A 72,089-nucleotide genomic window follows, 5' to 3' on the forward strand; every position below is an offset into this window, starting at 1 on the left:
CATCGGCAACAGCCCCCACCAATTCCCCCTCCTTGTCTGTTTTTCTCAGCATTTCGGAAGAGTTCGTACAAGGCCAAGATGTTACTCTGTTTGACCTGAGAATGCATCCTGTGCATGCACACTCTATTAGGTTAAAGATCATTACTGTGAAGCAAACATACATCAGCACTTTTTAATAAGTCCTTTATTCCCGGCCCCTACGTATGCATATTTTAGGATCTAACTGCTATTTTTACAAGCTGTTCGTAAAACAATTTCCCATGTGACATGACGTATGTTTTGTATGCATAATTGAAGAAGATGATGATGTTGCTAAGTATAAACATCTAAGCTCACCTAATCAGCCTGTTTGAGACTGAGCCAAAAGCCTTTCAACACCTTTAAGAAACCTGTTTATCTTCTAAATGAGTTAGCTGTTATTTTGCGGTTATGTGTGCAGTTAGGTAATGTGTGCAGTTAGGTTCACCTGACTGAATATTCATACAGTACATGAAACCTGCATTGCCAAATGTGTGTTTCGCATAAAGAGTGCCAAACGGCTCAGTCCAATTTGTAGACAAATGACGATCATTATACTGGCTATTCACAAACATAATAATATTTTGTTCCTCAGGAGAATGTTGCGCAAGATTTTTGGTCGGATGAGTAGGCACGCAATATTTACTGTTATGATCTTGGTCTCTAGTCACAATATTACCTTCCCACCAGAGCTGAGAACAAAAGGGGGTAAACATACCAAGGAGCCTCGACTGTAGAAACTGGAGCATGGTGGCAAACCCAAAAATTGCTCAAGTTCCGTGCGTTCACATATTGGACAGTACAGGCATGGATCATTTTCAACAGCAAAGACACAGAGCTCTCAGGAGTGCTGGAAGGAAAATAAATAAACAGGAACAATAAGAACATCATAATTTGAAAGATAAATTGGTCTCCAATCTGGACTCCAGTGAGAGGTGACTCGGGGACTCAAGGTACAGCACATTTGTCTAAATTGCTCATTGCTAAATTATTTGTTTTAAAATGTGTGACCTAGTCTTAGTTTGGTGGTCTCACGCTTTGTCGTCTTTACATTTTATTGTCTTTAAACCTTTCGGTGGTCTGTAAAGTCATTTTGAATTAGTTAACTCAGTGACGTTCTGAGTGGTGGGCATTTTAACTGATAATTCAAGGAAGTAAATGCAGTACGTATTGCTGGCAAATCAGTGTGCTTGTTGGTCTTTCTGGTCACCTCCTGAAACAAATAATAGATAGTAGAAATATATATATAATATAAGCTGCTGACAACTAACATAATCATGCAATCATTAGTGCTAAAGTTGTAAAGTTTGTTTTTGATGCCAAAATGCCAAAGGTTGGAAAGCAAATATTGAAAGATGGATTTAACCCGAAGTGGGGTGTGGCCAGTGACTGGCTGAAGAATTATGCGATCTGGAAAAAGAGATAGTGTGGTACGGTGTTATGTGCACAATGGATTAATGAGTCCAGGTTAATTATTGTTGATAAGGCTGGTAAACCATGTGATGTGCAAGCATACGTGCGATCCGGAAATGGAATGATATGGTATATGAGGGAAGCTTTACTACAGATCAAATTAAAGATTGGCAAAAGGAGCTAAAGGTCAGAGCCAAACGTCTGGACGCAATTGAGTTGTAAGGCCGACAAGACATTTGATTCCATCAGCATTTCTGGGTTATAAACTTTACCCTGATCCAAATAATCTCCCGCCGTGTTTAACGCCCAGTTACACTCCGTCTGTGGCTCCTGTAATTGCGGGACCCTCTGCTCCTCAGGTTCTAGGACCCCTTGCTCCGGTATTTCTGGGAAATTCTGTGGCCTTCTAGCGCTTCTTCTGCTTGGCCAGTTGAACAGTACACAGCTCTCACTGCTCAATCCCACTACCACAGCTGAAATCCAGGCCACATATTCCAGCCTTATAATAAATGTGCAAGATATCTTAGTGAGTGGTTCAGTGAGCTATCTGTCTTTGATGGGGATTCACCAAGGTGAATATGAACCATCTTGAGAATACGCTGACAGGTTCTACAAAAAACATGGTGAATATTTAGACAGTGTAGAAAATGCCTGTTCAATTGATTCTGATGCTGTTTTGAACTTGGTAATGAACAACGTGAACTCTGCCATGAGAGACAAGAAGCAGACGACCTTGCGCACTATCATTGACTACAATGGTCTCCTTTCTTGGGGAAACAGAGCTGATAAAGCAATCCAGGAGTGTAGGGAAAAACTAAAGTGATTCCTGCTGCTGTTGCTCAAGCCCAAGCAGGTGGTGCTGAACCAAAACAAGGGAAAGGGAAAGGCAACGCCCCCTCCCGGCAGACCCATCCGTCCATTGTGGACAGTTAGGGCATTGGGTCAACATTGGTCCAGATAAGGAAACTCAGAATTTTCAGCCAAAGCAGCCTGCTTCTGTTTCTGCTCCTGCTGCTGTTGCAGACCAAGCAATTAAAACTGCTGACTGACACCCTGTTAGGCCGGGCATAGGGGTGTCCTCATTGAACACAGAACATGTAGATCCACGTCCATATCTCCAGCTCAGCCTAGGGGGTCAGTCTGAGATTTTACTGGTAGATACAGGTGCTTCTGTTTCTGTCACAACTTTGTTCATTACCACTCACTACACAAACTGCTGAATTACAGGGTGTAGCAGGAAAAAGTAGTTTTACTTTATCACAGCCTGTATCAATTACACTTGGGAGAACTACAATTTGGGCAGAACAAAGTAGAGAACATTTTAAGTGTTGATATCCTATCTAAACTAGAAGCTGAAGTATCATTGTCAAGAAATGAACTGAAAATTAATAATATTGAGCCTGTGCCATTTGTTCAAAATAAGACCAGGAAAGAGTGTCCAGTAACAATTGAAAACAGTGAATCAATATTGAAAAAACAGTTTCCTAAATTATGGTCAAAAATAAAACTTGATGTTGAATGCTGTCCAATAACCCCTGTGAGAGTTTCAGGTCCTTATTAGAAACCCAGGAGACAGTATCCCCTGCAACAAGAAGCTGAGACTGCTGCGATTAAGATTGTAAAAACAGCTGGAACAGTGCGGTGCTGTGAAAATGCACCTCTCCCACAAACTCACCAATGTGGCCGGTCAAGAAACCAGATGGTTCTTATCAATTGACCGTAGACAACACAGCTTTGATTGAAGTAACGGAAAAGTAGCTATTGTAGCCAATCCAGCCACACTGTTGAATAACATAGGGCCTAACATGAAACATTTCATATCCATAGACATTATTAATGGATTCTGGTCAGTGCCAGTTGATGAGAGAGATCGAAACAGATTTGCATTCACTTGTAATAGACAACAATACACATGGAGTAGATTAAGGTTTTGCGGGCTCTTCAAGCTGCAGGTTTTCTCTTAAGCCCATCAAAAGCCCAGATAATGACTCCAGGAGTTGTGCTTTTAGGACAAAGAATGGGGATCCACGGTCGTGCTTTATTGCCTGCACGAGTGGAAACAATTTTGAAGTTGCCTAAACCTATGACTGTCACGGGATTGGGATCTGTTATGGGCCTGTTCAATTATAATCGAGTGTATGTTCCAGAATTTTCTGACTTGGCCCAGCCTCTCAATGAAGCATTGAATGGAGGCCTACCTGGTGTGACCCCAGTGACCTGGACACCGGAAATGAAGGAATCCTTCACCACTCTGAAAACAGCCCTGGCTTCCTCCCCAGCCCTGAGACTCCCACTCTACCAACCCTTACACCTCTGAACTCATGTGGGTATAAAGTAGCAGCCAAATTGTTTGACTGATATGGAAAAAGATTGTAAAGCAAAAGTCATGAGACGTCTTAGTACAGTGGGAGTAAAATTCTGATCGGACATGCGGAAAGACCTTTAAGCCCATGGCAAAATTTTCAGATCGATTTTATTGGACCCCTACCCAATAGGGCAGAATATACGTCTATATACGATGTATATATGTCTTGGTTTTGGTATATCTGTTCACTAAATGGGTAGAGGCATTTCCTTGCAGAAAAGCGACTGCAAAAAAGGTTGCTAACATCTTACTGAAGGAAGTTTTTCCTAGGTGGGGTGTTCCTTATATAATTGACAGCAATCAAGGTTCACATTTTAAGAGTTTAAAAGTTGTGAAATTAAAATAGCTTGAGCGAATGAAACAGGTTCGCCCGCAGCGACTTACTGAACCGTGGTCGGAATACAACAGCCTAAGTTTCGATTCTGAATGACAGTTCGCTTTTTCATTTCTGTCGCCTTGCTGTAAAGATCTTAATTGACAGCGATCAATTTCACGGGTAAAGTTATAAAAGAAGCAATGGCTCAATTAGGTGTTAAACAAAAAATTAACATTCCATATCATCCAGTTGAATGACAGAATAAGGGTTCAAAATCCTCTCTTAAGAACAATGACTGAGCAATATGGTGGAGGATGGACAGCACAACTGCCTACAGTTTTAATGGCGATGAGAAGTACTCCTAATAGGACAGGACTGACTCCTTATGAATGAAACATTGGTAGACCTATGAGGTTACCTTTTGATGCTCCTTTGACCCCTGTAGGCTATCTGGGCCCATTAAAAGACACCATACAAAATTACTTGAAGATACTTTGCGAAAGCTTAGAGGACAAACACTTTATAGTGATTAGTAACCAAAATATTGAAGATTTGAAAAATAAGGAATATAATTTGAATTGTATTCCAAAAATAAATATTTGTGAACAGGTAATGATTAATGTATCATTTCCACATACAAAATATGATGGACCTTTTACAGTTCTCCTAACAACCCCAACCTCTGCTTTGATAGAGTTTACCTCGGGTCAAACCAGGTGGCTTCATCTATCTCAACTGAAAGATATCCCTGCATGTGCCAAAACTAACGATGTTTAGTCGTCGCAAAGTGATTCATATTTCTGTGTCGTAACAAGTTTTAAGCCCTGACAGGTTTTTCCCGGTTCAAGGACCCATGACGACCTGTCCAGTCCGTTGACGTCTGTCCCTGACCGCCTGTTGGTGACGGCTGCCGGACTGTGTGGTGATCCTGAAGAGGATCAGGAACAGCAAGTGTATCTGTGATGAGTGATGTGCTAGCAACCTCTCCTCAGAATACAAGAGCCAGTCTAGTACTCGCAAAGAGTTAAACTGTGTATGCACCAAATTTCTTCCACACATCTACCTGCTCATCCTGAACAAATAATATCAGTAGAAGCCCTAATGTCTGCCATATTGGATTCTACACAATTTTGCCTTTTTGGAAACACAAATATTAACACTTTTCATGCATCTGCAATTTGTCCCTGATTTTCCAAATTTAAAATTTGGCATGCATAATCTATAGCACATCACCGTGTTTAATTGTGACAAATTTTGTATATGTCCAAAGAACAATTTCAATGTAGCCGAAATGGCTGACCAAATTACATGTACGGTCGTAAATTTCAGTTGATTGCAACAATAATTCAGATAGAACCCCATATTGTGGACTAGCATGCACAGGTATGCAGTGTTATAGTAAAATGTAGCCTATAGGGGTCACTTTTTGTATTGTATTGTATTGTGTTCATAAGCCCAAATTTTATGACATTTGTCATGAACCCTCAGACAGCCTCCCTTCAATAGTACTGAGGAGCATGTCACCCTCAGTCCAACTTTGTGGAAGAGAATGTTGTGGAAGAGAATGCACATACACACCGTGTTATAATACAATATTCGCTATAGCCTAGGGGCACTTTTTGCAAAGTAATCAATTGAATTGATTCCATAAGCCCACATTGTATGACAGGAACCATCAGACAGCTTTCCTGCAACAGTCTTCACAAGCATGTGATCCTCAGTCCAACATTCTTCAAGGACATTAAATACAAATTGCGCAAACATATTTATCTGCACCTAATTTACATCCAGCCTGTGTAATACCTATTGATGAGGGACCCATATACAGTAGGTCATTCATTTATCCTTTTTATTTTTCAAATTTCTTGTGACTGCCACCCTAGGTGGTGCTACAGCACCACTTCAAAATTGCAATTTTCTATGAGTTCCAATTATATTGGAAGACAATTAAAAAGTCAATAAATAAACAAATAAATAAACAAATAAATAAACAAATAAAGAAACAAATAAAGAAATAAATACAACTTTCAGGTTTCATTAATGAAACACAGTGTACAGTAGCCAAATCCGGCCAGTTATTAATTTATTAATAATTATTATAAATAATTTCTTATTGAATACCATACAATTATGAATAGAGAAATATTTATTTATTTATAATTTACATTTGTATAATGTTTGGATGTTTTGATCTCATTCAGGTACAAATACTTGATGTCATATAAAACTACAATATAACAATATATACAATATAACTACCGCGTAAAATGATTCGGAAAGGTAAAGGCTCTAGGGTTAAGTCTCGTAAAATAGTTTTAGAACGTCCTACGCGCAACGTTCAATGAGTCATCGTGAAACAATGCAAATGACAGCTGAGCTAGTCCATAAAATTATGCTCATCATCCCGATCATAAAAGTACATAAAGTAGCCGAATAAAACATAATTGAATGGGAAAACCAGAAAGGGATTTCATAAATGTTTGCAGTAGCCCGTGGAATCGAAGGTATGACACGATGTGAGATAAAATGCATTACACAATCGCAGCCTTTTGGTGGAGATGGGTTAGCCTGATCTCATTTCGTCAGAAACGAAACTTGAAATGCCACAGACTAGGAAATGATACCGAACACGATCGATTACGTCCCAGTGTAGCGCCCGCGGGATAGCCTAAAGGTACGATTGCTTATTTATTAAAATAATGTCGGCTATTTGTTCATTTTTGTGAAACAATAAAAGCAAGGTGGATGAAATACCTTGAGCGAATGAAACAGGTTGAGGCTAAATTGCCCGCAGCGACTTCCTCAAGTGTGGCTGGAATATAATAGCCTAAGTTTCGTTTCTGAGTGACAGTCGCCTTTTTTCGCCTTCATTGCGGGAAACAGTAATTAAGTCGTCAAGTGTGGTAAGTTGGCAGTACAATACGATTGGATACATTGATTTTTACGTTGTCATCAAGTGTTCCTATTGAATAACAACAATTAACAATTGCTGTAAAGATGACTGAAAATACGCTAAAATGCTGTTTAACCAGTAATTAGAGACAAGCCAGTCCTACAATGCCCTCCAACCGAGAAATAACGCTGGCAGTTTGCGATTGGCTATAGCTACTTTAACCTGAAGTAGTCGAGTTAGACATATTTTAGAAACATACTGGCATAATCACCATCACAAACAGTAGCCGAATAGCACATTTTACATGCGCATATGCACACAATTCAATTTTATTTATAATTGTTTTTCATTATTTCGCTGTGTACTCAAATTTCTAATGAAACTATGCATATATGGTTAACCTGCACGTTCTCAGCTTTTATTTTGTGGGTATTTTTTATACACTTTGGTTTCACCGTGTACAAATTACAGAACCTTTTATACATAGTCCCCATTTCAAAGCACCATAATGTTGGGGACATATTGATATTAATGTGAATGACAGTAGACATATTTAGTTCCTTGTCACACATCCTTTGCATGCACTGACTGCTTGAAGACTGTGAAATGTATAGAAATACCCACAAATAAAAGCTGAGTGTGCACTTTAACCGTATATTGTTTTATTACAAGAAAAAGAAAATGACGTTGGACATCTAAACTGGAATGATATCAAACACCTGTGCTTCATGTGCTTTCAGTATGCTGTGCATCTGATGTTATGATTCACTGTGACATGGTGTTGTGGACAGACATCCATGGATCCCAAGATATCCATTCTGAGTGATATTTCACAGAAATGTGAATTGAAGGTTGTCTGCACTCTCTGTGTCAAAAAAGAGAATGAAGTGACTTATTCCCTGAAAACCGTCAGTCACAAATGCAATGGAGATCTGCTGCTGGGCAGAGGAAAGGAAAAGGGAAAAAAGTGGAGGCCCATATCCCGTCGGCCTAAATATCCAAACCCAAGCAAGTATGATGTGTGTAGGTATTTTGTGGAAGGTTCCGGGTGCTCAAAGCACAGAAACCGGTGTACATTTGCCAGAAGCATCGAAGAGGCTACCGTGTGGACCTTTCTAAAAAAACATCACATGGACTGCAGCGCTTTGAAAAGCCTTGTGGCAGACACCAGCAAGGCAGCCACCAGAAAGTCTGAGACCACACAAAAAATCCTGTCTGAGTTCGGAGGGGAGTTCTGCGAACTCTGTGAAGCTTGTTTCCACGGCAGCCCACAGATGATCTCCGCCAAGAGGTGGAACAACACCTGCGTCTCGGAGGCAGCTCACGCCTGGAAGCCGGTGCTGGTCCATTACCTGGCGGATGGACAGAGGAAGAAGGTGTATAATGAAATCCGGCAGCCGCCTCCCAATGTGATGGACAACCTGCAGTGCTGCAGCCACGTGGTCCAGGGCTCCCCCTGCTGGCACGGGCATGCCGGCTGCAGGCTCGCCCACAGCGAGGTGGAGATGTTCGTGTGGAAGGAAGAGGCTGCTGGCAGGTGGGACCGCAAGGAGCTGCTGCTACTGTCCCAGAGGAGGCAATTCCCAGTCATGCCGGGTCACGTCCCAGAAGCTTCCCCCAGCAACCAGGTGGAGATCTACTGCAAAGCCTGCCTGCTGACCAGCACCTCAAAGAAGAGCTTCATCAAGCACTGCGCTTCCCTGGAACACGCTCGGATGATCTCTGAGGACAACACCGTGGATTGGAAGCACCGTCCTCCGCCAATCAGTCGCAAGCAAGAGTTTCTGCTGTGTGACAGGTATGGTGAGGCTGTTAATTGAATGATGTTATTTGAATGTTGAATGATATATATATGCAGTTGAAATTGTACTTCCCTCTAGGGTCTTTCAGCGAACTTATACCTGGTTATGGGTATGCACTTTGTTGTACGTCGCTCTGGATAAGAGCGTCTGCCAAATGCCAATAATGTAATGTAATGTAATGTAATTTCATATGGCCTCTAGGCCTCTGTATGTCAGTCACTGTTAATCAGTCGCTGACATACAGTACCTAGAGGCTGTATGAAATATTAGGAAATATATTTTCTCGGTGATGGTACTAAATATACAAAGGCATTATAATTCTACATAGATCAACATGAATCATGGCGTATCTGGGATTACAATTTGCACTGTGAGTAACTTAAAGACTGTATAATGACAATCTCACTCCCAGTGCAAACTTCTAATAAAATAGCATTTTCCTCTTTCCAAAAAGTACAGTTCACACCAAGGAATTAGCAGTTCAGTTGGAAAAAATAATATATTCAGCCACCATTTTAGAGTTTACAACCTACCTAAAGTCATATTGTTTACTGTTTATTCATTAACTTATTTTTATAATATTCTTTTCCTACAAAGTATTAATTAAGGGAATACTTAAGGGATGTGAGGCTTAGATTTTTAATGAACTTGCAGAAATTGTTTAAACTTTGGCATTATTGAGTGTAGAGTGATGTGCAGAAATTGCAATTTTATTCATTGAAAATGAAATCTACAACACAATGACGTGTGCAAAAAGTGACGGGGACCGAATACTTTCTAAAGGTACTGTACATACTTGCACATATACATCCATACTGTAGATACACACAGTCCATACCCATATGCCAGCATACTCATAGAGATCAGACAAAAAAATGTTTTTGCCTTTGGACTTAGGCCACTGATGTGAAATGAACACAGAATTAAATATGCCATTCCATGTCCTGTTACTATTTCTGTATCTTTTTAAGTTACTCAAATAACATCTACTCTCAGTGCTTGTTTGTGATCTGCGCTTGCTGATGTGGCTGTTTCTCTGTAGACCCGAGACTTGTGAGTATGGTGACAGATGCGTTGGGGCCCACTCTGTGGAGGAACTACAGGAGTGGCATATGCGAAGCACAGAGGCTCAGCAGATCCAGCACACTGTGCAAGCACAGGGCCTGGGGTCTTACCGGAACCTTCTGCTGCAAGAGTACAGAAGCAGTAGTAATGTAGTCCACATTGTGAGTGTGTCTCTGTGAGAACAGTAATAAGTGTCAGGACGCTGCTACACTGACGGTAATTTAAAAAATGCCTACACACATAATTTAAGCATTTAATCCAAATAAGCTCAACTGAAAAAAGCGTTCCTTTAAGTTCAAAATGATGTGCCACAGAGGTTTTTAAGAGTACAGTCTCATTTCCAGGTATGTAAAGAATCTCATTCAGTTTGGGCACGACAACATATTTAATGAATAGATTTAATTCTCTGTTCATTTTCATCTCATCATCTCAAGTTTCCCTATACAGAACAATATTGCATGCACTCATATATTTAGTCTACTTTGTAGATGTCAGAGCAAGTTGATGATGTCGCTATCACCCATGATGAAGATTTGAGTGTGGAGTGTGAAGCCACCGACCGTGAGCTGAAATGGATTTTTCAGATAAAAACAGAGGTGAGGAACACTTTGCATCTCTTATGGACAGCAGTACAAGACCTTATTACGTATATGGATTCACTGTAGTTTTTTTATGTGTTGGCCTTTCCTATGCCTTTTTTGGGCCTCATGGGGACTAGGAGCAGGGTTAATTTGTCCAACCACTCTTCAATTATAACAGTGTGATTTCAGAAAATGACAAAGACTTGTTCCCCACAGGGTCAAGCTAGAGCTTGATTGTAAAGTAATGCGATGAAGTTTTTATGTAAAAAGTAGTCAATTGCTTACTGTAATATGTTACTTTTTCAAATTAAATACAAAAATGTCTCTGTAAAATTTAATCTTTTGGAAAATGAACATTTGGGAATCTAAAATGTGTTCTTTTATACTAACACACACAACAAAAGAAACGTATATATAACAAAGTCTTGGGTGTATGTAGTGAACTGGATGGATTGAATTTCAGTTGTAATGCAGTTTTGATACTTTTTGTATTTTCACAGAGATTACTTGCCCACGTGGCCTTGCTGAAACAGGATCCTGGAGCTACATTCACTCTTGGTAAAATTAGCCCTGAAGGTCCCTGTACATACTCCACAGGAAATAAGTTCTGCACTTCTGATATGTCCTATGACATTCCTGTGTCTTTCCAACCCTTACACCCAGGCCTTTATGAACAGTGGGTTGTGTTTGACTTTGACATGAGGCCAGTGCTGCTGCAGAAGGTTGAGGTGAGGGTGGGTAAACAGAGCTCAATTTGTCCTTTGTGGATAAAGGAGGCCATCAGTCCTCCAATTCAGAGTTTGGAGCGCTGGCACCAGGGAAACAGAGTCATTATTCCCTGTCTGAACAAGACAGAACAAGAAGAAAAGCTTCTGAAGGAGTACAAGCCTCCTCAGATAAATTTGCAGTTTAATCCTAGATCAGAAGGCAACATTCCCATCACCATCCTGAACTACAGAGAGAGAATGCACCACTTCCTGTACGGAGAGGAGCTGGCTCAAGAAAACATAGTGTCAAGGTAATCGAAATAGGATTCCGGTTTAACATGGGTTTCATATGCTGAAGAGAAAAAGTTCATGCAATTAGGCCTTGACTTTGAAGACCTTTGAATGATGGCTGCAGTACAGGCCACAGACTTAAGTCAGTTATTGTATGCAACAAAGTATTTGACACTATCATTAACATGAATATGTCCCAAACATTATGGTGTCTTGAAATGAAGGGGTGGGAGTATTTATACAAAGTGGTGTAATTTCTACAGCAAGGTGAAGCCGGAAATTTAAAAATAGCCTTTAATAACAGTGTGGAAACTGCACTTTAACTGCATGTGAATTGTTTCATTACAAATCTAAAATTGTGGAACCGAGAGCCAAATCAAACATTATCGTATTTATGTCCCAAACATTGTGGACTTCTGCATCTATAAATACACTCACCGAGCACTTTATTAGGAACAAACTTTATTACACCTACTTATTCATACGATTATCTAATCAGCCAATTGTGTGGCAACAGTGCAATGCATACAATCATGTAGATACGGGTCAGGAGCTTCAGTTAATATTCACATCAACCATCAGAATGGGGGGAAAAAGATAAGTCTAAAAACATCAGTCTAATAAATACTTCATAAAGTGCTCGGTGAGTGTATATAGTGGGCTCCAGAATGATTCTCATGCTTCAATGTTTGATTATTATTCATAAATGTTTTTTTATTATTCATTTCAAAGATTTTTTTCTGAAAAACATAGGTGCCAAGATTATTGTCACCCCTGGCAAAGATGACAGCCGTCAGTATTTTCCTATGATTTGTGATACGGTTAGAGAACACATTTGGAGAGATTTTTCACCATTACTCCATGCAACTTTTCTGAATCATTGATATCCTCATGTTTGTGTTTATGGACCCCCTTATTCAGTTCAGACCACACGTTTTTGGTTTTGGGAAAAAATGTAAATATACGGCATGGTTGCAAACTTGCCAGGAAGTGGACCCAAGTGCATGTTGTCCCCATGGACGGTGAGGATGTGGTGGCCATAAAGAACCCAAGGATCACGATTTTAAGAATTACAGAGATTGGTTGCATCTTGGGGTCACCATGACTCCATGGTAAGAACCATAACATGGCTTTTCCATACCAACAGACTCTTTGAAGGGGTGAACACAATAAAGAAAACCACGCATCTGGAGTTTGCCAGATACCTCATACATACTGTCAAATATGAAGGTGGGTCATTGAGTTGTTTTGCTGGCAGTGGTCCAGCCAGGAAATCTGGTGTGTTCTCTAACCCTAAAATAAATAGAAAATTGTATTTTCGCCAGGGGTGTTAACAAAGTATGAAACCACGGGTGCCAATAATTGTGAAACCTGTTTAATTTTCTATTTGAAAAATGTAAGACTTTGGTTGATTCCATTGAATCATTACTAAAGCACACTACACATGTTGGAAAGCTTAAAGCTTATTTCAAGTGTGTATTATCACACTTAGTTGTGCTCTGTTTTATCTTCAAATTCCAGACTCAGTGTCAAAGTGAACGTCTCCGTGTCTGACCAAGTGTATGAGCCTCAGTTTGGCATGAAGATTGCTCCACGAGGAGAACTTTTTGCCTCAGTTCCAGTATCTTTTGTGCTCACCCCTGACACACCAGAGGGGTTTATCCTTAAGAGAGCTGTCCGGTCAGCTCTTGTGGCAGTTTCTTTATCTGTTGAAAATCAGCGTCAAAAAATCTATGAGGCAGACATTATTCCAGATGCTAGCAGTGAGAAGAGAATGTACCTGAAGCTCTCCAAGAGATGCTGCACTGAACTGGGTCTCCTGAACAACAGTACCGGTGAGATGGAAGTTCAGTTTCAGCTGAACCGCCTCCAGTTCTGCATGATGCACAAAGCCATAGACCATCTACCAGATGTAGGGTGGGTTTTGCCAGACCTGAAGAAAAGCTGTGTTCCGATGCATGTGGGAGAATACCCCAGGCTCAATGCAAAGCAGCAAGCAGCTATAGCTTTCATCCTTGGGGATCCAGATCTCACGAAGACTGTGGCACCACTCTTAATTTATGGACCTTTTGGAACAGGGAAGACCTTCACCCTGGCCACAGCAGCAAAAGAGCTGGTACGGCAACCAGGAACCAAAGTTCTGATCTGTACCTTTACTAACAGGTAACGAGAATACATATTTATTTCCCATTAAGTATAAATATTAATTAAAATGACCTAATACACTACCAACATTAAACATCAGGCCAACATATGTTTATATGTGACCGGTTGAAGTCTATTGTCATTTTATTGAGACTGATTACAACAATGATCAGACGTACAGTGTAGTTCATTAAAGGAAATGCTAATTCCTCTCTTAATTTAGCTCTGCAGATTTGTATGTCAAGGATCACTTCCATCAGTATGTCAATTCTGGACATGCTGAAGCCAGACCTCTCAGGATAAAAGCCAACAAAAAGGGAGTGCCTTTGAGTGCAACTGATGACATCACACTGAAATATTGTCATCACAACGGCCAAGCTTTCACATGCCCCGGAAGGTCCACCCTAGACTCTCACAGAGTGGTCATAACAACAGTGGTCATGGCAGGGGACCTCTACAACCTAAATCTGCCAGCTGGTTACTTCACCCACATTCTGATTGATGAGGCCTCACAGATGCTGGAGTGTGAAGCTCTGATGCCCCTCGGTCTGTCAGGAGAAGGAACGCGGATTGTTTTAGCTGGAGATCACATGCAGATGGGTCCAAAGCTCTTCTCAGTGGACGAGGACCAGCGCTCCAACCACACCCTGCTCAGTCGCCTCTTCCATCACTACCATGAAGAGAAGAATTCTGTGGCCATGAAAAGCAGAATCGTCTTCAATGAAAACTACCGCTCCACTGAGGAAATAGTTGATTTTGTGTCCTCTCACTTTTATGGCAAGAGCGGAGCCATCAAAGCATGTGGAAATGTGCACACTCACCCACAGTTCCATTCTCTAAGGTTCCACCACATTCATGGAAAGTGCAATTTGGACACGACTACAATGTCCTGGTTCAATCTTGAGGAGGTTGATTGTGTTGTAGACACAGTGCAAAAATTATTTGAAGGATGGCCATCGCAGTGGGGGAATCGGGAACAGAGGATGATCTGTGTTCTCTCTGAAGGAACTCAGGTATATTTTTCCTCTTAGAAATTGATTGAGTGTGCTTTTGTTGAAAAGCTGTGCAGTGTAGATATAGGTGAAAGAACCCAATCATGCAGATCCTTAAATGCAACTTATATGCACTATTTTTGGTATGAGATTTTAATGTAAACTTATGTACAGATGTCAGTGTGTGACTAACCCCATAATTATCTTCAATTTCCTTCCAAGGTTGTTCTAATCAGAAAAGAACTGAGAAAAAGAAATCTTGGCAGAGTAACCGTGGAAAATGCAAATAATGTGCAAGGTATCATTCAAAATCTCACTTTAACCAGAAGGAGCATGTGCATGTTGTATTGTTTCAATAGTTCTGATATCTCCACATAGTTTAATGTTATGTCCTTATACATCTGACTTTTGACATTTTACTAATCCAGTCTATTTATGCAAAATCCCATTCCATCGCTACTGCACTAACACATTAGTGAAAATGAAGAAATAAATGTTGACTCAAGATGTGTATACAATATAATATCATTATCAAAAATAATATCAAATGTTGAAATATTTTGAATTCCTTGAACAGGCAAGCAGTTCCGGGGAATAGTGATGTCAACGGTTCATACTCGAGAAAGTCTACAGTCCTCTCACACCAGTTGCCTGGAGTTCTTCAGCGATCCACGTGTGGTGAACACAGTCATGACCAGAGCACAGTCCCAGGTCATTGTCGTTGGAGATGCTGCAGCTCTCTGCTCATTTGGAAAGTGTTCAAGGATCTGGAAGAGCTACATAGTGCAGTGTATCAGGAAGAACAGTGCTGAGCCGCAACACCTCACAGAGGACTACATAGAGCATGAAATGGAGGAAATATCAAGGTTTACTAGGGCTGAGAGCAATACTGTCTGTGATATTGAATTGGTCACAACAGGCGCAAATGGCTATGTTGATGAGAAACTCCAACAGTTGATTGAAGATTACAGTTCTATCAGTGAAGCAAACGAGGCCGACCAATCAGATGGTGAGGACAGACCAAGCTTCAGTGAAGAAAAGAGAGCATGTTACTCTAATGTGGATAAAGACTCTCTGCTGGAATTGGCGAAAATGCACCCAGAAGTGTACAAACATGGTGAACTGGTGATGGAAGCATCCAACGCTGCCTATGTCATGCCATTTAATAACCCCACTGCACATATCAGAATCAAAGGAAGAAGGAACTTGGGCATGTCCTTCTCTGGTGATGAGGTTATAGTGGGAAAATCAATGGAGGTCAATGGTCTGGACACCTGGAAGGTTTTAGGTGTCACCAAGAATGCTGAATCTTCTCGTTCATTCGTGTGCACATTTGAGGGAGATGATAACCGAACACAGAAATATGTCAGTAAATATGTCTCCAAGGTCATGGTGCCCCTTGACAAGAGTGTCACCAAAATTCGAATTTTGGTTGACAAGAAACACCGCAATGTGATCCCAATATTTAAATATGATAATGGAAACTGGAAGATCGAACAATACAAGCGCTTAAATGAAGAGTCAAAGTGGAAGCATGTCTATGTTGTGCATGTGGTGTGCTGGAAAGAACACTGTCAGCTTCCATTAGGGAACGTCACAGAGGTACTACCTCTGGGAACATCTTTGGATGAGGGGCTGAAGATTCTGGATCAAGAATTCAACCTCAGTCAGTCTTCCCCTGATTATCTTCTGAGTGAGGCCTGCGCTTTTACCCCATTGGATGAGGGGAGCAGGGTGGATTTGCGAAATGTGACCACTTTTACGGTAGACCCTGAGGATGCCAAAGACCTTGATGATGCAATTAGCGTGGAGAAGTTTGGGGACCATTACAAAATAGGGGTGCACATTGCAGACGTGGCAAGTTTTGTAGTTAAGGACAGCCCATTAGACAAACATGCAAGAAAGCTTGGAGCTACTTATTATCACCCCAAAACTGCAAAGAAAGAGCCAAAGCACATGTTCCCAAAACTACATGTTAAACAATGGAGTCTTCTCGAAAGGCATGACCGCAGAGCAGTTTCATTGCTTGTGACTGTGGACAAGGCACACACGATAATTGACAGTAGGTTTGTGCTATCAAAGATAAAATCAGATGGACAGCTGCTATACAATGAAGCCGAAGACATAATCTCAGAATACAGTGGAAATGGGCTCCATTTTGACACATTGAACGGTTGCGTCGCTGTGGCTTATGAGTTTTCTAGGGTCCACAGGAAAGCAAGGCTTCAGGGTGATTGGTTGTACAAACAGCCTGATGATGGTATATCCATTGGAAGAAGAAAATCCCATCAGATGATTGAAGAACTGATGATAATGTTCAACAACTCAGCCGCTGAGTTTTTGATCAGTAGAACAGAAACTGATAATTGCACTCCACTGAGGTGCCAGATACACCCTGATCCCATGTGTGTGGAAACTCTGAAGGAAAAATACGAAGACGTTGTTTCACTGTCTATGCACTTGACATACCATATTGGCAGTGTTGAGCAGCTTTCTGGTGCCAGTAGTTTCCGGGTGTTAGCTTCACTTTGGAGGGAGCTCCAATCCGCTGCTAAGAGAGGGGATGTTGCCAAAGTGGAGGACCTGATCATGACTGATGACATCCACCCTCAGCTTCTGCCTGCCACTTCAGAGTTCAGAGGTTTGCTTGACAAGGCCTACATCATTCGTGCCAACTCGGCACCAGAGGCAAAGGTCGGTCACTACTCTTTGCAGCTGGATTCTTACACAAAAGCATCCTCACCCATCCGCAGCTACCTTGACTTGATCCTTCAGAGACTTCTCCATGCAACAATCAGTTATACTCAGGTCCCATACTCTTCACAAGAAATTGATATATTGTGCAATAATGTTGCCCAAACCAGCAAGAAGGCAAATGCATACCAAAAGAAGGCTGAAACCTTCTCTCATGCTGTGAACCTGAAAAAACAAAACTCTCAAAAATTGGCATTTGTCACTGTAGTGGACCCGGAAGGAGACCATTTCAGGTTGTCATTTCCCTTTGACAAAGGTACCTTGCCCGATTATATGCCTGTTTTGTACAGAGATTTGCAACTCGCGGATCAGCCACGGTATGACAAAGACAACAGGCACATGAAACTGACATGGAGAAGAAGAGTGTACTCCATCAACACCACCAAGACCTACGTCGAGCTCAAAAGACTACACCAGAACAATCCATGTACTGATGTCCCACACAAGGCTTGGCAAGGCATTGTGGAAGCACTAAAGATGGACAATTGGAAAACGGCAATGTCAATCATATTGAGCACTAACACAAATGCTGCTGCCCCTGAAAATGATGACAACACAGTTGAAACAGAGCATTACATTGACCTCACTCTCAAGCTCAAACCCGGAGATACCCTTCTGATTCAGATGACAACCGAAGTGCAGCAGGGGCTTCTGATGCCTGCCATTCAGCTGCTGAACATCAACAAAAAGTTTGAAGTGTGTCTGAATCATGCACATAGTCCTGTCGACTGTTTTACCAAATATGCGCAGCGTAAAACAATGCCATCCTATGCCAGTGCTGAGCAGTATGCAATGATCTGGAGACCACTTTGCGAAATGGAGTCTGCTTCCACTGCTGTGGATGACAGCGGAAGCATAATCATTGAGGACTTGGAGCTGACATGGACAGGACAACGGGAGGGCAGTTTTTTTCTTCCCATCAGCTTTATTAAAGATTGGGCCATTGAATGCAACCTTTCCGAGTGCTACTTGTGCATCAGAAAAAGGGACTTGAAAAGAGCTGTGGATATTGATCAATTTGAAGAGGTGGATCCCAGCAATTTTACTTGGGTAGCCCATGGAGTCACTACTCGTGCGAGAGAAACAAAGGCACGTGCAGTTAAGTCCAAAGAAGTGAATTTCTACATCAACCATTTGCCTATGGACACAATTCCAGGTTGTGTGTTCCATAAAAATGCAAAGTTCACAGTTGAGATCATCCCAAAACTTCTTCCTGATTTGTAAGTATTATCAATGGTTACAAGGTAAATGTGCTTTTGTGTTTTTGAGTGCTAATGGCAGTTATCCATTATCAATGGCAAGCTCAATGGCAGATCTTGATACAGCAGTCCCTTGCCAACCAGGGCTTTGCCAAATCTAGATTCCACATATCATGGAAATTCATGGTTGTGATATTAACGTAGGTCATTTCTGTGACACAAATTACACTCATTAATATCTCAACCATGGATTTTTTAGCGTGTATGTGCATTAATAAAGTAAGTTGCTAATAAATTGCTCTATTGACACTACAAATGATTTTGCATCTGGCATCACCAGTCAGCCAATTATCTGGTTGGTAATAACACACTTTTAAATTCCTGAGGAGGTACGCAACATATTCATGGTCCTGGTATGCAACCATCACACACATCACAGTAACCCCTTTGCGCATTCTGCATAAGCCCCATGTTTACGTGCATAAGCCCCATGTTTACGTGCCTAAGCCCCATGTTTACGTGCATAAGCCCCATGTTTAGAAATATAAAAAAGCCCTTATGGTTGCACAGCTTCTTCTTTTTTTATTGTCAGCCCTTAACCCCTGAGTGCAGTACTGGCAGAGTCTTTTTATTTTTTTTTTATTCACTTCCATTCCACTGTGCACCTTGCTCCTGCCAAATAGCTGAATCTATTGTACGGGCTTGGTTATTACTTGAATGGGAGACCTCGTGGGAAAATCTATGTTGCTTCTGGAAGTGGAGTTGGTGGGTCACTTGGGGGTGATCTTCTCTCTGGTCAAATAAAAATCTAATACTCTAATACTGCAGTGATTGGTACACTGTGCTAGGGGAGACCCCATCTTTTGGATGAGATGTTAAACTGAGGTCCCTTCAGTGAGGTTGTTAAAGATCGCATGACACTCATTGCAAAAAGTAGGGGGTATCCTAGTGTCCTGGCAAAATTTCCAACCTGGCTCTTTTGACCTGTGCCCTACTGCTGTGCATCACCAAGGTGGGTGCTACACATTGGTGGTGGTTGAGAGGAAGTTTCCCCCTCATTACTGTATAGCAGTGTATTAATAGTTTCAAACTATTGTTAAATATTGTGCTGTGTTTTTGGGGGTTTCTTTTTTTTGTTGTTTATGGTATTTTCAGGAAATACTATACAAAATACCGACAAAATATTATTTCCTGCTTCATAGGCGGAAAGAAAATGCTGTTAACAACCTCAGCCAGACAAATGAACTTGTTCAGAACATTGCGCTGGGACATCGCATTCCCAAAGGAGGTAAACATACATAATGTCATGTGAAGAAAACATCAGTTATAATATGTAATTATCTGGAATAATATTAATCGTGAAATAAGAGTTTTTATGCTTCGGCTCTAATGAAGTTTGTTTTCTTTTTGTTGTTGTTGTTTTTTTGGTTTTTTTTGGCAGCTTCTGAATCACCGGTGTCAAGGTGGAAAATCATGAAAAAAGATCCACCAGAAGGGCTTCCATCCCTGAATGAAAGCCAGTATGCTGCAATTGAACTGGCCCTGAAAAACAACTTTACTGTCATCCAGGGACCACCTGGTAAGACTAAAATCACACAGAAGCCTACATCTAATCCATATTTGTTCTTAACCTAGACTAGATTATTAATAGCAGTTTTTTCCTTAATAAAACATAGCTTTGGCCAGTTTTAGGAAGACTAAAGTAATGCACAAAAAATTTAGTTGAAATACCTACACTTGTATTTAACTTGTGTGCTGTCCACCAAGTTAAAGTTAACTTGGTGGATGGCATGCTTACCATCTCCATTTTATTGTTACTAATACTAGATACAAATATGTGGCTCACATTGTAAATATAAATCTCTGATGAAAATGTACACAAACTGGTTCTCATTGGTTCTGATTGAGCCAACCAAATATTTTGACTTTAGATGTCTGATCAGTGACGGTCATGGAGGTTGATATGACGTTGATTATTGGGGCAGAATTGTATTTATTCTTTTGATAATGGCAATTCAATGATTACAAAACAGAAAGAAAGGTGTAAAGGTGATCGACTAATTGATCGATTCTCAAGGGCCTTGGATAATAATGTATTTACTATTGGCGTTTTTATTGATTTATCTAAAGCATTCGATACCGTTGATCATGATATTCTGGCAAAGAAGCTGGAACTATATGGTATTGGGGGGACTGAGCTCAAATGGTTCTGTGACTATCTAACAAATCGCAAACAGTTTGTCTCATGGAATGGTACTGAATCTAGCTATAAGAACTTAACATGTGGTGTACCACAAGGTTCAGTACTTGGTCCGCTGCTTTTTATTATTTATGTTAATGATTTATATTTGGTTGCCAAAAAATGTTTTTTATAATTTTTGCTGATGATACTAATATGTTCTTGTCTGATAGAAATTATGAAGACCTGATTAGTAAAACTAACACTGAGCTTAGTAAAGTACATCTCTGGTTCCAAAAACTCAACATCAAAAAAACATTGTATATGCTGGTCATACCAAAGAATAGACAAAAAACAACCCTTAATAAAGAGGTCTACATATCTAATCATTCATTAGACAGAGTGCAGTCCGCCAAGTTTTTAGGAGTCTACATTGACGAAAATCTAAATTGGAAAAAACATATATTATTTATCTGCAACAAAGTTGCCCAGAATATTGGTATCATCAGCAGGATAAGACACGTCTTACCTAGAAAAATACTTATTTCTCTGTATTACACCTTAGTTTATCCTTTTCTTTCCTATTGTAATGTAGTATGGGCAAGCACTTAAACACCTTTTTACATTACATAAGCGATTTGTTAGAATAGCTACTTTTTCTGAACCACGGGCTAGCTCGAAACCTCTGTTCCAAAAACTTGCAATTATGAATGTTTATGATATAAATGTGTATCAAGTCTGCTTATTTGTTTTCCAGCAACGAATGAATCTCTTGCCTCTTAGTTTCTGTAATATATTCTTTTCCAACAACCAAGTCCACAGTTATGCCACAAGACAGTCTTCTGATCTCCATACTGCTTTCTTTAGAACTACTCTTGGTCAATTGTCTTTGGAATCAATTACCCGACTATATTTAAAAAAATTGTCTATTTATCATCCTTTAAGAAGAGTCTAAAAATTACCTCATCAGTAATGTAACAGCAACTTTGTAATAATTTGTCTTATCTGTTAAGTTGTTCAGTGCTTCCGGAGTTGTGCGGTGGGCCGTTTTCGGGCTGTGGCGAGGAGTTTGTTGGGGTGGGCCCACATCCTGTTCCCCTGGCTGTCAGGGGCGGGATGTGGGTGCGCCCTGGTGGACTCTTTGCTGCGGCCCGGGGGTGGCCTGACGCATAATTCTGGTGGGACTGGTTGTTTTACTTTATTGTTTTACTTTATTATTGCTTTTATTTTGTATTGTGTATCTTATATGTATTTTTCTTTCTTTCTTTCACTCTTTCACACTTCTTTCTTTCTCTCTCTTTATCGCTTTCTTCATTTTATATTCTGTATAAATATTGTATATTGAGTTATTGTTCTCAATTATAATTATCTTTGATTGCTTTAAATAATAGTTCATTTTGTAGTTCTTTTTTCTATCATTTGTATGCAATGGTTTCTGACCATTGTGTCTCTTGGGTGAGGCTCCCATATAAGCCCAGTAGGGTTTCATGTCTCACCTTGCACATTTTAAACTGTGATAATCTCTCTTTTGTTGTCTGTCTTTGCTATTGTGCAAAAATAAATAAATAAAAATAAAATAAATAAGGTGGTTGCGTCATGACATGACGTCGATCAGCCTTGTAGCTGCGACACAGGCTGGCAAATTATGAACCTCATGGAAATCTATTTTTTTCAGGCACCGGAAAAACTGTGGTGGGGGCTTACATCGTTTACTGGTTCCTTGTGATGAATTCTGAGAACCCCACGCAGTATCAGGACAATGACAAGAAACAGGTTATTCTCTACTGTGGCCCGTCCAATAAATCGGTAGATGTTGTTGCAGGCAAGTTCCCCCATGTCCTTCCATTGACAATAACATTTCTGCAGTGGCACTTAACATGAAATTGCATTGAGAGTAAGTGACCCCTGTGCTAAAGCATATGATTTCTGATTTGACAACAGAATACCTAATGAATTTTGGGGACACGGTGAAGCTGCTCAGGGTGTACAGCCGTCAAATGGAGATACTGGAGTATCCCTACCCAGGAAGCATCCTTCAGCTTTCTCGCAAGTCAATGCGGCAAGAGAAGTCAAAGCCACAGCTCAGGTACACTAGATAGCGAGTAGTGTATAAAAACCTCTTTAGAACGATGAGGACTTTGATTATAATCTTGAGCTTTTTCCTGATTTGTTTTCTGTTTCACTCAGTTTAAGTTTAAAAGGCCTTATTTCTGTTTTCTCTATAAACACGCCCTGATTTACATGTTGTTTGCATTTTCTGTGATTTTTGAAGTGGTACTGCGTATCTGCTTCAGCATACTGCACATGGTCACAGAGTCTTCACATTTTAATTTCACCTCATTGTGTTAGACACAATCTGCGAAAGTAGCCTGCTTAATGGTATCATGTATCTTTTTCCGGATTTCTCTCATGGGATACTGATATATTCACTGTGTCTTTTCACCCACCCCACCCCCCGCACCGCAGCAGATTGCTGAGTTTTTAATAAAACAAAACATTTAAGAATATTCAGTCATATGAACAAATATTATCGTTTGATGGAAATGTTGTGTTGTCTCTGCAGGACTTACTGCTGTCTGGCATTAGTTAAACTAACAACTTCCTGTGTGTGTGTGTGTTACAAACTCTTATCAGGTCTATAACTATGCACCACCGTATACGGGAACAAGACAATCCACACTGGAATGTGATCAGAGACTTTGATGAAAGAATCAGACTGGCCAATGAATCAAATGTTAAGATGTCAGATGCAGAAATTGAAGAGTAAGTTTAACCTGCTTTAGTACTTGCTGTAACAGTGCTGAAAGATTGGGATCCATGTCGCACTTACCTGAGCATTCCAAAATGGTACTGTGCATGGCCTCTTTTCAGGCAAATGTGCTTACCACTAAGAGAGAATTCAATCAGCATGCACTTTTCCTTTCGTTTGACTTCTAAATAAATGCGAGTGTGAGTTTTATTCACACAGTTTCAGGCAATTGCTGGAATGAGTATATTTGCAGTTGAAAGATGAGAGGAAACGTGTGATTGCATCCTGGCCTGTGTATGATGAAAGTTTTGGAATGAATCTCCAGATACAAAAAGGTTCTGAATCAGGCACGGCTGCATGAGCTCCAGAAACACGATGTGGTGCTGTGCACCTGCACGGCTGCTTCCACCCCTAACCTCACCAAGACCGTCTGCGCGCGGCAGATTCTCATTGATGAATGCGCCATGGCAACTGAGCCCCAGGCTCTTATCCCATTGGTCAGCTATAAACCAGAAAAGGTATGTTTGCGGACAATTCATTTAGGATGCTGAGTGTCATGGAAAATGGTCGCGTGGGAAAACAATGTACAGACTCAGATGTCTGTCTGTGTTACTTATGATATCAAGACAGTCGACATCATAAGTGAACTAAACAGTTATCCATTTGGAAAGTACAATTGAAAATAGCTTTTGGATTTTTCATGAACATATCTGTGAATTTCCATGCAAGGGGTCTTATTAAAGTAGAGGGTTATGATTCTGTAGTTAACTAAAGAATGGCTGGTTTCTGAAAAATCTTGATTATAATTCTCAAATTATGAGAATGCGTCATTCTGTAGTTAACTGGGGCTAAATGCCTGTTCTTATCATTCTAATTCTTTTTAAAAATAAATTACATGTTTTACATATGTATGTTGACCTAAGTTGATGTCATTCCAGGAGCACCTACCAGCCTATTTGGTTGGCTCACACATCACTTTTGTGATGTGTCTCGTAAGTTGGCTTGTTGTGCTTTGTGCTTGGTTTTTTATGTGTTTCTTCCGCACTTCTGGTTAATCCATAATCTGTTTTGCATGAGAATGTCAATAACCCTCAGAGAAATCCCATTAAGAGCATTTTGACTGTGATGCACTAAAATGTCTTAAACAATCTTTAGATTATTCTTTATTATTCACTCAACTGTAGTATCAGCTAACTCACATCAAGGGTAAGATGACTATCAAATGCAATGCAATAAATATATACAATAAATCCCTTAGTTGTTTCTGCAAGATCTAGCTAAATTACTCCTCTGATGTTTTTCAGATTGTGTTGCTTGGTGATCACAAACAGCTCCGTCCTATCATCAAGAACATCTTTGTTCGAAATTTGGGCATGTCAAAGTCTCTGTTTGAGCGCTACATGGGCAATGCCGTGATGTTGGACACCCAGTACAGAATGGTAATATCACATGCATAAGCATAGTGCCATTTATCTTTTATTTTATTTTTAAAGCTCTATTTATGTCATGTTCCTACTCCAGCAGTTGAAAATGGCTCTTGAATTTCTCTATTGCAGCATGAAGATATCTGTGAATTTCCATCCAAGGAGTCGTACGAAGGAAAGTTGCTAACTGGCGTGCGCCGGAACAACAGTGTCCTTCTCATCTCCCCCAATAAAAGCACCCATACTGTTTTCGGGCATGTGATAGGACAAGAGATCAGCCTGGTGGTGACAACCGAGAAGGGAAATGAAAATTCCAAAGCAAACAGAGAGGAGAGTGCAATCGCTGTGAGTAACTGCTGAGTTTCCGTTGGTCTAAAAGGAGCTATCTGTCCTTAGCAGACACTTCAGCTTCCACGTTTCATTTGCCATGTGCAGCAAGTACTTGTACAGGGAATGCTCTTCCTGCCAACTTTAAGCAAAAAAATCTAGATACCAAATCTAAAGATACCATGTAAGTATAAAACTTGTGCAGTAGCTTGTGCATTAGAGTGTCCAAGGCTGAGAGTTGCAGTAAGTAGCAGTGGCTAGGAGTGGAGTCCAAATCTCCTGTAGCCATTTGAGGGGGATGTGGTGGTGGAATTGTCCAGAGTGATGAGGGTGTGAACTGTGGTTGTTGGGGGTAGTTGACAGAATCTAAGGGCTGTTTGTGGTTGAAGTGAAGGAATGGAAAGAAGGAAATGGGTGGGTAGTGTTGGGTAGGGTCGCAGTTTGGCTAATCATGGTTGTTCAGCACGCAAATAGTTGTATTGTTCAGTCATGAGTGGATAACTGTTTTGTCTCAACAGGTTGCCATTGCTGTGTCACTTGTGAACGATGGCATAATCCCTCCGGAACACATTGCAATTCTTTCACCCTACAATGCTCAGGTGTCTGAAATCAGTGCATGTCTAAGAGAAAAAAAGATGCAGGGAATCACAGTCAGCACCATCACAAAAAGTCAAGGTTGTTTATTTCATCCCCAACTTATTTTCAAGTGTGCTGAATTGTTCCTTAGAAATATACTCTTGTCCAACTTGATCAATGTCAGTTAGATTGTCTATATCTGATAACTGCAAATAGCACTTTACCAATGATAGCTGTGAGCTTTTTGCCTCTCATATTTAATTCTGAATTGTTATTCCTCCCACTGTTTATCTTTTATGTGAAACCAATTTTTTTGGTGTTAGATTTGCGTAAAAAACATTTATGTTTCTGGAATTTAGCAGAAGTTAGTAAATTTACACAGCTACAACCCTGCATTGCTCCACTTGGGATAGTCTCCTGCATAGTCTAATCAACTGTAAATCGCTTTGGATGAAAGTGTTGGGACTAAATAACTACTGTACTGTACCGTAATGTAATGAACATTTAGTCCATTTATACTGCTGGATATTTACTGAAGCATGGTTAAACACTGTACTCATGGTTACAACAGCAGGGCCCCCCCTGGGAGATAAACAATCCCACAACCGTTATACCAGACCTGCCATACCTTTCTTCATCACCCTGAGAGTAGTCTTAATTGAGCCCAACATTTTACTATGGTCTGTACTTACTTGTGTGCTTACTCCTGGGGGAAAAGGCCATGTCAATACGCTTCCATAATCAGCAGCGTTGTGTCTTCCAGGGAGTGAATGGCGCTATGTAATCCTGTCCACCGTGCGCTCCTGTCCCAGCGCTGAGATCGAGAAGGATCCTAGCAGGGGCTGGCTCTCCAAAAATGTGGGATTTATTGCCGATCCCAACCAAATTAATGTAGGCATCACCAGGGCTCAGGAGGGCCTGTGCATTATTGGTAAGTGAGACTTGGCTTTTTTAAGATAACCATAACTGAGAGGAAATCTCCCTTTGCCATGTTTATGAAATGTACACTCACTGAGCACTTTATTAGAAACACCTGTACACCTACTTATTCATGTGATTATCTAATCAGCCAATCGTGTGGCAGCATTGCAATGCATAAAATCATGCAGATACAGGTCAGGAGCTTCAGTTAATGTTCACATCAACCATCAGAATGGGGAAAAAATGGGATCTCAGTGATGTGATTTTGACTGTGGTATGTTTGTTGTTGCCAGACAGGCTTGAGTGTTTCTGTTGCGGTGGAAATCTTAGTAATTACATATATATTCATGAATGAAGATATTCTATATCTGATATTTATGCAATAAAGTACAAATCAACACAGCAGAATCAACAGCAGGTACCAAGATGACCTTTATTAAAGAAGGCAAAGTGACCTGGGGAAGCCAGATGTTGGTGCGATCATAGCTACTAATAATTAAGATGGTATTCAAAGTCTGATATAAGCAGAGGTGTAGGGTTTAAAATCTTCTTTGTAACTGGTCAAAACCTTGTGTGATGATGCATATGTAACTCATATGTCCACTGGATAACTTTGCCCCCGGGTAAATTGATTTCCACTACACTGTAACCGCTGATCACCTGGGATTTTTCACTCACAACAGTCTCTAGGCTCTGCGGATGTAAATGCCTTGTTAATGACAGAGGTCAGTGGATAAGGGCCAGCTGACGGGAAGGTGATGTGGTGGAACTCTATAGTAGTAATTACATATATATATTCATGAACAAAGATATTTCAATCTTGTCTCATATATTCTTGTTGAAAGACTAGCATATTGTTTGAAGGCCATGAGCAGTCTGCTGTCTAGAGCTCAGAAATTGGCAAAGTATAAGTAAATAAAGCAGCTATCAAGCTGACATTTATTAATGCAACAACATGACTTGTTGGGTAAACAAACTGCCACGTTGTCAGGGCATAGTCTGAAACATGAGATGATGTTGTGATCGTAACTACCAATAATTCATGTGGATTTCAGAGTCTGACTAACTGGGGTGTAGGGTTTAAATCTCCTTTGTAATTGGTCAAAACCTCTTATGACACTGTATACAAATCTGTAGCTGTAAAAAAGTTATTTGCTGTGCAGACTAACTCCGGTCTTTTGATTGCGATAAAGACTGTGGATAACTTTGCCTACCACAGTGACAGCAATGCAAATAACCACATAGTGGTATGCAGAAGAGCATCTCTGAACACACAACGCGTAAAACCTCTTGAGTGGATATTCTACGGCAGCAGGAGACCAATAAGTCAAAAACAAATGTCTAATAAATACCTCATAAAGTGCTCACTATCTTAAAGTTGAAGCTTAAATAAGCTCAGTGTGTATTGTATTCTGTGGTGCTCAGTGTTTGTTTTATTTCAGGAAACCAAGAACTGCTGAGGTGCAGTAGAGCATGGCAAAGCCTGATCCAACATTACTCATCAAAGAACTGTGTCACCATGGCGGAGGACATCAGAGTGCGTAACCTGACTGCAACCCGGATGTGAAAGAAACAAACCACGGCCTTCTGTTCCCGCAAGGTCATATCGGGAATGTAGTTGAAAATCAGTTCAGAGACTGGTTTTCTGGTTTGTTTAGTCAAATTCAGGGAGTTCATTTCTTATGTGTCTGTTCTTTTTTATGGATCACCAGCATGCATGTATTGTCCTAAAACCTACAGATGAGCTTGATATTTTCAGCCATCTTTCATAGGAATCACAACCTTAAAACTTAAGACTTTGTATTTGCTTCCTTCTCTTTGACAGACTAATCACGTAGTCATCCATGTCATTAAACGCAAAATGATTTACATTTTGTAACTGTGATATATTTTCAAAATAGTCTTCAGTCCGGCAGTCAGTCTGGTCTTTCAAAATGTGTTGAGGGGCCACGTGTAACAAAAGACATGTGGTCTGCTTCATGTATACAGATATAGAGTAAATGCACTTGATTTTTATAATTGTATTTTTATGTTTTAACGGGGCGAGGCACTAAAGAAGATAGATGATACATTTTGTGGAAATTGAATCTGCAGCGGCAAACATTCAGTCAATCAAAGAATGCAGATATTAGCAGGGTTTATAAAGAGATGTTAAAATAAACATCAGCATATGGGCATTAAAATCCTAAAACATCACTGAACTGCAGTACAGATTCAGATTTAGACACTGTGTTGTTAAATTGAGTGTCATCACGTCTCATATCGACAATACATCCAAAATTATGGGCCTTAAAATGATTGAATTGCATTACACATTTATGTTCATTTTATTGTATTTCTTTTTTTTACTTTTTACCGTGTTTCATGTTAATTAAATGTTTAGGTTTGAGAATAATATCATAATTTGTTTTCATGCTACTGAAGAAGGAATAGAACACAGGCCATACATGTTCTTGTCTAAATGTCTACCTTTCCAATGTTGTGAAATTGCTTCACACCTTACTGCTTTTAAGTTGTTTCAGTTGGTCCTCTAAGGTCAGGCTTGTTTTGTCTTTTTTTACAAATGTCATTCTATCTATCTAACTATCTTGTGAATTGTTTTAATTATATATTGTTGTCTGGCAACTATAAAGTCAGTTCTGAATATTCTGAAAGATGATATTTACCTTATTTTACACTTGTGGTTTTAACTTTCTAATTCGGTCACTTATGATGATGTGCAATGGTAAAAATGCTTTGATATTAAATTTGTATGTTTAAATGATATTTTTGCAATGAGATTTGTAATGCACATGCATGAGCAGTGTTTTAGTTTGTCTCATTCTGTGAGTTTTAGACAACCAAGGTGTGGTCCAAGCCCTGTGGAAATTATTTTATATCTACAGACTCTTAATACATGAGAATTTTCAAATTATTTTATATTTGATTGTACTTTAAACTATAAAGCATATTGTTTGTAATAGAATCAGTTTTGTTTCAATTATTTGAATGTCTTTGTGAAATTTTCTTCACAGAGCACTTTATTGGGAACATTTTTTTTCTTATTCATGCGATTATCTAATCAGCCAATTGTGTGGCAGCAGTGCAATGCATACAATCATGTAGATACGGGTCAGGAGCTTCAGTTAATATTCACATCAACCATCAGAATGGGATAAACAAAGGCAAATACAGACTTAGAAGAAGTAAAATAGATGTTGGGCAGCTGTACAGGAGCAACAATACAATGGAATGCTTCACATATACTGAACTATTGATTTGGTTCCATGTAGGAAGTGAGATTCTGGAGTTTGAGCAGATTGCTGGAGACTATGAGTCTATAAGTAGTACCCAGTTTTTTAGTCTCATTATTTACTGCAGAGACTAGCACATGCCTTATATGTTGACTATATGTGAATTATTTCATAATTCCCTGGATATGGTTTGTCCCTAAGAGCTTTCTGCTTCTGTTAAAGTCCTGACAAATAAAAGTGCATTCCAGTTACAAACTCAAGTCTTAAAGGAATAAAAAAAGAGCCACCAAATTGTTTTAAGATAGTGGACTATGTCTGCATCCTAAATATACTGATATTCAAAGACCACGCCGCAATGGTTTGTTGATCCGCAAGAGGGCGTGAATGTATTAGATTTCATGTTACCACATAGCGGTCTGATAACCTTTACAATTAAACCATCTCACACGGAGTCGTCACATGGGCACATCATAAATGTTTATTTAAGAAATGCATTGTAAGGACGCGATTCGGAAGCAGTTCTACCCAGATACGGGGCGAAAGTTAAAATGTTCAACACTGCGCCGCTGTGCTAAGATGTGGTTATAGAAATTGCATGGATCCTAGTCAAACTTAAATGAAAACAATATATATTTTAATTTCGCTCGAAATCTACCGTCGTAGGCCTACACCTTATACTATAACACGTGTTCCCAGTGTCTACAATTACGAGTGGCATAACTTTACAATGAGATTTGCTTCCTTTAACTAACCCAGTACAACAATGCTTAATAACTGCGTCACTTTCAGATCGGCGCCGCTTTAAACAGCGTGCTATTCTTGTTTTGAAGTTCAATTGACTCATTGGTTGCAAGAGCAAAATATATTTTAACGGTTAGCAAACACACATTCCGATACAAACGCCTACATTGTTTTAGGGAAAGTTTAATTTTATAAGGACCATTCAATTATTATTAATTTCTTATTCCTATTTTTCTATATTCCTATATGTGACTATAAGAACCAGAAATATAATGGAGTCGATTGAACTGTAAGCCTACTTGCTTATGTAGAACAGTGCGTTCTATTGGAATGAAATGCCCTATGTCCATCCATGGATATGGACTGAAATGTATAAGACAGCCTTGTTAGAATCTTTCCGTCATGACCATAGAGCACCATCGTATGCAATGCGGTAACTGAAACATGGTATATTGTTTACAGCATTATACTACAATATAAATGTGTCATTTTAGGCTACTTATTAAATATTTTGTATAGTAATTTTGATGGTATATAGACTATCTGAAAACTGTAGCCTATATTCTGAAGTCAAATTCACAACGTTTTTTAATACTGGACACAGAAACTATGCATTTGTTTATGTTTATTGTTGGTTTATTTTTATTATACAAGCATATGTTATAAATACGTAACGTAAATGGTACATTTGCCATTTCCAGGTACATCAATGTATTATTGGTTCGTCCCCAATTCAGTAAAATGCGGCTGACAAAATCATATATCATTCTAAATATGCTTTACAGCAATATTACAGTTGCCTAGTTGGGTCTGATCATCAGAAAATGGACATGGGAGAGAACGGGTAACGAGAACTGGTGATTTAAGTTCCAAAGGCATAATCTATAGGTCAATTACATCGTACGAGCCTGGGTCTTCGTCCGATCGAACAGATATTTTGAAATGACGCCGCAAAATTCCCCCATATCTTTTCTGGCTGTCCCACTTGAGTTTCGGTCGAATTCTCCGCATGAAACCCCCGTAACGTTTTTGTAACTCCTCTTGACTATTTTCATCCGAGTTGTAGCTTCTCTTGGGGGCAAATTTCCTGAGGAAACCTCCATAGCGCTTCACTGCATTGATGGGAGTGTCGTCGCTGAAGACAGTTAATTCGTCTTCCGAAGTTCCATCTTCCTGCCGGGAATCCTGCTCTGCCTCTGGGATGTCTCTTTCCGACAATTTTCTTAGAGAATTGTCATATTTCGGCGCGAAATAGAACCGTTTAAGACTTGCATTGTCACGTGGGAGAGAAAATACTTTGTTTTTGTCTATTTTCTTTATGAATCCACCGTACCGCTTTACTACATCGCCAGCAGTTGTGACCTGTGGGTTTCCCCTCTCAGAGCCACGGAGTTCAGGGTAATTTCTTTCGTTTAAGGCATTCAAACCACCAGCATATGACCGAAGGACATTATCACATTTATCTAGTTCTTCTGTAGATGAGAGGGTACCTTCACACTCTAAGGTGCAAGTCTGAAAACGAATTTTAACAGTATGTGAGCAGACGACATTTTTTTAAAACGTACAAACACAAGATGATGTCATAAATAGTGACGTGTTTGATAAGAAACAACTTAGTCATTGTTCAAGTTGCACGTAGCATAAAGTGATTTAAGTGACCTCTCATTGTTCGTGATTGCATTTGATTTGTATCTGAATAGTATATGGCATATTTAATGGGGATAAATCTGATTACCAATTAATCTTGACACATAGCATTTGTTCCAATATGCACCTATGTATGTGTATGAAGTACCAGTGTGGATTTGTTTAAGGTGCACGGGTAACGTCTTTCGTCTCAATATATTCAATGTGTTATGTCCTGAGCGGCTTGAATCTCCAACAAACCACGGATGCTCTCCGTGGTGCTGAACTCTACTTGATGGGTAAACCCGATCTTCACCAGTCGCCAAAGCGAAATCATATTTCACTACAGGCTAAGGCACTTCACTGTAAGTATCAGTAATAGCAACTGAATTTTTTTTTTAAAACAGGTTTATCTGTCGAGTGATATTAAGTAGACTATGTGTCCTGAAATGCCAAATAGCCAATAAATAATCTAAAATAATCTTACCAGACTGTTGATGAGCGTGTCTAAATTGGGACTCTGCTGCGCGCAGATTAAACAGTGGGTTGAGCAGTCTGCCTGGGCTGAAGATGCCAAACTCAAGCAAAGAACCAGTGCCAATGGGTACCACTCCATTTCGGTCGATAATTGTCTGAGGGCTGAAATTGAAATGGATGGTTATACAGTAAATAAAACGTGCCGTAAATTACAATGTAATTAATCTAATTCCGGTTAATTTATCATACCAAACCCCCACAAAAAACGTTACGTTCTAACCAGATACGGACACTTCGTCAACGAGCTCATGCAGTTTGCTCAGCGGGAGCGATTCAGCCCATGATATCACGCCAGATTTATCCTGAGGGAGATGCAATTTATTAAATGTATCTTTGTGTTTAAGTCAAACGCCATTAAAGGGGCTGCGAAATTTCTAAGTTTATATAGTGATCAGTAGACATAAGAACGATCGATATACTTGATAAAACAAATATCCTAAAATTATCGGATTGTCTCCTTATCTAGTTATTTAAATTAGTTACCAACGAAAACTCAGTTCGGCAGTATAAAAGATAATAATAATGGCGTTGGGAGCTGTTTGGAATGTACTCGACCATACTCTCAAGAAATATAAAACTCTCATAGAGGTCTAAACTTCAAGATGTTGATTTCATTTGTATTTAATTCGCTCCCCTTTTCAATCACACTTAGAGTGCGCGATTCAAAACCAAATCAAAACACAAAAGCATGCAAACTGCTCATAAAGTTGACAAGCCAACGATTAGCCTATCGTCAGCTTGTATAGTAACTATTGTTGAGTAGCCTATTCCAAAAAAGAACACAATAAATACGTAAATAATTCGGTACATACATTTACCTTTGCAATATGAAATAGTGTTCTCCGACTCTAAGAACGGCTATTCAGTTTTCCTTTTCTGTTGTCTCCTTGTGTTCTTTTATTTCTCAATATTAGTCTTCTACTGCATAAAGCACATCCTTTGATGCGTACAACTTTTTATTTTCTTTTGACTAGCCTATTATAGCTAGTACCGTGTCTTTTTATTGATGGAGGCTTCGTCGTGTCACCAACGTACATCAGAATCGTTCATTCCATGGGGCCAATAGGAAAGACCGTTTGTATGAACAACACCCTGCTCACTCTTTCATCATCATTTTTTTCTCAGTAGCCTACCTCACACAAACACCCACACAAGCCCATGAAGCCTACACACGCATTTGGTTGGCACTGTTTGAAGGCTGGCCACTGCAATACAATACGATCTTGAGAATCCATTGTAAACGAATAAGCTTGTCAGGGAAGTAAACTGGTTTAGCGTGTGTGTGTGTGTTTGTTTGTTTGTTTGTTTGTGTGTGTGCCTGTGGGTGCGCATGTGTGTGTGTAATCCAAAATATAGTCATGTAATATTAAAAAGAAAATACTGTGATAAGGTTACACATGTTTTATATATTTTTTTCTTTATAATGTTCAAGCAGGGCGGCACGGATGGTGCAGTGGGTAGCACTGCTGCCTCACAGCAAGGAGGTCCTGGGTTCGAATCCCTGTCGGCCGGGGCCTCTCTGTGCGGAGTTTGCATGTTCTCCCCGTGTCTGCGTGGGTTTCCTCCGGGTACTCCGGTTTCCTCCCACAGTCCAAAGTCAGGCTGATTGGAGAGTCTAAATTGCCCGTAGGTATGAATGTGTGAGCGAATGGTGTGTGTGCCCTGCAATGGACTGGCGACCTGTCCAGGGTGTATTCCTGCCTTTCGCCCAATGTATGCTGGGATAGGCTCCAGCCCCCCTGCGACCCTGTTCAGGATAAGCGGGTTAAGATAATGGATGGATGGATGGATGGATGTTCAAGCAACAGGCCTTTATCTCAGTAGGATTTGAACTGGACATGGCTTAATAACCAAATATGTTTAAATTTTTCCACCATTTTGAGGAGGCTGTTGTGGATGCACATGCAAGACTTAGGTTCTTTCTCATTACAAACTACTGCTCAGTCTGCTCATTATATGAATTATGTATGTAATTTTGTTTGTGTCCAGCTCAACCTTCTGGGAAAAATAAATAAAGGGTGTTGGTCCATAGCATGTGGTCAGTTCAACCTGGATGATTCATGGCATAATCTATTAGCACCTGGAATTCGAAATAAAGAATACAAGCCTTTTTTCAGTACTGCTTAAATCAGTGAACTCACACTGAGTTAACATGAATGGAAAGTTCCAGAATGTACCATAAATTCTTGGTTAGGTTTAGAAGGGATGATTGAGAAGGCCTTCACATAAGGATATTGTTGATATCAGGCTCCTCAATTCATTGGGTAGGATTTTTGGGCAAAGGCATTGTCATCTTGAAAACATTTCCAGAGCAAGAGACGCTCATGGCCCAACAGTGATGATTGAGTGCCATTATTAACTGATATGGACCCTGCCTCCTAAGAGTATGAGTGCTCCAAAACCATACCAGGAAACTGAACCCCACAGCATTACAGAGCCACCAAAACTCTTGACTGATTAACTGTTGTATTGCCATTTTTAGATCACATGTAGTTACAGTGTCTGTCCTCAAACCATTCCTACTGTGGGCTAGCTCATACCATACGTATAAACAAACATTTTAAAAAATGCATATTGCATACAGTATCCTTTGCCTTGAAACTCGGTCAAAATCGTTTTTTAAAATGTGCCTTTCAGTCTCTAGCCCATCTCCTAAAGTAAATGCCAGGGTGTGTTGAGGGGTATTCAAGTACATGTATTGGAGTAGTAGACTTCATGAAATGTAGTACTAAATATAGTGCCTTTATCCAAAGCACTGTACAATTGATGCTTTGCCTTCACACATTCATACACACACTCACACACGCACATCAATGGTGATTGGCTGTCATGCAAGATGCCAACCAGCTCATCAGGAGCATTTTGGGGTTAAGTGTCTTGCTCAGGGACACATTGACACACCCAGGGCGGCTTCGAAACGGCAATCCTCCGACTGCCAAACGACTGCTCTGACTGCCTAAGTCACAATAAACCCTCCGACTGCCAGACGACTGCTCTTACTGCCACAAGTCACAAGTCGCTGGGTACTGTACATGAAGGTTAAAATGAAGGCATGGGTTCGGTCAGAATTTGTCTCTTGGCTCGCTGTGAATTTCAAGTGTTCTTTTTAATTTGCAACATATTGAAAGGTAAGGAAAAATTATGTTTGAATCCAAACCAAAGACTCAGCCACAACTGCTAGTGTTTCAGTCACAGCCACAACTGTTTTTTATTTGTTACACATAAGCCCCATATGTGTAGCAACTCATATTTTCCATATAGACACATATCTTCTACCTCTTGCTAATGCAGGGATCATCAAAGCTGGACCTCAAATCCAAATCCAGCCATAGTTTTCTTTTCTCCTGGGTAATTAACTGGGTGATTAGTGCTTCTGACTGACTTCACAACTGACCCCAAGGTAAAGGGAGGATGGAAAATCAGGGAGGAACCTCAAGGGCCATGATTTGATTATCTCTGTTCTAATGTGTTCTATGATAGTGTATCTACAGCATGAATATCATTTTTGCATTACATACTGTTTGTGTCTCATCATTGTTCATTGGAACACTTTCAATCTCTTGGGATGCCTAGGTACCCTGTCTTCTGTATGTTCTAATGGCCTTGTGCTCAAGGTCTGGAACACATGCAAGACTTAGGTCCAGAATCTTTCTCATTACAAACTATTCAGTATTAAACCTTCTGTTACAGATTCACACAAAACATGATTCCAGCAGTCACAGACATGTAGTGTTGTGAAAGAATGGAGACTTGTGACACATTTTAAAGCTTGTATCACTGTGAAGACATTTTAAAGCTTGTTAGCAGGACAGCATGGGTAGAAAATAATAACTTGTTATTAGCAGGCTGTGGCACTGCTATTGTATGCTTAAGCAAATGACCTTAACCTGAATGTAATCAGTAGATATCCATGTGAATCCATTGGATTAAAGCATCTAATATGCCAGTAAATGATAAAATAATATCTCTGTCTAATGTTCTGTAAATAACTATTCAAACAAAAATTAAAAAGACAACAAGGAACAAAGGCATTCGTACTATGGAAAGTGTTACTTTGAAGAAACAATATGAAGAACTGGTCATATGTTCTGATTAAGTAAGTATGTTCTGATGTCTCATTGGAAAGACGACATCAGAGTGACCTCTTGACTTAACTGGGGGGCTTAAAACCTTAAAATATGCACTGAACGCATATCTGAACTGCTTGGTGCTCATGGTGGAAAGCCAAGGGATTTACTTTCCTGCTGTTGATGATGTCAAATCTAAACATTAAGCTGTTTCTTAGCAACAATAAATAATAGAGCTTCTTTCTTAAGATCTACACAGGCTTTAATAGCTCATTTTGATTAGCCCCATTGCTTTGTATGACAGATATCCTAAATTATATTCCCTTGCTGACATTATGCCAATGTTCTCAAAGACGATATTAGGGAGAGGCCACTGATCCATGCACAGAATATTTGTTAAAAAAGGGCTCATCAAGCGATACATAATTACAATGGATTTGAAATACATTTCTAAGGGTATTTAAAAAGGTACTCATTGTACCACAATTTCCCCAGACCTGTCATAGCTTAATTGTCAATAGATCATAACTCCACAGAAATATTATGAGTCAGTGGCAGAAGAAAACAAGACGCTGTATAATGCAGTGTTGAGCATGGAACAGTTTATAAAGCATGGAACTCCAATTCTCAATGATTTCTAATCATCAGGTGGGAGCTGACAGATGGCAGGAAAATTTGAATTGGAATAAGTGTTGTTGGAAGTGTTGCTGGAATAAGTGCCAAGAGGGAAATCTCAACCGTACACAGCTGTGGACTCAATCAACATCTGTCACTAATGTAATAGTTTTAATATTTTTGCATTGCATTGTCAAAATGAAATTAAATATTGATTGAGCTTAGGTAAAGGCAAAGGAATTGATTAGGCCAAGCGCAAGATCTCTTTTTTGTCACAGCATCCAATTAATCTACTGCTCTGCACTTCATCATCATTATTATCATTAGCAAGCATTAAATATCATAGCGAGGGCATCTATAGAAATATAATGAAAACCAAGTACTGTTACTCAAAGTTCAGCATTGTATCATGAAGCAATGTGTTGCTGCTTCAATTGCATCATGACTCATCTTTGGTACTATAAAGCCTCTTTCCTAAATGTTAAGTGGCAAATAGTTGTCATGGATATGTATCACACATTATTAAGAAGATATGAACCTGAAACACTCATTCAATTAACCCTTAAAAGAATAGGTTTTTTGGAATGCTTTTTCAAAGTTGTATGTCAGTGATCTAGAACTCCATTGCTTATGAATACCAGTAGTGAATGTTACGTCAGTGCATTTTTAACTGAACATTTTTATCCCATGACTAAGTACCTGGGTGGATCATGGTATTCATAGTTTTCTTGCACTGGGTTCTTGGTAACCTGATACTTGGTAGTTTGCTTAGCCCACTATACTCCATGATACTAAGCATTTGTTACTGTTGCAGTTCACATAAGGCAACTATGGCAATGTCAATAGAGCTGAGGCAGCTAGGTATGACTTACTTAAAAATGTCAGCAAACTATCTTTGACATCTTACCCTGATGAGTGAGTGATAGGTTTGTTTCTGTGGTGATGAGCTGAGCTTGAGGACTCCAAAACCTCTGCTATCAAAAACCAAGAAGAGGAGGAGAATGGAAGTCATGGTAAAAGTGTTGGTTTATTTTAAGGCGCTTTTTATGAGGATCTCTAGAGATATTTTTATTTGGAGAATAGTTCTATACTATTGTATTTGTAAGCCTTGAGCATGTTATTAGCTACCGGAATGATCAAGTGCAGACTGTTCCATAAAGCGTTTCTGAGTTTTCCAGATAACTGCATGCAAGCAAAACCCAGAACAGCTGTTTTTACTTCAGTCCACGTTCCAGTTTTGGGCAAGGTCCAGGCTTTACTCAGTGCAGTTATCCGACTCAGTAATCCTGCTTTGTGGAACAGTCTCCAGGGCTTCTGAGTGTGTCTAGGAAAAGGCAATCAGTGACAAATCCTTTACTGAATTTGAAGTGAAATCACAGGTTAAATGAAAACTTCTCTTCAGGTTTATATCTTGTGTTGCACATCTGAATTACTGCCACACAGTGAAAAAGAATGTGTATATTATTGTGAAGGCCTGAAAAATGTTGGGGATGAACTCTATTTGTGCAGCTCATTGTCTCTTCTGCCGATGTGGTTAATTTACTGCTAATTTGCTGTGGTTGCTCAATTTCTCTTTTTCGATGGCGGTACTGTGCAATGACATGCATGTTCTGGAGCTGTTTCTTTACGCATTATTATAATAATGATGTCGCTGATATTTAATGCATATATTCTTGTCTTTCTGAAACTGATTTGTCTTGAGCTTGTGCGTGCATTGTGATGTCAGCCGGTGATCAGTATGCATTCACAAAACATCGATAAGTGTTCTCACTGACCTTCTGCATATTCATTTTCCCAGTTAGTTCAGGGGTTAAATATCTTGACCCTAATTTGAGATGATTTGAGATATCTTTTTCTTTTTTGTCTATTTTGAGATTAACATTGCCAAACCAAAAGAGCCAATGGAATCTCAGTAGCCATGACTATCAATTATTGTGCAGAAAAATCCTGCAAGATAGCTTTAATTGCTTTATGCAAATATGCATGGATTAACTGGTTTGCGTGATGCGACAGGGAGAGGAAGGCAGTCGGCATGAAAGCCAAATGATTTACTTTATCACATAATCAAATATTAAATGAGGCTGTCATCCCCATACTCCAATCATACATCATTAGAGAGAAAACTTTATTCGTTTGTTATTGGAGGATATGCAAATTGTTGGAATGCATTCGCGTACAGAGGTAGTTCTGAGAATGCTCTACTGCTCTACTGAGGAGAATTAAACACTTCAAGGAAAGGCTAGTGCCAGCCATGCTAATCCTGCGCTTTTGTCATCATAAATGTTTGAATGATCTCTTCTCGTATTTCACGGTCGTGTTTTCCTAGTTTTAGCCCTGAGTATCCCCTTGTGTTGTGATACAGCATCAATCTCTCTGTTAGCCCTCCCCTGGGGCATGACCCCTTGCAGTCCTCACCTCTGTTAAGTCTATTCTAGGAGAATGTCACAGTCATTGCAAAAATAGAAAGTGATCTCCCCATCTCAGTGTTGCTTTTTGCATGATAAGCCATGTTTTCACCTTCTGCTGAAAGGAAGCCAGATACAATTATAATGTGTGAGCACACATACACAAAGGCAACAGCAACAGACAATCAACCAGCTCCCCCCAACGTATCACTGCTGAAAAGACCACGGAAGATCCTGTTCAATCCATTACATTAATGGCATTTGGCAGACACTCTTATCCAGAGCGACACACAGTTTATTAGGCTAAGCAGGAGACAATCCTCCCCTGGAGCCATGCAGGGTTAAGGGCCTTGCTCAAGGGCCCAACGGCTGTGCAGATCTCATTGTGGCTACACCGGGATTAGAACCACCGACCTTGTGGGTCCCAATCATGTACCTTAACCACTACGCTACAGGCCTCCCGCTGTACTCTGCAGTGTCTTTAGTGTGACACACCCCAGCACTGTGACCAGTGTAGCTGAGTAATGGTTTATTATCCATTTAAATGTCTGGTGATATAGACTAAAATTTCACACTTCCCCTGAAATTAAATTGCTAAATCGCTCATTTTTGCATTAGCATCATCATTTGACATCTTCCACCTAGGTCTGAGTTTTCAATAGGTAGCAAGCCATCACTGAGGAGATTGTTTTGTGGAAAGGCTAATCATTTTGTATTTCATTAAGCAACCATCTGTTAAACAGTGATATGAGAAACACAGACCCAAACTTGCTATTTTTGTACTAGGGCAGGATAGCTCCACATTGTAGGGTCAAATTGCAATTTGATGCCCATCCAAGCAAATAAAAATGTGTCTGGAAAAGTATATATATATTTTAATTTAATTTATAATATATATATATATAATATATTATTATTATTTCTTTTTTTTTTTTTTTAAGGCACCTATCAGCTATTCATATTGATGTTCAGGAATATATTGTCTACACTGTATATGATATGCATTTACATTTTACATTTTAGTCATTTGGCAGACGCTTTTAATCCAAAGCGACTTACAAGTGCATAGGTTCTACCATAAGTCAAAGCATCACATCCAGAAACTAGCAAAATACACATGAAATGCTGTTCTAAACATAGTTGTCATGATAAGTGCATTTTTTTTATTTTTATTTTTTTTGGGGGGTTAGACAAGGATAGGGATATCAGAAAGGAGCGGTAGGGGAAATCAGGAGGGAGGACTAAGGTAGAGTTTGAAAAGGTGGGTTTTGAGTCTGCGTCGAAATAGGGGGAGGGATTCTGCTGTTCTGACAGTGGTAGGCAAGTCATTCCACCACTGAGGAACCAGAACGGAAAACAGGCGTGAACGTGCAGCTCGACCGCCAGGTGCACGTAGAGAGGGAATGCTTTTTATTATTTGTTGCATATACACTCACATTTGTACTTTATTACACCTACTTATTTGTGTGATTATCTAATCAACCAATTGTGTGGCAGCAGTGCAATGCATACAATCATGTAGATACAGGTCTGGAGCTTCAGTTAATGTTCACATCAAGCATCAGAAAGGAGAAAAAATCTAAGTGACTTTGACCATGGAATGATTGGAGGCAGACAGGGTGGTTTGAGTATCTCAGAAACTACTGATCTCCTGGTATTTTCACACACACTAGTCTCTAGAGCTTACAAAGAATGGTACAAAAAACAAACAAAAAATCCAGTAAGCAGCAGTTCTGCAGACAGAAATGCGATGTTAATGAGGGATGTCAGGGGAGAATGGCCAGACTGGTCAAAGCTGACAGGACGGTGATAGTAACGCAAATAACCACACATTACAACAGTGGCATGCAGAAGAGCATCTCTGAACACACAAAGCATCATAACTGATAGGCTACAGCAGGAGAAGTCTTGTGATGCGTGAATAAATATCATAAATGAAAGCAATCCTATGTTTTACTTGAACATATCAAGGTCAATACATTGCCGATGGAATCCAATATAAGGCTAATTCTCAAGAATACTGGGTAAATATTGGCCATTTTAGCCAACTTATAAAGCCCACAGTTTTTATGTATTCTACCCTTTTGTGTTATTAACATGAACTATAGGCCATGACAAATTTATTTGCAATTAACATGGACTACGGCCAAGGCAAAGACACAAAAAGCAAAGAAAAAATGAAGAAACAAGCCTAAGTAAGTAAATAGATTACTCTTAAACCCCCCCTCATAATGATCATTTATGGTAGTGCCATGTCTTATCTGCTGCCATGGCAACAGGATAAAGTTCAGGCGGTGTCCTTGTACGTACGGTACGGCTGCCTCTCAAACAGGATCTGAGTTTATTGTTGGAAATGTTAATTGGCTCAGTGAATGGTGAGAGGCAGGTGGGTTGGGTATATCAGTTTGTTGGTCTAGCGATACAGGAGCTTTTGTGACAGGAGTCAATGACAGAAATCTGAAGCTTTGCTACTGAGGGAGGCACATAATATGAGACACACAAACTACGTGAAGAGAAGCATGATGGAAACAAGAAGAATGGCAAAGAAATTCAGCTCCCAGACACGCTGCGATTCTCCACTGATCCCAGAACTGTGCGCCGTCTTTTTCACTGAAATCTCTATTTTACAGTATTCTCAATAGCCCCCAGATATGGAAAAATACACAATGGAAAATATGTACTAGGTATATCGCAAGACCAGAAGGGTCAGGGACAAAAGATTTGTTCTATTCGACCATGAAACCTACAAGGAAGAAGATTTTCTCTCAAACAGCCTGAAGATTTATAAATGATGCTAGTTGCATTATGAGTTACATCATCTGTGATATATTACAAATTCATGCACATTTCCCATGAACATCCCACTGTTTGTATGTGCGGACATATTGTGCGGACACACAAGAACATGTGTGTACCACATTCACAGTTTAAGTGACTGTTATCAACTCTAAATAGATTTCCATTCCAAACAAATATGGTTTGTTTGGAATGGAGAGCACTATCATATTGTATGTCCCTATTCCTCTCCCTTGCTCTTTATTGATATTTGTTTAAAACAGGTAATTCAGAAAATACATCAGTGAGAGCAAATGCTGCATTGCCCCTGGCATTCTGTTGCCCCTGGCACCCTACATTGTCTACTGATAAATCATCCACATGTTGGTCTCCGAAAGTCCCCACTTACATGTATACAGGCGCCAAATCGCGCTCGGAGTATTGATCCTGACATCTGACCCCAGATCATATTTTTGATTTGAGTTTCCCACTGAATATTTTAGATGAATAAACTCCATGCATTCCATGTTTTTGGCAATATCTTTAGCCACAATTCAGTTTCACAAATTAAAATAACAAACTAGTGCACATTTTCTATTTGTTCAGCTACCTCATGTTCCCTTTGTACATCTCAACATGTGTTAACCCTTTATAGCTAGACAAATAAGGAATAAAGTACTGAATTAATTATTTTTGTTAACGAGGAAAAAAATATTATTTATGATATTAGATTGAGATTAATATCCTTAAATACATGCTGAAAGAAAACAATGCTTTTACGGAACAACAACTGGCTAGATAAACTTAGAGAAATAGAGATCTGGTTAGATAAATGATTCCGTTGAAGAGCATGCCTTGTCTTTACTGGTGACAATACACTTAATCCCAGGCATTACTGCCTACTGTTGGTGCTCATAAATTTAAGGTTTAATGGGTTCTGTGGACCTTGGTGAGGCTTTTCTGCTCTGAAAGAGTTGACAAGTGCAGTGCCACTGTTGACCTGTTTGATTTCCGTGAGCCTACAAGAATGTACATTCTGGAAAAGTGCATCAAATTAGTCTTAATGAACCATATTAGTGCTATCTGCAATGCAGAAGTATGAAATGTAATCAGGCTCTTTAAGCAAGCCTCAGGCAAAGCAGGAACCTCAAGCAAAGTTTTTATGAATTGCTTCATTAAAGACCATCCAGTAGATAAAGTATGTCAGCTGTACAGGTAAATATGAGATGAAGATAAAATCTAGTCTCATTATGAATCCCAAGAATTACTGATTGTTTTGATTCTACATTATTGTGTAGTTGTTATTGTTATTGTTAGTATTAGAAGTAGTAGCAGTATAGTAGTAGTAGTCATCACTGTAGTAACATCCCATTTGTCTTAGGCCTTGCAGTACTTCAGAAGTACTGAGGGAGGCGCCAAACTATTGATGGCATTCATTGAAAGTTTTGGTTATTAGGCTAAAAAAAAAATGTTTTGCTGCTGAAATGAAATGTGCATACAGTGATTACTTTATAAAATATATGTTTGTATGATTTTTTTTTTTTCTGACAAATATTAGTTTGTCATGCAGAATCTGTATTTATTCCTGTCACTTTAAAGAGTGCTGAGAACGGTGAGCCCTAGTATGAACAACATCTGCAGTGCAGACTACCAGTGCTTGGATCTTTGCAGGGGAAATATTATTTTGGGAAAAGCTGAAAGCTGTTGGTGTAGCCTATGTAAACGCAAGGCTAATAGGGTGTGTTTTAAGCCTTTATTCAAAAATATCAACTGCTTGGGCTGTCCAAAGTTTTTCAAGTAAGCTGTAACCTCCGACAACGGGAACTTAAACTGCCATGCCCTCCATTTTGGTTCTGGTTTTGGGAATGACTAAAGAAACAGAATGACAGGACTGGACTGAGCTGCATGGAAAGTACCTTAAAACACGGCAGAACTGCACTCCGGGGCAAGGCCATGTGAATCTAAAGCCAAAGCATAGACATTAAAACCAGTATCATACATGCGCCTCCCTGGCAGCAGTGCTCCATACACAGTAAATTATTCAGTGTTAAGTCAACAGACTTACCATGCACATTTAGTCCCTATTATCCTTACAAAAAAAATGTGTTTAAAAAATATGTGTTAAAAAACCACATGTGGACAACTAAAATATAAAGCGTTCATATGTGAACTACAAAAATAATCCCACTTATAAAATAAAAACGGCAACCTATGCTATTCCCAGTCACGTTTTGTTTTCACATGACTCAATGTGCAAGACTCAATTTTCTTTTCACATGTGGAAAGTGTCAGTGATGTATAAAGAAAGGCAATCACATTTGAAAATGTCCAGTTTCACACGTGAAATGTTTGTCATATGTATTCTGTTCGAGTTTAAATCACACTGGATATTTTACTGTGTATAAGCTGTTGCTGACCTGTTAGGCTACTTTTTGTGTAGACCAGAGAAGAGAGGGCTGCAGAAATCCAGCCTGGCTGTGTTAAAAGCTTGCATTAACAGCCTTGAGGCATGCTGCTGTATTTTGACTTTCACTGAATATAACATGTTTCATCGGGAAATATACGAACTGACAGGCAAGAAAAATACGTATTTTGAACATAAAATGTATTCAAACAGATTTGAATAAATGTCTATATAAAACATACAGTATGTATATGTATACAAATATGCACTGACTGAGAAACAGTGACTCAGCAGCCGTATGGCAGAAACCAATTCTGCTGAAACTAAGATAAGTATTTATTTGTTTATTTATTTATATGTTTGTTTGTTTGTTTCTACATTATGGTATTAACTCACAGTTTTTTAATGTGTGAACATTTGTCCTTTAAACATATCCAATAGGTAACTGTATTGGCTTAGAGACTGGCTAAAGACATCAAACACATCCAACGTGTATTTTTCACTTTAGCTTTTGTGCATTCAACACTTAGTTTTTATTATTTCAACATTTGATGCTGAGATATGTAACACTTTGTAGTGAGATAAATAAGGACTGGGGGTGGTGGTGATGAACACTCTAAAACAAGCATTCTCTCCACATGTCCCTCCACCTTTCCATTTACCCGTGGATGTGAGTAACATGCAACTGAACCAAACAAACTATACCTGCTTATAAAAAAGCTGTGGATTAAATCTGTTTTCACAATTACATCCGCAAGTCAACACCATTTCTGATGAGATGGCATAGGTTGTTTAAGTACGTTTGACCAGTAACATGATCTGAGTAAGACAGACTGTTTTTTTTTTACATTTTGTTTTAATGTACACCTCATAAAGTATGGCTACTGATGGCTATGGTACGTACATGAACATGAGCTATTGATGTTATGTCAACCAAACTGCTTCTTAAAGTCTTCCCTCATCACATGCAGTTATTTCCCTCAGCTGGTTTTATCCATCATGCAGTCATTGGGTTCTGTCCAAAAAGAAAAATATGTGTTTTAAAAATTATTTCAGGGATTTGCTTCCAAGGCTGTTGTCCCTCAATAGTTTCTTTCTCCTGAAAAAGTGAAGTTTATTGTAACCATTTTCCTCAGAAACAATTAATCTAGTCACAGGGCTCATTTTCCACCGTGGTCCTGCTCTGAGCCAGTGAGCAACAAAGCAACAGAAATGGCATAACTAAAGTCAGCCACACAAAGAGGAAAATTCAGTATGATGTACTGTACAACTGAATACCTTCCTCAGGCAGGTCCTGTTATTATTAATAAGAATTAGAATTCTGTCTGCCAATTCAAATGAGAGGCATTCATTCTAGTTCATTCCTGGCCCGTTTTGAGTCATCTGTCATTTTGATTTGCCATTCTAATTTTGTAATTAATGGATATAATCACAGCAGAGAAATAAATACAACAGGGAACTGGAAAAGTCCCGCAATTCATTTCGCAGTATTTGCATGCGAGAGGAAACCCCACCGTTTCCTTCTTGCCTTTGATTACCCAATATAACAGAGAGCTAAATATATTGCTTTCAATTAGATCTCATCCACTGCCCGACTATTTGTCCCTCATTTACGATGTCATATTCTTAAATAAATAATGAGCCACCTCACCTCTTTGATCTACTACACACAGCCTGTGTTAAGAGCCAGCTTTTTCGTGGCTTGCTGCCTTCTGTAATGTCTCACTGTGCGTTGTCATGGCACCAGGCAAACAGTCCTACACCTTGCTATATATGCTCGCTCTGACTGAAGGCTGTGATTCCACTTCAGCCAGTGGGTCCAAAACCCACATCTCACTTAAACACCAAACACATTTGCCATGCCTTCTGAAATTGGCAAAATATACAAAATACAGAAAAATATTGTATTTATGTATCTCACGCCACGCTCATGAGACGCAAGTGGGTCCCGACTAATAGATGGGAAACACTGGCTCCAGCAATGCAAAACCTGCCTCACAACCTGTGTCACAAACAGGGCAGACTAAACTAGCAAATTTGTTCACCATCCCAATCTCCTTGCACCCACCAACAGCTAATGATTGAAATGTTAATATAATTGTACTGGGGTGCAATATTGTATATTGTGTGTACACTTTTTGTCATATTATATTTGACCATGTCTGGTCACATTTTATATAAAATTTCTTGAAAAGAGTATGTTTAAATTCTCTTCAAAATGATGACTGCTTTGTGATATACTGGAGCTCTCTTCCTAAAGGTAGTAAAGGTGGTTGCATGATCTTAACTGACTCTGTAGTTAGAGGTACAATTGAAAATTTCCGTCGGAAATATCTTCCATTCACACAGTTTATTGAGACCCAGTGGAGGCCAGTTACCTTGACATTTACACTGCTATCTAGCCTATGTATTACTTTTATAGATTTAATGGAAACAAATTATCTGCATCGTTTGTTTTGTTTTTTTTAAAACCTTGTGCTTCCGGGCTGGTTAGCATTCATTAATATTGTTAGGTACAGCTTGCTTTAACTGGAACTATTCCACTCAAGCATACACAACAAGCATACTGTTATATTTACATTGACATTTACATTTTTATCATTTGGCAGACGCTTTTAATCCAAAGCAAGTGCATAGGTTCTTCCACAAGTGAAAAACATCACATCCATAACTAGGAAAATACACATGGAATGCTTTTGTAAACATATAGTCGTCACTATAAGCGCAATAATTTTTTTTTTTTGGGTTGGACAAGGAGGATAGGGATATCAGAAAGGGGGGGGCAGGGGAAATCAGGAGGGAGGACTAAGGTAGAGTTTGAAAAGGTGTGTTTTGAGTCTGCGTCAAAATAGGGGGAGGGATTCTGCTGTCCTGACAGTGGTAGGCAAGTCATTCCACCACTGAGGAACCAGAACGGAAAACAGGCGTGAACATGCAGCTCGACCGCCAGGTGCACGTAGAGAGGGAACCATAAGGCGACCAGAGCTGGCAGACCGGAGTGGTCTAGCTGGGGAGTAGGGAGTGATCAAGGATTGTATGTAAGGTGGGGCAGTCCCCTTAGCACCCTGAAATGCCAACACTAGGGCCTTGATTCGGATGTGTGCGGCAATAGGAAGCCAGTGGAGGCCAGTGAGAAGCGGGCTGACTGGTGATCAGACGGGCTGCAGCATTCTGGACCAGCTGGAGGGGCTTGATGGCACACGCCGGGAGACCGGCTAGGAGGGAGTTGCAGTAATCCAGGCGGGAAATGACGAGCGCCTGGACTAGGAGCTGGGTGGCTTTCTCCGTCAGGAGATGACGGATACGGCGTATATTATACAGAAAGAAACTGCAGGTTCTGGCAGTGGAGGATACTTGTGGAGCCAGGGTGAGGCAGTTATCAAGAGTCACCCCAAGATTCTTTGCCGTACGGGAGGAGGAAACTACAAAGTCCTCAACAGTCAGTGAGAGGTCGATTGACGGAGAGGACTTAGCAGGGATGTAGAGAATCTCAGTTTTGGCAAGGTTGAGCTTCAGGTGGTGGGAAGTCATCGACGCAGAGATATCAGCCAAGCAGGCAGAGATCTGTGTGGTGAATTGGGTGTCGGGGGGGAAGGAAATAAAGAGTTGGGTGTCATCAGTGTAAGAGTGATAAGAAAAGCCATGGGAAGAGATAACAGAACCAAGGTGTATAGCGAGAAGAGGAGAGGCCCAAGAACTGAGCCCTGCGGGACTTTGTGGAGTTTGTAGGGGGTGAGGGTCAGAGACTGAGCCCCTCCAAGTCACCTGGTAGGAGCGACCAGAGAGGGAGGAGGAAAACCAAGCGAGTGCAGACCCTGTGACACCCATCCCAGACAGCAATGAGAGCAGAATCTCATGGTTGACTGTATCGAAGGTGGCCGACAGGTGGGGGAAGATGAGGACAGAGGAGAGGGATTTGGCTTTAGCAGAGTGTAGTGCCTCAGTGACCGCGAGCAGGGCGGTCTCAGTGGAGTGGCCACTCTTGAAGCCAGACTGGTTGGGGTCATGGAGATTGTTCTGGAGAAGATAAGTGGACAGTTGGGAGCAGACCGCCCGTTCCAGAGTTTTAGCAAGAAAGGGAAGAAGAGAGACAGGCCGGTAGTTGTTCAGGGCAGAGGGGTCAAGAGTAAGTTTTTTGAGCAGGGGAAGAGGGCATGGTGCCGGAAGAGAGGGAGGTGTTGATTAGAGAGGAGAGAAAAGGAAGAATGTAATTGGATATAGATTGTAGAAGGGGAGAGGGGATGGGGTCAAGAGGACAGGTGGTCGGGCGGTGGGATGTAAGGAGTTTCAATGTGTCGGAGTCAGAGAGGGGAGAAAAGGAGGCTAGGGAGTTGGGGAAAGTAGGAGGGTGAGCGGGGGGAGAGGGTCGGGAGAAGGAATTGCGAATGGCGTCGACCTTCTTTTCAAAGAAGGAGACAAAGTCATCAGGTGTGAGTGATGAGGGGGGTGGGGGGGAGGGGGGGCCAGAATAGAGGAGAAGGTTGAAAACAGTTTGGTTCGGACAGCTCGTAGAGCATCAGAAAGCCAAGGACTGGGGGGGAGGCCCGAGCTAATTTGGTGGTGAGGGGACACAGAGAGTCAAAGGAAGATGAGAGGGAGGACATGAGAGTTGTAGCCGCATCATCAGGAGACAGTCGAGAGAAAGACTCCGCGGATGGTAGGGAGGAGAGGATTGTAGATGAGAGGGTGGAGGAAGACAGGTGGCGTAGGTTCAGCCGACAGGTCACAGTGGATGGTGGGAGAGATGGATGGGTGTTAGAGGAGAGTGGAAGAGAAAAAGAGATGAAGGAGTGGTCAGATATATGGAGTGGTGTTACAGAGAGGTTGGTTGTTGTGCAGCTCCTTGTGAAGATGAGGTCAAGAAGGTTGCCTGCTTTGTGGGTGGGAGGGGAAAGAGTGAGGGTAAGGTCAAAAGAAGAAAGGAGGGAGAGAAAGGTAGACTGGGTGGACTCTGAGTTGAAGTTGAAGTCACCCAGGAGGATCAGGGGGGTGTCATTGACTGGTGAGGAGCTAAGGAGGATGTCCATCTCATCCAAGAAGCTCCCCAGAGGACCCGGGGGGGCGATAAACAATAATAATGAACAGTTTGCACGGCAAAGTAACAGAAACCGCATGAAATTCAAAAGAGGAGAAGGCGAAGGATGAGGAGAAGACACTAGATCTCCATGAGGATGAGATTAGGAGACCTGTGCCACCTCCTCTGCCAGAGGTTCTGGGTGTGTGGGAAAAAGAGAAGGCAGAGGAAAGGGCAGCCGGGGTGGCTGTGTTCTCTGGTGAGAGCCACGTTTCGGTTAAAGGAAGAAAGTCATGGTTGAGGTGGGAGGCATAGGCTGATATGAAGTCTGCTTTCTGGATGGCGGACTGACTGTTCCAGAGGCCACCAGCCACACAGAGATCAATACCAGCGGATCTGGGAGGGAAGATAAGGTTTGAGATATTCTGCCCATGTTGGCGGGAAGGGAACCTCCTACCTGACTGGGAGAGGAGAGAGGACAGGGATGGGAAGGAAACACATGGAGGGAACTAGGGAGGACAAGAGGAATACTACGTAGTGAAATGAGGGCAGGCAGCAAAAACAAAATCAAACATATATAACTTATTTGTATATACAGGGTTATCTTGATGTGTATTAATATATTTCAGTTAAAACAGACATTGCTCACTCTGGAAAATATTACTTTCTTTATATAACCTAAAACAGTGAGTTCAGCTTTTACCCCAAATTACAATTTCTGCCAACTGCCCAAATGACAAGAGCCACTGAACCACCTATGTCTCTGTGATAGCACTTGCCCAACATCATACTCAGTAAGAGATACTTTTAGTTCCATAAGTGTAAATTCCTAAAATACACAAAATGGGCTTAGAATATTGTTTCTGTTGTTGGCTATTTTCCCCTTTTACTTTTATGTACTGTAAAGCATTGAAATGGAGATATACACCATGAGCCATAACATTATAACAGTACATGTCAAGGTCTGGGATAGATAAGCGGGCAAGCGAAGAGTTCTCGTAGTCAAGTGTTGGATGCTATACACCACTATACACCATGAGCCATAACATTATAACCACTCACAGATTAACCAAATAATGTTGTTATACATTCTTCTATTATCTTGTAAGAACAGTACATGTCAAGGTCTGGGGTAGATAAGACGGCAAGCGAAGAGTTCTCATAGTGAAGTGTTGGATGCGGAAGATATGGGCAGCTGTAAAGTGGTTTAGACATGGGCCAAATTGTTATGGCCAGACGACTGGGTCGGAGCATCTCCGAAATGACAAGGATTGTGGGGTGCTCCTGGTCATCAGTGGTGAGTACCTAATGACAGTGGTGCAAGGAGGGAGAAACCACAAACCGGCAAATGGGTATTTGGCACCCAAGGCTCCTCGATGTGCCAAGCCAAACAAAGGCCATCCTGTCGAGTCCAAAACCGACAGAAAGGCTACTGTGATGGTTACGGGACGAATGTGTTGCAACACATCACACCCTGCTGTGTATGGGGTTGTGTAGCTTCAGACCAGTCAGAGTGCCCATGCTAACCCAAGTCCATCAGAAGCACCTACAATGGGCACGTGAGCAAATGGACTTTGGAGCAATGGAAGAAGGTTGTCTGGTCCAATGAGTCCTGTTTTCTTTTACATCATGTGGACAGCTGGGTACATCTTTGCTGCTTACCTGGGGAAGAAATAGCACCAGGATGCACTGGGGGAGGAAGACAAGCTGGTGGAGGGAGTGTATGTCATGGACAGGCAATAGGTAGTTTTATTGGCTTTATTGTACAGTCCAAGGTCAATAACCAGCAAACAGTAATCACCATATTCCAAAGCATGAAAATCCTGCGTTTCGTGAATGTTGCCCCACCGGACTTTAGGGAGTTCATGGCCAAAATGTAAAATGCCTTGTTATAGTGTCACCATTTGATACAGCTAGATTTCGTGCAGAAATAAAATACTAATACTACTTCTACTATTACAACTACTACTACTACTACTACTAGGACGACGACGACTAATAATAATAATAATAATAATAATAATAATAATAATAATAATAATAATAATGAGAAGAAGAAGATGCATTAGCATCATCAGTATCATCTCAGACATATTTCTAGAAAGAAGGCGTAAATTATTTTTTTAGGCGATACCAGGAACCAGTCAAATCATTGTGTTCGCCTGCTTCCAAACAAGCTGTAAACCAGCTGCCATTTCATGTGCTACCACACGTGATGTTCTCAGAACATGGCATACACGTGAGAGGCCATGCAGGAATTGGCAGGAGAAACCATTTTAACAACCCGGGAACCATGGGGATATTAGACACATAAAATAATTCAAAGATATACAGAATTCTAAATAATGTGCATTTTCGCTTCCGCCAGTGCATCACCCGCTGCGTAACTGACACATATGCAGGTTGAAAATGCTCAAAAACATGTTACAATTCTCTTCACTGACTGTAAAAAGAACAAAGGGGATATTGATCATTGTAGTTTGAATATGTTGGCTAGTTCTCGGATATACATTTTAAAACCACGAAACTTGTTACACGCTGACAGTATGCATGACGTGTGGACTTATTTATTATTAGCACGTATATACGTAATTTTACACTCGTCTGTTTGTTTTTTCTATTTTGATTTCTATCTGGGTCAGTCTCAATAGCAATTGCGGAGAATATAGATATATGCGCTTTAAATGTATTTCGACTTCAGAGGAGTTTTAAATATACTAGGGCATATATTACAATTCAATATAGTACGCATTTTATTTAGCAATGTTGAACAGTGCGTGGTTCTTTGTGGTATATCTAACTTTATTATATTAGAATCGCCCCTACGTTAGGAATGGTGCAGTCGCATCATGCCCTCCCCCTCATTCAACGAGTAAGACAGTCATGTCTATTTAGTTCAAACAATTTGACCGTCGAAGACTGCTTCCTGATGACAAGTGAACTTTAAAAAAAAAATAGGAAAGTAGCAGACAAAAGTTCTTGCCTAACCCCTTTTAAATAGAATAGACACTCTTAAGATTTTTAATGAGTAATGTGGAGAAACTGCTTATTTTCTTAAACGTTTGGTTATAACGTGACGAAGAAGCCTATGGATACAGGTGACAAGGGGAGGAGACGGAAACAAAGTGTGCGAACCGGCGGCTCGGTGCTAGGGTTGAATAATGAAAAAATCAAAAGGGAAGAAGCGCACGTTTTAAAATCACTGACTGTTGGGAATATAGAAGACAATGAAGTCCTAATGGAGGAAGACCGCTATCCCGGCAGCTTTCTTAAGAGCGGGAAATTGGAGCGTAGGGTAATGGCACCGAGATACAGTTTGTTACGGGAGGTAGGAAGGGGAAGCTATGGCGTGGTGTACGAGGCCATTGCGCGGAGGTCTGGTGCAAGGGTAGCTGTAAAGAAACTTCGCTGCGACGCTCCTGAAAATGTCGAGCTGGCGCTCGCCGAGTTTTGGGCCTTGACAAGCCTTGAGAAGCGGCATGAGAATGTGGTGCAGCTGGAAGAATGTGTTTTGCAAAAGAACGGTCTGGCGCAGAAAATGAGCCATGGAAACAAGCGATCCAAGCAGTATTTGCGGTTGGTGGAGACTTCACTTAAAGGTAAACTCTACTTTAAAACAATGGCCAGCATAGCTGAATCCGTTTACAATGATAGATTCCTCAGCGTTTACCCAAAGCCCCCATTATCTAGTCCGCTGCTGGGGTTAAATATCTGGTTACAAGCTTGTTTAAAATATTATTCATGTTATTATTTAATGGTGTAGCCTGGTAAAAAGTCCCCCCCGTTGATTGATTTCCGTTTCATGAGTGCAGAGTAATCGTTGTGGTTCCTGTCTTATCAAATGCTAAGCCCGTGACCAGTTGAGTTGTACTGCATGTGCAATCGAATATAAACTGAACCCAAAGTCCAGTAACTGAACTCTAATGCTCAACGATTTATCATATGTGACATTTGGCTTCGTTCAAGTGTAAAAAGGGCAATTGGACCCGCTTTAATATTACGCCGCGGTATGCCGCATAATACTTGCTGTGTCACTTTGTATCGCCCATTGTTTATACGAGTCTTTAATTTGATTCTTATGATGTTCGGGAATTTTGTTGAAACGCTTTCATGAAATGTCTGAACTTCATGCAATGATTACATTCGTGGTTGTAAATGTGTAGTGAATGCTGAAACTGACAAATCGGTTATTTTAAAAATCATTCGGTGCATGCTGGGATAGTTTCGAATTATGTAATTTTCTGGAGGGGGATGGGCGCTTTGTGAGTGTCTTGTAGAAGTTGACACGGAATGGAAACGGGTCTAATAGCGATTGTTGCCATTCTTCATTTGCTGGCTTTCTCTTTAGTTTGTTATATAAGTGTTCCAATCAGGCCACTACATTTGTCACCTGATTAAATATTTATATCGATGCGCACAGAGGCGCTTTTATCTGTCTCTTCCATCTGTTTTTATGTCTAAGGATTATTGTGCCCAGAAAATCTTTGTATTGCGTTTGACTGAGACATGTTCTTCAGATGGGGCTTTGTGTAGTTCCAGTCAATGCCGTCCCTTGTTGGGTAGGTACACTTAGGGGTAGGAAAAGGCGTCCATTGCTGGGCTGAATGGCCTGTTCTCGCCATCACATTATGTTGTGTTATGTAAAATAACTCGGCATTTAAAGACAGCCATTGATAACCAATGTACTTTAATTTAAGCGAGTTTGACAAAAGCTTCGTACTACATTTAAGACCGTGTAAACCACATTTGGGTGCCACTGAGGCTGTGTATTTTGTGTTCATTTAACCTTACCCTTATTGAAAACCATCTGTATGACGAGTCATTGGGAAGTCATAAACAAACAGAACAATCCCAGGTCACTTGCAGTGTGTTGACTTTTATTCACTGACAGTTGACTTCACTTTGTTTAGCAAGTAGGCAATGGTTCATATCAATTTGTAACCCTTATAATATTGAAGAGTAGCTATCTTTAGAGGCCCTTCATTCTCTTGTTTTGATTGTTCTCCTATAAAAAGTATATTGGCAGGATGAAGGGTGCATTTGGACTGACTCCATGTTTATATTTATTGGAACACCCGCTGCCACACACAAATAGTTTGATTTCTTGACCTTACATGAAATTCAATCCTTTAGTGCTCGACCTCTTATCACTGTTGCCATAAGAATGAATCATTTTTTTGCAATCACCATTCAAGAATGGCTAGAGTCACTGCTGCCAAGATCCATGTATGTTTCAGTGACATTGTAGATCCATATCTGTTCTTTTAACTCTTGGTTTCAAATAGGTACTTTGTTGCTTTTGGGCCATGTTTTATATGCTTTGTCTGTGATTTCACAAACTGACTGCAGTATGAGTCTACAAGAATGAAAAACTTTAAAGCAGTTTAAACTGTTTTGCTGACTAACTACAGAAGATTTGAACAGGATTGAAACAACAGAATTGAAAGGTTGAGACAATTTGATCCTTTCTTTCTACGGCACATGATTTATGTGTGTTTAGGGCAGTGTTAGGGAAACCTCCTCACATTTATCATATTGTTAAAGTTGTCCATCTTGGTTGTCAGTCTTGAATCTGTATTGACATAGAAGCAGTTGCTGATGGAGTGTGAGACTTCTCTATTCAGAAGTATTGCGATTGTGACACTCCTTATGCAATGTAGCTTTTGAAAGCAAAGCAAATTTACTGTTGGTAGGTAAGAAACTGGTTCTTTCGACTTCCAGCCCACAGGTAATTGGGTGGAGGAGTTGTAACTTGCTGCTGTATTTGCCTTTGGCTCATTCAGGGACACCTGAACAGAGTGGTTGAACCAGAACAACAAAGTTAAGGTCTGGCAAAACTGACCACTTTTTGAAGGAGGACTGTTGTAGGATCTGGTCAGACCATTCCAGGTTATAACATGTAAAATTATGTAAGATTTAGGCCTTTATTTTTGTGAAAGCCAATTAAGATGAGATTACGTGTGTGTGTGTGTGTTATTTCTTCAATGTTCTCTCTGAACTACCTGGATGTGGTCTGTTTTGTCTAAAGCACATTTGTCGGTTACTGACTGCTTTCTGTCTGATCCCGTTGCAGGAGAGCGAGTTTTGGGCTGCCCAGAGGAGCCATGCTACCTGTGGTTCGTTATGGAGTTTTGTGAGGGCGGAGACCTCAACCAGTTCATCCTCTCTCGCCGCCCGGACCCCCCGACCAACAACAGCTTCATGCTGCAGCTCACCAGTGCGGTGGCCTTCCTCCACAAGAACAACATCGTCCACCGGGACCTCAAGCCGGACAACATCCTGATCTCGGAGAAGTCGGGCTCGCCCGTTCTCAAGGTGGCCGACTTCGGCCTGAGCAAGGTGTGCGCAGGCCTGGGAGGCAGGGACAAGGAAGGGGAGAACGGGAACAAGAACGTCAACGTCAACAAGTTCTGGCTGTCCTCAGCCTGCGGCTCAGACTTCTACATGGCCCCCGAGGTGTGGGAGGGCCACTACACGGCCAAGGCCGACATCTTCGCCCTGGGCATCATCATGTGGGCCATGATCGAGAGGATCACCTTCATCGACGCCGAGTCCAAGCGGGAGCTCTTGGGCTCGTACGTGCGGCAGGGGGCTGAGATCGTGCCGGTCGGCGAGGCGCTCTTGGAAAACCCAAAGATGGTGCTCCACATCCCCCAGAAACGCAGGACTTCCATGTCTGACGGGGTAAGAAAGCTCCTGCAGGACATGCTTGCGGTCAACCCCCAGGACCGGCCCGACGCCTTCGAACTGGAGAACCGAATGGACCAGGTCACGTGTGCCGCGTGAGCTACTCGAACGGTCGATTGTTTTTCAGGTACCAGTATGTTCATATATTATCTGTGTTGCTGTTGTGGTACGTTTTGTAGCGTATTCCTTTGTGCTTGCCTTTTGTTTTTAATATACCTGTTTTTGCTAGTTATAAATGCCCCCCCTCCCCCCAGTGCTTCCTTATTAAATGTCATCCATTATGTCATTTGCCATCCTTGTGAGAGTTTTGTTTCCTTGGTGACAAGGGAGTGGAGGTGTTCAAAACAATTGGCAAAGCCAATCGTTTAATTCCCCTTGGAAACGTTAAAATGATTTTGTGCAGATTGAAACTAATGGGCAGTGCCCTGGCTGTCAGAGGGGTCGCTTGGAAAGAGACCAGAGTGCTCGGCTATTATGAGCACACAGGCCGCTGTGTAAGCCAGCCACAACACGGGCCAAGGTTGCCCACAGGGACGGGATGTTCTCTGGCTGGCAGCACACGTGTTCACGGAGAAGGCTTAATTGGGCGTCTGGTACTCCGGCTGCTTTGGCTGCCATGAGCAGACCTCTCTCTCTCGCCCTCTCGTTCTCAAAACATGTCCCAGGTGGCACAGTGTTCCAGCAGAGGCCCCGCCTCTTAGCCTACATTGCAGTCTCCCCCCCCCCCTTGGGACAGGGACATATGGCTAAGTCAGCTATGCTCTGCAGCTTTGGATTCTCTCCTGCCCTCCCTCCCCGCTCTGCCCGCGTCACCTGTAACAACCAAACCTTGTAGAGCAGCGATGCTAATCAGGTCTCTGGTGTGCAGCTGAAAGCGTGAGCCCCATGTCCCTTGTTTATCAACACAAGTGTAGATCTGCTGAATTTGTTCCTGTGCAAAAAAAAAAAAAAAACAGGATTTATATAGCCCTTTTAAGTCACCCGAATTTGCTCCCGCAATATATGTGAGGTTATTCATGTTTGGCCTTTAAAAATTGTATTTGGATCCCTGATTATTTTCTGCCTGTGCGAATAACAGTTATCGTGTTACTATTTCCGCCATAATAAGTCCACAATAAGCATATTAAGCAATAAAAATCTGAATGCAAGTGAATTTGTGTAAAATGCAGGTTTTGAACTATCCTGTGTTCCAAAAACCCAATATTCCATTGGCCAGCCCGACCACTGGATTGGGTAGACTGCGGTTAATTATTATAATTTTATTTTTTTTGGCAAAACTTAATAATATGGTGGTCTGTTTATATACTGTTGTAATTCTAATACGTTTCTGAAAACATTTGCGGTGAGTAATGAGCAATGCATTTAAGTCACTCATCTTAAAAGATTGAAATGTTTTCAGAACAAATCTGTTCCTATGAATGGTTCTTGCACGAGGCCCATTGTCTTCAGACTGACAGAAACAACCTCCCTTTGGAAAAGCAAGATGAGGCCTGTTTAGAAATGTAAGAGGCTGAAACCCAAATGATAATTGGGCTCTGTCCATTGTATTATCAGCTGCTTTCATTCCTTGCATCTTGATGGATAATGAACCACACCCTGCCATCGTTCAGTCACAAGGGAGTGTTTCTTTACATGCTGTGAATCCCGTGTGAATGCTCTTGCTGAACATTAGAGTTCGATACAACGTTCACACAGGTAAAACTATGGTAGTTTGACATCAAATGTGTGTGTACGCTTGATATGTAACATTACATTACTGGCATTTGGCAGACGCTCTTATCCAGAGCGACGTACAACAAAGTGCATACCCATAACCGGGGATAAGTGCGCTGAAAGACCCTAGAGAGAAGTACAATTTCAATTGCTACCCGTACAATAAAGATAAGGACCAGGGCCTATCTTATTTTTATTTTTTTTTAACAAACAAATAAACAAACAACAAAGCAAAAGTGACCAAACTTAACTATCCAAATACTGCTTACCTAGCCAACTAAAAATACTGAAACACAAAGTAAATCACAAAGACAACAATTAAGGTTCACAGGGAGGTAGGGAGGGATGGGGAGAGGTGCTGCTTGAAGAGGTGCTTCTTCAGTTTGCGCTTGAAGGTGGGGAGAGATTCTGCAGTTCTGACCTCAACGGGGAGTTTGTTCCACCACCGTAGAGCCAGAACAGACAGTAGTCGTGAGCGTGAGGTGGAGGTTCGGAGAGTGGGAGGTGCCAAGCGGCCCGTGGAGGCTGAACGAAGAGGTCCGGCAGGGGTGTAGGGTCTGATGATTTTTTTGTAGGTAAGCTGGGGAAGGCCCCTTAACTGTTTGAAAGGCTAGTACCAATGTTTTGAATTTGATGCGATATGTAAGGCCATGGGCACTTAACCGGGGTCGTTGGAAGTGTTATGCAGAAACGGGATGTCTCGAGTTCGAGGCAACCTGTGCCAATGCTTGGCTCGTGTTCTAACTGTTCAACGGTTGGCTTCCGCCCTTAAACTCAGAGGAACGTTCCTTGCTGGAGACTGTTCAGTACAATGGGAAGTCATTAGCTCACAGATTTGCTGCTGCAGTGATTAACCTAAATAGTGCTGCTGTGTTAAGCACTTGGGCGTGGAGTTAATAGCGAAGGGCTCATCTCTGTTGTGGGTCTCAATGGTAGTCTGCCGTGCATTGTCCTTACTGCATTTAGAACACTCACTGTACTGAGGGGTACGGTCGTTCCTCAGCGACAGTGGGCTTTGTAATTATAGTTTTTCTGATTGAGGTTACAGTTGAGCTCTCTGGAAAGTGATGCAGTTCACTACTACTGAAGGCTAACGGGGCCATAGACAAGTGTGAAGTATTATGCTGTTCTACTATGCATGAAACTGAGTACATGTATCCACTAGAGCCAAAGAGTGGGAGGGGACTCCCAATGAGGCGTCAGTTCTGGGGTGCTCTCTGTAATCCGCTCTCCCTTGTCTGTAAGAATGTGTGCTCTCCCACTGATCCTGTAGAGTTGGTACAGAAGGGACCTTGCTACTCTTCTGTGACGCAATTCAGTTTGTGCCTGCCAATTAATTACCAACAAATACCACGCCAAAACCAATTATCACCATTCCTCACATCCCTTTGTCTGAAGTGGTCTGACGGGAATCTCCTGAGGAATGTTTCTAGCAGCTTCAGGCTGTTTCGAGGGCAAAGGTAGCTCCTCCCCAGTACTAGAAAGGTGTTCCTAATAAAGTGGTCTGAATGTAACTATGGAATTCCCATTTCTCTTACCTGTTTTCCAATAAAAATGTTTTGTGAGCATGGTTTAAAGTGCAGTGGTTTTGGCCTTTTCTGTTGTGGAGTGGTAAATGTATAGTTTTGGCTACGAAAGAGGAAGGATTCCCCTGCATGTGTAAACTGTTTATATATTTTTTAATTGAATGTGAATAGTCTGTTACCCTTTAATTACTCAGGCTTGCTAGGTAGCTATCGCCACCTCATCCCTGGAATGGGTTTAACCCTTTTTGTTTTTTTGTTTTTTTTGTTTTTTTTGACACAAGCCTGAAAATGACATGCCCAAAATAACGCCCTTGGTATAAATACTATCCTTAACCCTTTTGACTTGGACTCTTCTGAAAGGTAACCCATTTTTCAGGAGACTTATTATAACTATCACTGAAACAAAGTGACATAAGCTCAACTGAAAGATCATTTTTGAGTGGATACCAGTGCTTGTGTCTGTGCTTGGTCAGCTTAGAAACACAATGGTGCTGCACAGCCACAACGCTGGAGAAAGCCACCCAATACAAGTATTCAGCATAGTTTTTTCTAAGCTACATCTAGGTGAGTTCCCCAAAAAGGCCATTTGGGCTCTCCTAAAGAACACTTTGTTACAAAATTGTAAGATGGGTCCTTGGGGCTATAAAATACTATATACTGCATATTATATGCTTGTGGAAGAAATGTGCTGACAAAGGGCTCCCTTTACCGCTGTTCACCACCCTCCCCCTAATTGTAGGACATTACCTGTTCTATGAAGTACATTACATTACATTACAGGCATTTAACACGCTCTTAGCCAGAGCGACACACAATGAAGGCAGATCGAACACAGGGACAAGTGTTATGAGGACCATAGAGGACAGTACAGTCTGTTAGTCAGTAGACATTCTGTTGACTGATTGTGTGCTTGCAAGGGGAAGGTTTTAAGTGAAACGGTATGTGGCAACACTTGTAATACTTGAGGATGGTTGGGTGAGCTATCGGCAGACACATTGACCCTGCAAGAATGTCACTTTCACGGCATGAGCCATCTATTTACCAACGACCTCACCTTGTTTCCGTGCCAGCATTGTATGTTCACCCCAGGACCCTAATCTGTGCTCTGCAGGTGGTACAGGGCAGATTGAGTTGGTAATCCTCTGAAGACGTGCCCGCTATGTTCAGCTGAGTGCTGTGTCATGGTGCACCCATGGTCACTTGGCCTGTTTTCAGGTCTGGGGAGGATGAACAAAGAGTCTACATGGCTTTTGCTTGCCAAGCTCACTGCTGAGCTGATAGTTTTCTGATTGCTGTAGCACAGTTTGGCCCTTTTTCTTGCTTTGTGCTCTGTGCCCCTATGCCTTCACAGAAAACTAATTTTAAATATAGTTAAATAATACAAACGTAGCTTGCCGGTTAATTCATTTAATTTGGTTAATTTCCTAACTGAAGATCATTAGTGTCACAACTTTAAAAACTCCAAATCTGGAGCTGGTAGGTGTAGCCACTTTGCATCCCTCAGTCTTGTGTTGATTCCTTGGTATGAGCCAGGGAAAGAGGGTTTCACCTGGCAAGGGTACTCCCACAATATCAGTTTCGCCATTGCAGCCCCATCCGCCTGGAACTTTCAACCCCAAAATGTCAGTGGGAGTCAATCACTCCCCACTTTGAAAAAGGCTTTTATAACTTTTCAAAATAGCGTTCAAATTGTAAGCCTAGTTTCTTCCTCCCCTCGTCATTTTGAGGGGAGATGACACGAGTCTTTATTCAGTCATTATGTATCATTGGTTTAGATGAAAGAATAAAAAGTTTGTCCTTTTTTTAATTTTTTTATTAAAGAACTGAGCATTAGCGCCGCAGGTCGTCTGGCAGTTGAACGGTTGCTGGTTCAATCCCCCACCCTGGGTGTGTCGAATTGGGAGCAATTTGGGGTTTGGCACCTAACTCCAAATTGTGTGTGTGTGTGTGTGTGTGTGTGTGTGTGTGTGTGTGTGTGTGTGTGTGTGTGTGTGTGTGTGTGTGTGTGTGTGTGTGTGTGTGTGTGTGTGTGTGTGTGTGTGTGTGTGTGTGTGTGTGTGTGTGTGTGTGTGTGTGTGTCAATTGGATAAAAGCATTCTATAAAAGTCTATTTACCATTTACATAAACAAGTTTTAAAATTCAGCAATCATAAAAATCATGGTGCCAAACTGTGAATAAAACTGTGAATTGTGATTCAAATTAAATCCCAAGTTAAATGCCAAAGTTGATTGGCAGAATATTGTCTTTTCCATTTGCTTTTTGACTTTTAAAGCCCTGGCATTCTGCTGCGGTATGCACATTATCAATGAGGGAGGCCATTTTAAGGTGACCAAGGTCTCCGTGTCTAAAATGGGTTTGCGCTGCGCAGGGATTTTCCCTGGCTTGCAGACCACCTCGTAGTTATGGCTTTTGCTGATTCATCAAGCTTCTTGAGTGCGTTGCTTAATTGGATTGGAGCCCTTAGACAGGACACATCAATCCACAGAGCAGTAAATGGTCAGTAGCTTCCTTTGTGTTCCTTCTGAATCTCAGCTATGCAGTTCCAGGCAGTTTGCAGGACTTTCTGGAATCTGTGTAATCGGTTTTCCTGCGTAAAATGTTGGCTCTCACATTCACTGTCATCGGTATACGCAGTAGGAGAGCTATGGATTATTCTCATGATGATGTTTGATTGAGCTTGAGGGGGCAAGCTTTAAACTCAACACATCTTGCACTGTTGACATTTGTTTTGCCTGATTGACAGACGTGACGTTTGCCTGATTATTCTGTACCCATTGGCTGATAATTCCATTTGACTTTGTCTTGTGTGGTGGTTCTATTCATGTCATGTGAGTGGATTTAAATGATTGGCCAATAACAATGTAATCAGTACAGAGATGAAATTACGTAAATAGTCTCTTAGGTAAACGTTGCACATGCTTTGAGAGCAAAATGCTTAACTGCTCAAGTGGTGCATTTGTCAAGCATTTTTTGGTGTAGTGAAGGAAGGGTAAATAATAGGTAGAACATGTGCACAAAAACAGCACGGAATTGTAAAAATGTTTCCACCGATTCTTAATTGAGCAAAACAAATGAACAGTTTAAGGGAAAGGGAAATGCACTTAATCGTGCAGTAAAATGGTCTGGGGTTATCTTTCACTTAATGGCCGTCTGTCGCCTTTATCCCTGCTCTTCCACTGTTCCACTGAGTGAAATAATGTATCCATCTGAACAGACGGCCTTCTGGGGTCTGTGATTACTGAGAAGAAGGAAACTCCATAAATTATTATTTATCATCAATTTTCCATGCAGTGTATTATTGAACATACGGTATTCTATAAATGTATTACGATGCAATAACTGAGGGGAAAGAATACTATCGAATGAATTATGGGTTGTACAAAAGATATCCAAAGTTGTGGAGAAACCTAATTTCACTCGTGTCATTGGAGACAAACGGGCTATTGCATCTGCACTGTGCACTCATTTGCATTGGTCACAGAAAGGAGCAATACATTTTACAAGTTTAAACTCACGGTTCATTTGTACACAATGTGCCTTGGAGCTTTGCTTCAAATGTGTTTTGCTCAGAAAGTGCTTTTTCTGTGAAGAACAAAGACCCTGACGCCGGCTGGAACAGTGCTCACCCTTGGCAGTCTGTAATGGAGTCAGTCCAGCTCGCCTGGCAGCTTTCTGTTTTAAAAGACACAAGTTGACTGCAGTTTACGCCCAGGCTTGTGCATAAATATAACAGATGTTTGGCCTGGAGCAGACCGACTGTCGCAGTCTCACTGACCCCTGTGAACTTAAGCTGCGATCGTTGGTTGCGTAATAATTGGTTGATAATAAGGTTGCGTAATGCAGAAAAAGACCCTGTTCAGGGGCCCCGCTTAAGCCCGCCAAGCCATTTAACTAGAACATCTATTGGTAGCCTGTTTGGTTCAGAGGGGAAGGGAAGTCGGGTCGGCTGTGAGCCGCCCGGGTTCTGTGGCTCTCATCCTCTGAGGAGTCCAGGATTAGGGCGGCCTGTAGCATAGTGGGTAAGGTACATGACTGGGACCCGCAAGGTCCGTGGGTTGATCCCCGGTGTAGCCGCAATTAGATCCGCACAGCCGTTGGGCCCTTGAGCAGGGCCCTTAACCCTGCATTGCTCCAGGGGAGGATTGTCTCCAGGGGCCCCGAGGTGATTGTGCACTGGGAAAATCCTCTTCTTAAAACACAGGCCTGGCCTTTGAGTGCTACATAATTTAACCCCATGATGGTAATTACATTTCGGTCACCCAACAGTAAGGATTATTGTGTCTTTTCTTCCTCCCACAGTGAAGATGTTCACAATGAGCCCCCATTTTAACACTAATCAGATAATCTGTGGGAATGTGTGGGGCGGGGGTGGGGGAAAACACTACGTGAATGTAGCTACTTATTCCAGGTTTCTGTTTGTTCTTGTTCACTGGAGTCATAGCAGTTGTAGCTGAATTTCTACATTGCTCTTGCTGCATTTGAAGCCGGTTTTGGTCTTCTGGTTTCTTTGTTGCAACTGCATCAGGTTTTCCCCTGAAATCCTCCTCCGTGTATCATCACGTCACATCCATGGATATGGACCTTCATCTTCTGTGTACAGCTTGTTGCGCTGTGTTGTTTTGTTCTGACCGGCGTCTCCTTTTCCACAGATGTGTTTACGGCCCGTGCTTGAGGATCTGCGTTCTTTCAGCGGTGGAAAAGGGGACTCATCTTCTGAACTGTGAAACTTCCACCATTAAATGTGAAGAAAAAGGAAATAAATGGAGCCATTTGATAGGACACAGAGGAATCGGAGGATCCTATGCAATGCATTTGCACAGAAAGTCAGGTTTATTTGTATTTTTTATGAAGCCTACCTAATTAAAAACTTTGCTTTTTGATATTGGTTTACCTTATTTTGTATAGAACACATTTCTTCTCAGTAATACTGGAATAGATGCGGATAACTGAGGGATTCATTTCTGTGATTATGTTTGTGTTTGTTTTGCCATTGCTGTGGCTATTGTTTATTTAGGCAAATTCATAACCGAGTAATTTGCTCCTATAGGTGGGCTGGCTTTTGATTTGAGCCTGTTCATATTGTGTATTGAGTCATTCTCCCTGTATTCAACACCTCAGGACCAATTATGTCATTTTCAGTGGGGTTTCTACTCTTTCTATTTGCCATCAGTCTAAATAATCCTTTCATGTTCAAAGAAACACTTTGATAATTTTGCTCGTAGTTAAGCCATTGCTGAAGCCCTTGTTATTGGTTTATTTTCCAAGGTTACAGATGTTCCATGCCCAAAGTGAAATTTCTGAACCAGACTGTAGCAGACAGGAATATATTTATGTGAACTGTTGATTCAATATGCCAGTGCCATTGCATTTATTGTGATTTGGTAACAAATTGAATTTTGTATTGAAATTGAAATGAAGCATGGCTTATGTTTTCCCCACTCTCTGACCATGGTGCCTTGAGTCAGGTATTAGTTAAAGCTGAGTGACTCATTTGTCACCTTTTGTAGCATGCAGCAAATGCTCTTTTCACTGATTCTGCAGTTTTTGTTGAGGTTTTTAAACCAAGATTAAGAATGATGAGTAATGATGCTTTTAGATGCAGTATAGCAAATATCAAATTATACAAGTGTATGAAGAGATTTATTTCATACACTTGTATAATTTTAATCCCCATTTATTCATGTATTGGAACAATTCCTTCTATTTTTACATTACAGATAGATTTAAAGGGATCCACTCAACTGGAATTCTTAAAAGTAACACAATAGCTTTGAACAAGTATAAGTGTCCTGCTTAAAAGTGTGTCTACAAGCATAATGGGATATAAATGCATCCTAAGTAGGATATAAAATCATAAAAAATGTATGAAATCTAGCTGGGTTGGCGAAACAATTTGTGCGTAACTTTGACTTACAAATGCATGCAAGTGCATACTTTTTTATTTTTATTTATTTTTTTCAACATAACATTGTTTTTTTTGGGTGTTTCTTTAATTGTTTTTGGTGTGATCACTGAACTTACCAAAGGGTGCATTTAAAAAATAACCCACACTTGCATTTTAACGAATTCAAAGACAATTGTGACACAATTTTGAGCGTTGTTTCAATACTACAAGAACCAGGCCCCTGCCTAATTGAATTGTACAGTTTATATCATAACTGGTAAAAGTAGAGTAGGTTCCTGGAAGCGAGCTAATATCAGTTTGAATAAAAACTGCATGATGTTACAAACCAGAGCTTACTATCATAACTCTTAACGTAGTGCTTTGGTTTGATTTGTATCGGACACGATTGTCTCATTGGATTGTACAGTAGGATTAAGTTTAACAAGCAGAACACTCCTACAGCTGTATGGGATCATTTTCACAGTCTATGTGGTCTGTTTAATGTGTGTTGTTCTATTCCATTTACTGCATTGTGGCCATTAACTGTGATTGTGGATTGAACTCATTCGTATTTTACTGCCACTAACCTCTCTCAGCAATGCCTCAAGAAATCTCAAGTCAAAACCTGTGAAGATGTTTTGAAATGTAAGCTGTTTTCCAATTCCTCAACCTTTTTCTGCAGTTCGCCCTTATGTGCATTCATTTCGGCCTGCAGTGGAATTGTTTTCACCCAGAAAATGTTCTGTTGATCACGCGAGACTGAAATTGTTCTTCACAGCTCAGAACTATGTGGTTTGCACTTTGAATGGAAATTGTGTATTCTTCAGGACCATAGACATGGTTGACACCAAACGAACAATAGACTTTTCTGTACCTCCCTGTTTATATTACACTACTAACCTAACAGTACTACAGTACATGTGTGATGATACCTCAGGTAGGAGCAGCTGGGATTCTTGGCATCCTTTTCTCCAGTGTCACCAGGGAAGGTGATGCTATTAAATGTGTATTGCAGGTACAAAATGCTGAACAAATCGCTTCAAGTAATTGTTGATCTGCAAGTGTGGCTGTTAAACAAGTTAAACTAAGTGACGGGCTGCTTTATCTGGTGATTTGTCTGATTACGTTTTCTTTTTTATATCTTTAATTTTTTGCTGTGCAGAGTAACCGTTGAAATGAAAGCAAATGACTGATTTGTTGTTGATGTTTGGTTCTGTTCGTAATGATTAATTCTGGATTTACACCAAAAGAGGAATTTCCGCATTTCCAGTCTGAGCCCAGAAGGGACCGCCCACATTACAAACTTTAACGCTTTTATTTTCAGGACCAGCGACTCATACCTGCGACACTGCGCCCAAACGCTTTTGGTGTAAATCCAGCATAAGACCTGAGACATGATTCCAATTATTCCTCATCTGGTACTACCTCATGGACCATTCTCCTCACAAGATTGACCTTGCTGAAGCCAGCAAGTATACTTCAGGTTTTACATATTGGCAGCGGACAGAGTGGACAAATTCAGAGTGAACCCCAATCCTGTTGTGCTAATTGGTTAAAGTACTGTAGCTGCAATGAACTGATCAAACTGGTAATAGGGTTCAGTTTCAGACTGGTCGAACACAACAGAAACAGAACACAACAGAAACCTATCGGTTAGCTACTGAAGTGGCATATTCCTTCTGTGGTTCTGGCGGTGCCAGTTCTCGGTCTTGGTTAATTTGGTCTACACATCTGTGTACAGTTCTACATTTCTGTTAACTGTTTATGTAGTTTAGCCTTTTGCAAATATTGCTTTGTAAGGGCCTGTTATTAGATCACTGCGGCATTTTGGAAAGAGCATTTAAAGGAAGATACATTGCAATAGGTCTAATAGGCCTACATCTGGCATTCTAGAACCATCAAACCTGCACATACTTGTGCTAGTATTGGCAGTTATTGGTTGGTTGTTTGACGCCATTTTGACTTGCCATAGATAACATTCAGTTTAAGGCTTTTAAGGATAAACTATCTTAATGGCCACCAGTTTTCCCCATACCTCTTTCCTGTTATTGCGCTCTATTGCATTTGCATACATTCAGACATTTTTGCTGACTATACTTTTCCGATTGAGACCAAGCAATGTCTAGTATAGGATTCCCTTCGTTGTGGTGTTTACTGAAAGGACCAGTGCTGATCTGGACTGTAGCAGCATGCTTGTTTCTAATGGTGAATCTCTAATGTGAGTGAGTTCAGGTTGAGAAAAGTCAGAAGAGTGAGGAGGGTAGCTGTTTGTCCTATTTGTGACTTATGCGATAACGATTCAATCTTTACTTTTCACCTACTGAAGGCTTACCTATCATTTAAATCTTTGCAGCGCTGTCTTGTCCTGACCTTGTAGGATTTATCTGTTGCATGACCACTCAAGTATGTGTAAAGTACGTACTTTAAAATAGCTCTCTTCCAATGTTTTGTGAATTCCCCGTTGCTGCTGGTATTTGATGTCAGCTTTAGCAATGGTCTGAAAGGTGAAATGTCTGACTAGCACAGCACTCCACTCCCTGGTGTCATTTCCTGTTCTGCAGGGTGCACCAGTAGCCTCTGACCTCTGACACAGTATTGGGTTTTCTTTCTCCATGTGGAAAATTCACTTGACCAACTCCTATGCAACCTCTTCTCCCTGACATACACTGTGCAAGGAAGCAGGTAGCTTAGCTTTGTAAAACGCAAGCTTGTGTTGTGCACTTCTGATCGGTTTCACTTGGATTGGGGGAGCACAGTATATTACAATGTAATGTGAAATTCTCCTTTAAACAAGTGTAATGTTATAGACAGTTCTTGCCTGTAGAACTGGAGCCATTATGTGTTAGTGATCAATTGTTATTTTTGTGTTTTGTTTTAATGTTGTAAATAAATTTGATTTCTGTTAGTCTTAATAAATGATCAGAAATTAAACTTGTGTCTTGTTATTATTGCCTTGACTGGCCTGTTTTTCCCCCTCCAGTTTGAAATTAACAACCCATTAATATAAAATGTAAAAAGCACACAAAAACATAAACCAAAATGGCTATTTGAATTCTATGGATTTATAAACATTGATTTGTTAATCAAAGCCTGGCAGTCTAGGTTTAGACCCCTGTTATGCCGTCTGCATTTGGGTGGAAGTAATGTAACATACGTCCCTGTTGTCGGGGGCAACATGCTTCTCTGCACTTGGTATGGAAGCTATTGAGGGTAGCTGTGACCAGGAGGGGGGTGGGTTGTGGTCGTGGTGATGGTGGCATGACCCTGGAGAATCCCACAGTGCGTCCAGGCTGTTAAAACACAGCCGCTGACCTGCAGTCTTCTGGCGTGTAAAACCCTGCAAAGTCGTGTTTTACGTTTACACATACATTATTTCTGGGATATTTAAGATGGCAGGATTTTATTGGGGGGTGGAATAGTCTTTCCACAGCTTTTTAAAAAACAATGACTAAAATACATTTTCCCCTCGATCTCATTGTATAGTGCTTCATCGCATACCATAGACGATTTTCCCAGTAAGTTTCCATATGTGAGATTACAAGATTGCATTTACATGCTGCTATTCAGCACAATTTGTTGAATGCATTTTCTTACTTGTGGAATGTTTTTAGTAAAAAAAAATATATTTTTATAAAATATATTTTTTGATTATTTTGTCTTTAATTGTGGATGTTTTTATTTGTCTTGTCTGCAGTCAGGCTGGTGAGTGGATGTGCTCAGGTGACCTGGCATTATTGGCTTATGGGCTGTTCTGTGTCCAGTGTGTGCCCTAGTACTGATTGTGCCAAGCGTCTCGTATGCTCTTGAGTGGGTATTAGGCTACTAGGGTAATCTGATTTTCATGGAAACGTGCAGTGAAGATTGAAAGGAGTCCAAGACCTCCCTGGGTGTGGCATGATAGTTTCCGCCTCTGCGGTTATAGTAAAACCGAGAACCATGGGGAGAGCGTCCCTTATTCAAGCTTTTCTTTCAGTAAAATGAGTCTAACTTTGTGTTAGATGAGTCTCTCATTGACAGCGGAAGACCAAGTTCAGAAGCAAAACGAGAACTCATTGATTACAGATTTTACAGATTATAATAATTTTTTTTTTGTAAAGTAAAATGTTTTATTTTTATTTTTATTCCTCCTTTAAGGGCTCATATACTCTGACTTCTGATTTGGAAGGTATCAAAGAACATGCAGTATTGTACCATTTTGCAAAGCACAATTATGAGACCCCACAGTACCGCATCTTGCTTCCTTCTTTGCCGTTCTCAGCGCTTGTAGCCCCTTAGTGCAGTACTGCGTCTGGGGCTTGGACATATCGTTTAAATAATAGCTCTTCATGGTTGAAAGTATTGCTTTGTAAACAGTGCAAAACAGGAGCAGAAAGCAGTTGACATGTTTGATGCACATGTGCATAACTTACATGTGCAATAGAGACATCTCAATTTAATCTTTGCCTGTACTCCATGTACAACAAAAATATGTTTTACAGTCCGCATATGAAATAAAAATCTTTCGGGCCACACTTTTACCGTGGACAAAGTTTTCCAGATGTATTCCTCAGGTGTTTCCATTTATTAATGTAGCTTTTGAGTGGAGGCACAGTATTCATATAATTGTGAGATTGAAGTGTTATAAAATCATAACTCGTAGCTCGGGTTCATTGGCCTGCAATCCTCAGCAGTTGCAATTAATGATCTCAGGCCTTGGGAGAGAGAGACCCCCAGAGTGACAAGCCTCGGAAACAAAACAGAGACCGTCATTAAGATATCTCATTGTACACTTCCCTGAACAGTGGGCTACTTGTTATCAACACCCAAGGTCAAGCTTTCAATGACAACAAAGGCCTGTTTGCTCGCGCAAGTGCTAACTTACAGCAATGGCGCTATTGTTAATGTTCAAAAGAATAAGTATGTTTGAAACCGTGGCAGTGGTTCATTAGCCGTGTTTAGCATGGCAGTACATTGACATTGTTCCCAGCGGAGAGTAGGCCATGACATATTTGAGATGACAACATCCCATCATCTTATGGTGAGGTCAAGTAGGAAGAAAGGAAATGGGTTGCCCTGCTACATTGTAACATTAGTAAAACCATAACATACATTATGGATGGCGTGTTTTCCTTTTTGCGGGTGATGTCGAGCACACTAAAGTGCACATAAGTGTGAACCTGCTGTGAGACACTGACTCAGGACCTTGCCCTCTGTATGGTATCATGAGAGCTAACCGCAGTCTGTGTCGGGAAATCAAAACCAGCCGTCTAATGGGATTATGTTTTGTTGAATTACCATGTGCAAGAGGCTAATGCGCTGCAGTTAAGGAGCAGACATCCAGCAAGGACACTGATAAGTAATACATATCCAGTAGATTACCTAGTTTGCGCATTAATTTATGAACCTTTTATAGTTGTACATTTTTAGCAGAGTAAATATATCCAATGTGTGTGCAGAGCAAATTCTGTCAGGGAACTCTGCAGCTGAACTGCTTGGTTTCAGCAGTAACATTCATGTGCGTTTTTATAATCAACCAATCTCATACACACAACGCATTCCTCATACTTGTCCAATCACATGCACATATTGCGTTGGATCGTCTTTCTTAAACCACCAGTCAGACCTCCTCTGTGCTGCTCACCTGAGCCACCATCTGTTGTGTGGATCTCCTTCTAGGTACTGGAGGGCTTCTGCTATTCCTCTCGTTTAGAAGGAGAGGTGTATTGTGCTCCCTATTAGATAGGGTAGTGCGTGCTGGTACATGCACGGTAGTACCTGAAGCAGCCAAACCTAATAATTGTACTTACAGGGAATGAGATCTAAACAAAAATGAACTCATCCAAAAAGTCAGAGAGGTGCAGAAGCAGCCAAACCTAATAATTGTACTTACAGGGAATGAGATCTAAACAAAAATGAACTCATCCAAAAAGTCAGAGAGGTGCAGACTAGCAGAGCATAAATAGAAATAAATTAGAGACATTAATTTAAATGATACATTTTCAGAATTATAGCTAATTACCAGTCTTATTTGATTTACAAGTCTTTGCTTATCCTATGTTATTTAATCAAATCGCATATTTGGTTTAAATGTAAAACGTTTTTACTTTATGATTAATTTATTTTTTAAATGTTAATTCTGAACTACTCTGTGGAGCCCATTTGGCT

The 72,089-nt window shown here is 40.7% G+C and overlaps 3 protein-coding genes across 6 annotated transcripts; 2 read left to right on the top strand and 1 right to left on the bottom strand.

Annotated features, from left to right (window-relative positions):
• Positions 1–6,964: 6,964 nt before the first annotated feature.
• LOC133110364 (helicase with zinc finger domain 2-like) lies at positions 6,965–29,682 on the top strand. Its single transcript, XM_061220398.1, has 20 exons — positions 6,965–7,015; positions 7,746–8,803; positions 9,850–10,033; positions 10,361–10,468; positions 10,954–11,471; positions 12,973–13,614; positions 13,820–14,609; positions 14,811–14,886; positions 15,166–18,562; positions 19,744–19,829; positions 19,983–20,120; positions 22,396–22,542; positions 22,662–22,806; positions 23,355–23,483; positions 23,795–23,987; positions 24,774–24,908; positions 25,026–25,238; positions 25,739–25,895; positions 26,560–26,727; positions 28,160–29,682. The coding sequence occupies exons 2-20, from the start codon at positions 7,803–7,805 to the stop codon at positions 28,282–28,284; spliced, it is 8,352 nt and encodes a 2,783-aa protein (XP_061076382.1). The 5' UTR covers positions 6,965–7,015; positions 7,746–7,802; the 3' UTR covers positions 28,285–29,682.
• A 1,623-nt stretch (positions 29,683–31,305) lies between these two features.
• Positions 31,306–33,823, bottom strand: LOC133110655 (proenkephalin-B-like). Of its 3 annotated transcripts, none has more exons than XM_061220902.1 (3): positions 33,673–33,823; positions 32,805–32,956; positions 31,306–32,203 (listed from the first exon to the last, which is right to left on the bottom strand). In XM_061220902.1, exons 2-3 carry the CDS (start codon positions 32,931–32,933, stop codon positions 31,574–31,576), a joined length of 759 nt encoding a protein of 252 aa, XP_061076886.1. In that variant the 5' UTR covers positions 32,934–32,956; positions 33,673–33,823; the 3' UTR covers positions 31,306–31,573. The 3 variants fall into 3 exon arrangements, with proteins under 3 accessions (XP_061076886.1, XP_061076887.1, XP_061076888.1); XM_061220903.1 differs by having other exon boundaries at positions 33,667–33,823; XM_061220904.1 differs by lacking the exon at positions 33,673–33,823 and adding an exon at positions 33,075–33,129.
• Positions 33,824–53,016: 19,193 nt separating this feature from the next.
• On the top strand, positions 53,017–68,876 carry LOC133110402 (serine/threonine-protein kinase 35-like). 2 transcript variants are annotated; one of them, XM_061220475.1, is made up of 3 exons: positions 53,017–53,733; positions 56,208–56,948; positions 64,711–68,876. In XM_061220475.1, exons 1-2 carry the CDS (start codon positions 53,223–53,225, stop codon positions 56,918–56,920), a joined length of 1,224 nt encoding a protein of 407 aa, XP_061076459.1. In that variant the 5' UTR covers positions 53,017–53,222; the 3' UTR covers positions 56,921–56,948; positions 64,711–68,876. The 2 variants fall into 2 exon arrangements, with proteins under 2 accessions (XP_061076459.1, XP_061076458.1); XM_061220474.1 differs by lacking the exon at positions 64,711–68,876 and having other exon boundaries at positions 56,208–57,112.
• The last annotated feature ends 3,213 nt before the right edge of the window (positions 68,877–72,089 follow it).

Source organism: Conger conger, chromosome 14 (genome assembly GCF_963514075.1).
Source record: "Conger conger chromosome 14, fConCon1.1, whole genome shotgun sequence".
Classification (NCBI taxonomy): Eukaryota; Metazoa; Chordata; class Actinopteri; order Anguilliformes; family Congridae; genus Conger; species Conger conger.

Coding starts and splice junctions, on each gene's coding strand:
- LOC133110364 (XM_061220398.1), top strand. CDS start 7,803: ATGGATCCCAAGATATCCATTCTGAGTGATATTTCACAGAAATGTGAA. Junction 13,615..13,819: donor ATCTGTACCTTTACTAACAG/GTAACGAGAATA, acceptor CTCTTAATTTAG/CTCTGCAGATTTGTATGTCA. Junction 22,543..22,661: donor ATCGGTAGATGTTGTTGCAG/GCAAGTTCCCCC, acceptor ATTTGACAACAG/AATACCTAATGAATTTTGGG.
- LOC133110655 (XM_061220902.1), bottom strand. CDS start 32,933: ATGGAGTGGTACCCATTGGCACTGGTTCTTTGCTTGAGTTTGGCATCT. Junction 32,204..32,804: donor ACACGCTCATCAACAGTCTG/GTAAGATTATTT, acceptor ATTCGTTTTCAG/ACTTGCACCTTAGAGTGTGA.
- LOC133110402 (XM_061220475.1), top strand. CDS start 53,223: ATGGATACAGGTGACAAGGGGAGGAGACGGAAACAAAGTGTGCGAACC. Junction 53,734..56,207: donor GGTGGAGACTTCACTTAAAG/GTAAACTCTACT, acceptor ATCCCGTTGCAG/GAGAGCGAGTTTTGGGCTGC.